General features: G+C 49.3%; 3 protein-coding genes and 1 long non-coding RNA gene across 5 annotated transcripts; 3 read left to right on the forward strand and 1 right to left on the reverse strand.

Annotated features, from left to right (window-relative positions):
- The first annotated feature begins 8,387 nt into the window (after positions 1-8,387).
- Positions 8,388-10,803, forward strand: LOC148118288 (olfactory receptor 2Z1-like). Its single transcript, XM_087900965.1, has one exon. The coding sequence runs from the start codon at positions 8,388-8,390 to the stop codon at positions 9,345-9,347; it is 960 nt and encodes a 319-aa protein (XP_087757091.1). The 3' UTR covers positions 9,348-10,803.
- Positions 10,804-19,513: 8,710 nt separating this feature from the next.
- On the forward strand, positions 19,514-21,346 carry LOC125405949 (olfactory receptor 1f45-like). The gene has a single exon (XM_048442735.3). The coding sequence runs from the start codon at positions 19,514-19,516 to the stop codon at positions 20,453-20,455; it is 942 nt and encodes a 313-aa protein (XP_048298692.1). The 3' UTR covers positions 20,456-21,346.
- A 13,688-nt stretch (positions 21,347-35,034) lies between these two features.
- Positions 35,035-60,696, forward strand: Tpm4 (tropomyosin 4). 2 transcript variants are annotated; one of them, XM_085680384.2, is made up of 9 exons: positions 35,035-35,190; positions 41,528-41,653; positions 46,114-46,247; positions 50,966-51,083; positions 52,027-52,097; positions 53,666-53,741; positions 54,261-54,323; positions 54,404-54,473; positions 59,188-60,696. In XM_085680384.2, the coding sequence occupies exons 1-9, from the start codon at positions 35,077-35,079 to the stop codon at positions 59,268-59,270; spliced, it is 855 nt and encodes a 284-aa protein (XP_085536510.1). In that variant the 5' UTR covers positions 35,035-35,076; the 3' UTR covers positions 59,271-60,696. The 2 variants fall into 2 exon arrangements, with proteins under 2 accessions (XP_085536510.1, XP_085536511.1); XM_085680385.2 differs by lacking the exons at positions 35,035-35,190; positions 41,528-41,653 and adding an exon at positions 41,879-42,059.
- Positions 36,223-42,889, reverse strand: LOC146890664 (uncharacterized). The gene is made up of 2 exons (XR_014998569.2): positions 42,523-42,889; positions 36,223-38,067 (listed from the first exon to the last, which is right to left on the reverse strand). It is a non-coding gene; the product is annotated as an uncharacterized LOC146890664 (long non-coding RNA).
- Positions 60,697-60,948: the final 252 nt, after the last annotated feature.

The following is a 60,948-nucleotide window of genomic DNA, read 5'->3' on the forward strand; positions in this document are numbered from 1 at the left end:
ATCAGATTTGGATTACAGATATAATATTTTTGTAAGAGACTTAAAAGTACATACCAATTTAAAACATGAGACTTATTGCTTTGTAGTCTAAATGAGATACAATGAACAGACAATTATAACATTTAACAGAAAACATAGATGCATTTAAGTAACATGTGTGCAAACTCACAGAGTGAACAGGAATTGGATGAAGTGGATACTCTTTGTGGGCCCTACCAAAAACATGCCACTGCACAAAACACACAGGTAACAGAGTCAACACTGGGAACCAGGCATGGAATACCTCAGTAAAGTTGGCGGAACTTGGTCACCTGACCTGGCTCTCAGTTAAGACGGTGGTGAAGTCACCTGACCTCAGATAAGATGGTGATAAGGTCACCTGACTTCAGTCAAAATGGCAGCGGTCACATGTTGTATGGAAGAGTGACCTAGAGGTGTGATCTGCCCTGTTGCTGAGTCGCCATGCCACAAGCTACAGTAGGGAGCAAAGGCTGGAACTGAAAAAAGCTGCCTCGTAAATCTAGCCGATCTTGTCAGTAGTGGTGTCAGGGACAATTTGAGGAAAAGAGGAGCTGGTGGGATACTGGTGGAGCATAGCTTGAGTGTTTTACCATAGCTGTGAAAAACACCAGAGAAGAGCATCATCTCTCTACAGACAGGGTGTTAAAGCCTGACTGGCTCCGGTCTGGGCAACTTGGAAGCCAGAGAGGCTAGAGGCTACTCCAAGTGCTCTGTCATGGTGGGGACCACTTACGAGTGGTCAAAAAGATAAGAACAGAAAAGAAAGGAGAAAGAAAAATCCGAGGGACCCTGCTCCCACCCCCCCAAATCAAATGCACCACACAGTGTGTACAGTGCTAGTGCAGGAAGGCCAGGCCTGGGTTGTCTGGTCACGTTTTTAGCTGTGAAAGCAACCAGAGGTGAATGTGAGCAAAGGGCTCAACCACAGCTGTGAAGGCTGTAGCTGGGGGCTGGAAGGGGAAAACTCACCACTGAAGCTGCTGGTGTGCTTAGAGGTGGCATCTCAGGCAGAGAGAAAGCAAAGCTGTTGTAAAGAAACCCAGTTCCGGAGCCCAGGGTTCCATATGTCCTCAACCAGCCCATCTGCAGACAGGAGGGAATAAGGAGAGCCTGACCAAGACACAAGCACCAATGTAATGGTTTACATAAAATGTTGCAGGTGTGTGAGTGGCCTGCAGGCCACGAGGGGCAGCGAATCCCAGGCAGGGATTCACGTGGCAGGTGAGAGACTGAGATGGATAGGCATGCCATACTGAGTGAGGTTGGATATTTATTTAGTGTGTTATTGAAAGGAAAGGGGAGAAGAGGAGAGAGGGGAAGAGCAGAGACTGGTAGAGACAGACAGACAGACAGACAGAGAATCAGAGTGGGAGGGAGAGGAGCCACGGCAGCAGCTACCTCTTTGGGAGAGAGATGGAAAGGAAGGGCTCAAACAGGAAGCAGAAGGAAGATCCATGTGCCTCGGTGGTGGCCGGGGGAGGGAGTGGACAGGGCTTGCCTCTTAAAGGGACAGGACAGATCTTTACAGTGGCATTAATTGACTTCCTGTGTCTATGTGATATCACTCAACATCACGTTCTCAAGGTCCATCCACACCGCTCCAAATGGCAGGGTATCCTTTCTGTGGCTGAGTAATATTTCATTATAAATGTACATCCCATGCACCCAATTTCCTTTTCTTCCTCATGTGTGTGTGGACACTTAGTTCTTTCCCTCCTTAATTCCTTTGCTTGGTGGCACAGTGATCTTGGGAGTTCAGATATGTCTTCCGCACACTGATTTTTTTCCTTTGGATATTCCACCACTACCAGAGCTCCTAGATTCTAAGGTGACTCTTCTTATTGTTATGTGATAACAATAAGAGATAGCTGCACATATGGCAGACAAGCCATGCTACCCTCATGCAACACTCATTTATTCCATTGGATAAATCCTGAGGGGCACAGCTGGCTCACACAGGAGTTCTAGCTCTAGTTCGAGACCCCCAGACTGGCTGCTGTGGTGGCTGGGCCGGTTTGGACTCCATAGTGTGTAAGGGTCTTCTCCTTGTTACCAGCATCTGTTGTTTCCTTGGTTAGAGGCACTCTCTCTAGGGTGAGTCTCCATGTTACTTTTTCAATTTCAGTTTGGAGTCAAGGTCTCACATGGCTGAGACTGGTTTTGAACTCCTGATCCTCCTGCCTCCATCTCCTGAGTGCTGAGATGACAAGCACTCTGTGACATTATTACTGGAGACATGAACAAATAGTTTCCTGTCTCTCCAGATAGGAAACTGACAACAGGACAATTGCAGATACCACCAAAGTCCAACTTGTTGGACCATGAATTTTATTGAGGTTCCTACAGGAGCAGAAATGACTCACAGACAGCTGCATCACCAAAGCCCACCCCAGCATGCGTGACAGCTCACAAAGCCAGGAGTCTGGAGTGCACTGCACAACTGCAGGCAGCCGGACGGGTTGGAGAGAGTCCTTCCAGGTGCCTCAGATGGGCTGAACCTCTTCCACGAGCTCGGCTGGTCTCTGTCTCTCAGCAGGTCTAATACCTTATGCCCATTTGAGGAAGGAGGGGCCTAGTCAGCCTTGTCGCTCTGGAGGACTTCCTGAAGTCTTTGAGTTGTTTACTTCCTGTCATGACTGAGGGTTTCCCCCTGGAGGCCAGGAAGTTCTCATCTCAGAGGAGCCTTCCACAGGGCGCCCATCTTGCTGTGCCTCCGTGCCCACTTCTCAATGGACTTTTCAATATGCACTTTCCAAGAGGCTGAATACCATTCTCCCGAATGTACTGACCTCCTGTCTTCTTCTGAGAACTAACCATTCAACCCTCACCCCTGTGTGCACTGGCTGCTTTGTTTCCTTGTTTGATGGTTTGGAGTTCCTCATATATGTCAGACAAATGCTGGCAAAGACTTCCCTTGTCGTAGGCCACTCATTCCCACTGACGATCTGTTTCATTTTCTCTGCTGCATGAGTACTTTCCAAACTGATGAATCTCCTTTGTTGTATTTATGGAAGAAGACAGTGGGTTTTGTTTATTTGTTTGTTTGTTTGTTTGTTTGTTTGTTTGTTGCTTTCTTGTTCTTATATCCCCAAAGGGGCTCAGGGCCTTCTGGAATCATCTCTGTCTTTTTCACCCCCAGGTTTCCTTCATGTTTTAGATTTATTTTTTATGTGTATGTGGGTGTATCTGTATGTGGATATGTGCACATGTGTGCAGTGCACAAAGAGGCCAGAAGAAGGCATTGAGTCCGCTGTAGCTGGAGTTGCAGGCAGTTTGAAGCCACCATGTGGGTGCTGGAAACCTAACTTCAGTCTCTGACAAGAACAGCAAGCATCTTGACCAGAGAATCATCTCTCCTTCCCTGACCCCCAGGTTTCCAGGCCTCCTTCAGTGGCTAAGACATTGTAAGAGTAATAACTATTACCAGGAGAGTGAGTGATTTGAAGTCTTCGTATAACATAAGCATGCAGAGCGGGAGAAGTCTGAAACATTTCTAATATTTTTCTTTTTTTAATTGGTATTTTTTGAGCTCTACATTTTTCTCTGCTCCCCTCTCTGCTTCTCCCTTCCCCCCTTCAACCTTCCCTCAAGGTCCCCATGCTCTCAATTTACTCAGGGAATCTTGTCTTTTTCTACTTCCCATGTAGATTATATCTATGTAAGTCTCTCTTAAGGTCCTAATTTTTGTCTAGGTTCTCTGGGATTGTGGTTTGTAGGCTGGTTTTCTTTGCTGTTTGTTTTTTAAAGATTTATTTGTTTATTATGTATATAGTATTCTCAGTATTCTGTCTGCATGTATGTCTGCAGGCCAGAAGAGGACACCAGGTCTCATTACAGATGGTTGTGAGCCACCATGTCGTTGCTGGGAATTGAAATCAGGACCTCTGAAAGAGCAGGCAATGCTCTTAACCACTGAGCCATCTCTCCAGCCCTCTTTGCTTTATGTTTAAAAGCCACCTATGAGTGAGTATATGTGATTGTTGTCTTTCTGTGTCTGGTTTACCTCACTCAAAATAATGTTTTCTAGCTCCATCCATTTTCCTGAAAAATTCAAGCTGTCGTTAGTTTTTTCTGCTGTGTAGTATTCCATTGTGTAAATGTACCACATTTTCCTTATCTATTCTTCAGTCGAGGAGCATTAAGGCTGTTTCCAGGTTCTGGCTATGACAAACAAAGCTGCTATGAACAATGTTCAGCATATGTCCTTGTGGTACAATTGAGCATCCTTTGAATATATACCCAAAAGTGGAATTACTGGGTCTTGAGGAAAGTTGTTTCCTAATTTTCTGAGAAATCACCACACTGACATCCAAAGGGGTTTTATCAGCTTGCATTCCCACCAGCAATGCAGAAGTGTTCCCTTTTCCCCACAACCTCTCCAGCATAAGTTTTCATCAGTGGGTTTTTTTATTTATTTATTTTGGCCATTCTTACAGGTGTAAGATGGAATCTCAGAGTTGTTTTGATTTGCATTTCTCTGATTACTAAGGATGTTGAACATTTCCTTAAATGTCTTTCAGCCATTTTAGATACCTCTGTTGAGAGTTCTCTGTTTAGGTCTGTACTTCATTTTTTTATTGGATTATGTGATCTTTTGGTATTCAATTTCTTGAGTTCTTTGTATATTTTGGAGATCAGACCTCTGTCTAATGGGGGGTTAGTGAAGATCTTTCCCAATTTGTATGCTGTTGTTTTGTCTTGTTGACTATGTCCTTTGCTTTACAGAAGTTTTTCAGTTTCAGGAGGTCCCATTTATTAATTTTTTCGCTGAGAGTCTGTGATGCTGAGCTTCTATTTAGGAAGGGGTTCCCTGTGCCAATGCGTTCAATTGTACTTCCCACTTCTGTGAAGTTCAGTGTGGCAGGCTTTATGTTGAGGGCTTTGATCCATTTGGATTTGAGTTTTCTGCATGGTGATAGACATGGGTCTATTTTCATTCTTCTACATGTTGATATCCATATCTGCCAGAACCACTTGTTAAATATGCTTTCTTTTTTCCATTTGATTCTTTTTTGCTTTTTTTATCAAAGATCAGGTGTTTGAAGATGTGTGGATTGATAGCCAAATTTTCTCTTCATTTGCACTGATTCTCCTGTCTGTTCTTATGTCAGTACCAGGCTATTTTCAGTACTGTAAATTACTTTCTTAAACTCTTAGAATTTACATAAATTTCAAACCTTTTCTTTCCATCCAATCATTTACCATGACAGACAAGTGGTAGATGATTGATAGAGGTTTCTGTCCCACCCAGTCCTGCAGCCATTCAGTCCCCCCCAAAAAAAAAAAAATAACACAGAGGCCTACATTAATATAAACTGGTTGGCATATTAGCTCAGGCTTTGTTTTTAACTAACTCTTACATCTTATATTAACCCATAATTCTTGTCTGTGTTAGTCACGTGGCTTGGCACTCTTATCAGTAACACAGTGTCATCTTGCTTCCTCTGCATTTGAGTGACAACTGCAGACTGAGCCTTTCCTCTTCCCAGAATTCTCCTCTTCTGGTCACCCTGAATATACTTCCTGCCTTACTTCTGGCCAATCAGCATTTTAAACCAATACAAGTGACAAATCTTTATAGGGTACAAGACCATTGTCCCACAGCAGTTGATTACTGAGAGTAATCACTGCGAAACAAGTACTTTTAAAAAGGGGGGGGGGAATTAAAAAAAAACCTACATTGAGCCAGGTTATGGTGGCACACACCTTCAATCTCAGCACTCAGGAGGAAGAGGCAGTTGGATCTCTGTGCGTTGAAGGCCAGCCTAGTCTACAGAGTGAGTTTCCATACAGCCAGGGCTACACAGAGAAACCCTGTCTCAAAAAAAGAAAGAAAGTGTAGGGGGGGGGGGAAAGGAGGAGGAAGAAAGAAAAGAAGGAAGGAAGGAAGGAAGGAAAGAAGGAACCAAAACACAGACCTAACATTTCTTGGGGGATCAAACAAAAGTATAGAGGACTCAGGCAGCAGTGTTTCCAGAAGGCCTCACCCACAGTGGGTGGCACCTCGCTGGAGTTGTCATTGTTGTCATGTCCTGCCACTGTCATCGTCTGTCCCGCCCCATCTTGTGTGTCATGCCTCCCCATGCATCACCAGTGTTAACACTTCACTGCTTCTAAAACCTTACGATGGGGCCTTGTCAATCTTGGCTGCACTTCCTGGGCTTGGGAGTTTCCAGAGGGAATGTTTCATTTCGGAAGAACTGAACATGAAGGAACATTTTCATGTTCTGCGTGGCAGAACAGCTTGGGAAAGGGAAATCAAAAGGCTTTGGTAAGAAGCCATTGCCTTCAATGATTTGAGTTGAAAGTTCAAAGGAAACAAGACAAAAGAGACAGAAGGGGAGAGAGAACAGCAGGTAAGCAAAGGAAAATGCTCCCAGAGGCTTTGGTGGAGGATACCCACCTTGACAAGGGTGTGAAGTCCGAAGACAGCTTGCAGGAGCCAGTTCTCTCCCACCACCATGTTGTTTCTCAGGGCTTGAACTCAAACTTGTCATCCAAGCATCTCCACCCTCTGACTCATCTCACTAGGCCTTTGCCAAAAGTTATTATTATTATAGTCAATTTATTCATTTTATATCATGTGCATGTATGTGTGGATGCTCCAGAGGCCAGAGGTGTCTGATCCCGTGGTTCTGGATATACAAGGAATTGTGAGCCCCCAGATGTGGGTTCTAGGAACCAAACTTGGGTCTTCTGGAAGAACAGCACATACCCTTAACTGAGCCATCTCTCCAGCCCTAAGCCAGAGGTTTCTGATGAAGATTAGCAAGGCTGTGTTAGAGGAAAACAAAATAGAGAGGCTTGAGGTATCCAGGGTAATGGCATGGTGACCTGGGTGTCACGTGGTCTGCAGGAAGATCCTTATGTCCAAGGGTCTCACCTCCTGTGGACACATGGCAAAGCAGGTGTCTGTCCTGTGCTCTAGAGGCCAGCATACCTGTGTTTCTGGGTGTGTCCCCACCAACTGTAACAGGTGCATCTATCTTCACCACAGACGTGTTCAGTGCTGGAGGTGAACAGTATCAACACCACTGCCAGATGCTCTGAGATCGAGGGAAAGGAGGATGGTGGATGTGTGGCCACGCATTTATACACACTAAACATAACGCACCTGCCCTGAGCTAACTGTCGACTGGGGAGAGGGCTCTGTTATAAAAATGTTCAATATATAAACATGAGGACTGAATTCAGTCCCTGAGACACGCATCGTAAGAGAGAGAACTGACTCCTCCAAGTTGCTCACTGGCTACCACATGTGCATGTGCAAGTATACATAATCAGGGAGGAGGAGTGGGGAGAAAGTGGAAGTAAAAAATAGACATGGCGGCAGAAGTTTATAATTCCAGCTCTGGGGAGACAAAACCAGGCTCGTTTCCTGACTTGCTGACCATCCAGTCTATTTGGGGAGCTTCAAGCTGGGGAAAGGCCTCATCTCGAAAATCAAGATAGACAATGCAGCCCCTGAGAAACAACACCTAATATTGATATCTAGCCTACACACACACACAATATGCACACATATACATGCACACACACATACTTGCCTACACATACACACAACAGAAACTTAATAAGCAGGCTGATATTGTATCTCCTCTATCACTGGGAACACTTAGTCCAACCTGCTGACTCTCCGTCTCTCTTGAACCATCCCAAATATTCCATTTCTTGCTGTTATTGATTCAGATCTTCTCTCTGCCAACGGTATGGAAATGAGTCTTTCTTCACGGTTCCGGACATTTCTTGATCTACCTACGTCATCTTGAGCAAGGTCTCCCTACTTCAATTTTTGACTACTTCAAAATCCCACACCTGATTCAGCCCCAGGGCATGTGGGGCGCTGTGTCCTCTGATCTCCCACTGGAGCTGTCTTGTGCTCTTTAGCTTAGTGACAGACTTCCGTTGTAAATATTGTTAGATTGTGCTTGCTAGAGAGGTACCATGATGGTATCTCTCAGGTACCAGGGTGGAATTCTCTGTATTCTGATCACAGGTGGCTTCTAGACAGAGGCTCTTCTCCTGAGCCACACTACCAGATCCTCACTGGGGGAGTCTAGGCAGGGCTATACCCCTAAGCCACACCACTAACCCCTCACTGGGGATCCCAGACAAGGACCTCCACCTTCAGTCACAGCCCCAGCCCCTCACTGGGGATTCTAGGCAGGGGCTCCACCCCTGAGCCACGTCCCCAGCCCCTCACTGGAGCTGCACCTGGATTTACTCATAAATTTTAATCCCCCTACTGGTGAGACTCCGAGGGGTGGGAGCGGAGGGGGGAGGATCTCCACCGAACAGTTGAAGTATGATGTAAAATTATCCCACTGGGACCCTTCATCAAATCACCTGTTCTTCCCTAGACAGTGATGCACTCTGGAAGGATGGGGGCATCAAATGTGTCAACAACCTCAGATTTTACCCTCGTGGGGCTCTTCAGCCACACAGGACCTCATCTCATCCTCTTCTTCCTCGTGGCTGCCATGTTCACCGCAGGACTGCTAGGCAACACCATACTGATTTTCCTGATCGCCACAGACTCCAGACTCCACACACCCATGTACTTCCTGCTCAGCCAGCTCTCACTTCTGGATATTGGCTTCCCAATGGTCACCATCCCCAAGATGGTGGCCGACTTCCTGCAGGAAAGAAACGTCATAACCTTCGGGGGATGCGCCACCCAGATGTTCTTTCTCATGTTCATGGGTGTCTCTGAGGGTGTCCTTCTTTTCTTCATGTCTTATGACCGCTACGTGGCTGTGTGCCACCCCCTGCATTACCAGGTGCTCATGAGAGGCCAGGTGTGTCTGGTGATGGTGGGCGCATCCTGGTTCTCAGGTGCACTTGTGGCCTCCATCCTGACCTCCATCACCCTGATGTTCCCCTACTGTGCCTCACACACCGTGGACCACTTCTTCTGTGAGCTGCCAGCTCTCCTCAAACTGTCATGCACGGACACATCCGCCTATGAGTTGGCACTATCCGTCTCCGGGGTGCTGACCTTACTGTTGCCCTTGTCTCTCGTCTTTACCTCCTATGGCTATGTTCTGGGGGCTGTGCTGCGCATGCGCTCAGCCGAAGCTAGGCACAAGGCTTTAACCACGTGCTCGTCACACATGGCTGTAGTGAGTCTCTTTTACGGGGCAGCCCTGTTCATGTACATGGTCCCGGGCAGCTACCACAGCCCACAACAGGACAACATGGTGTCCCTCTTCTACAGCCTGATCACACCCACCCTCAACCCCCTCATCTACAGCCTGAGGAACAGAGAAGTCCGAATGGCCTTCGTCAAGGCCATGGGCAGGGCAGACTTCAGGGTGAAGCAGTGACGTTCTGGGATGCTGGTATTCCCAGGAGTCCTTCTGTAAGCCTGAATACATGCGTGGTTTACTGCAACTGGGCAGCTGCCTCCTCCCGGGTGTACTTCTCACTTCCGTGTGAAAGCTAGAAGTTACACTCCAGCTCGGGGTGCATGCCTGTCATCCCTGCACTCGTACAGGGGCGCCAAGGCAGTTGTACCCCAGCTCGGGGTGCATGCCTGTCAGCCCTGAACCAGTGCAGGGGCGCCAAAGTAGGAAGGGTACCTCAAGTTCCAGCCAGCATGGGACACATAGCAAGAAGCTACCTCAAAAAAAATACATTTAGCCAGTCAGTGGGGGCACATTCCTTTAATCCCAGTACTCCGAAAACAGAGGTAGGTGGACCTCTGTGAGTTCAAGGCCAGCCTGGTCTACAGAGTGAGATTAAGAACACCAGGGCTACACAGAAAAATCCTGTCTCAAAAAAACCAAAATAATAATAATAATAATAATAATATATTAAGGGGAAGAAGGCAGGTGAGTCAGCCGTTTAGAGCTCCTGCTGTTCCCATAGAGTACCTGTGTTGAGTTCCCAGCACCCACGTCACACAGCTCACAACCATCTGGAACCCCGTCTCCAGGAGATCCCATTCTCTCTTCTGGACTCCTTCGACACCCATACACATATGGAACATATACACATAATAAATGTTCTGTAAATTATTTAAATAGGAGGGCAGGTGTTTTAGGCAGTACATGGTGAAACACCTGTCACCCCAGCACTGGAGAGATGGAGGCAGGAGGATTGGGATTTCACAGTCAGGCTGCAGAAATGACTGCAGCCCTGAGGTACTTGCCACACAAGCAGGATGGGGTGAGTTCAGATCCTCAGAGTTCACACAAATGCTGGGTGGTCGTGATAGCCCACCTCTAATCCCAGCCTCTAATCCCAGGCAGAGACAGGATTCCCCAGAGCAAGCTAGCTAGACAGACTAACCAAATCAGTGATCTAGAATAAGGTAGAGGAGTGGAAGAGGAATCCTAACATCAACCCCAGACCTCCACTTGTGCACACACACATACATATATGCAAAAATACATACACACATACATGTCACACATGAAAAATAATGGTAAAAACAAATTAAAAAGCCACCGGGCAGTGGTGGCATATGCCTTTAATCCCAGCACTCAGGAGGCAGAGGCAGGCAGATCTCTGTGAGTTTGAGGCCAGCCTGGTCTACAAGAGCTAGTTCCAGGACAGGCTCCAAAGCTACAGAGAAACCAGGCCTCAAAAACACAAACAAACAAACAAACAAAAGAAAAAATTAAAAAGCCGTCCAAGGTCATGCTCCGGTACATATTGAGTTTGAAGCAAACATGGACTACATGAGACAGTTTTCATAAAAAAGAACCATTAACTGATGTAGCCCTTCAACATTGTATTCACAGAACAACAGAGCAAAATAAACCTCTTTTCCTATAACTTTTCAGTCTACAGCATTGTGTTATAGCAACAGAAAGTGAACAGCGGCAGCTCTAATAGTAAACCTGCCTCACCCATGACTAACATTTCCGCAGTTAGGGAGGAATTGTTGTCTGGTGATTTCCTCCAGACTCCTGGAGGAAGGACGAAGGTTTGAATCATTTATGAAGGAAATGAAAAAAAACTTACAAGACTCAGAAAACCTCTCAAATTTACAGGATTTGCAAGGTCCCTCCTCGGGGTTATAAAGCAGTAAGAACTTCTAGGGTGGGGATTATGAAGGAGCTGTCTGCAGGTGTCACAGCTTTTGTGAGTCAACCATCATCCTGGGGTGAACTTTGGGAGCTGGCTTGAGTCACCCATACTCTCTAGGTGACCCCAATAAATGCATTGGTGCTCTAAACTAGACTGGGTAGAGTAATTTCTGTGGTAGAGTAATTTCTTGGTGATCAGTGTCTACCAAGAGTGAGCAAACCTTTATTCATTTCTCTCTAGGAAATTCACAGGGCATGGTACACATGCCTTTGATCCCAGCAATTTAGAGAGAGAGAAGCAGATGTGTATCTGTGAGTTTGAGGGCAGCGAGGGCTACATAGTGAGATCCTGTCTCAAAGAAGGAGGAATAGAAGGAAGAAAAAAGAGGAGAAGGAATAAGAAGGAGGAGGAGGGCGAGGAGGAAGAGAAGGAGGAGAAGGAGAAGAAGAAGGAACGAAGTCATCACAGGCCAGGACTCCATGATCCAACCTCTAATATCCACAAAGAACAGCCAACCAGACTCTGAAACTTCCAGCCTCTGCTGACCTTGGCAGTAATTTTGCTTAGGTCAGATTTTACCTAAGTAGAAGACAGTCACTCAGGATAACCCTCGTTAGCCAGGCCATATACGAATTACTCTGCTGTTTTGATAGTGATAGAGCTGAGTGGGGAATGAGAACTCATCAAGGGCTACAGCTCTGTCACTAATTGGTGCTGCCATTTGTTTCTTTGTTTGTTTTTCAAGTTGGGGTTTCTGTGTAGTCCTAGGTGTCCTGGAAATCACTCTGTAGACCAGGCTGGCCTCTCCTTCCTGAGTGCTGGAATGAAGACATGCGCCATCACTGCTCAGTGATACTGCCATTTCTAAGCTTCTGTTATCACTGACAGTAGACCCAAGGCTTAAGTAAGATTGCTCAACTCAGGATTTCAAGTGGAAAGTGTCTGTACTGCTATTAGTGGCTTAGACAGGGGCTCGATTTGTGAGCCACGGCCCAGTCACTCACTGGGGGTTCTAGGCAGGGGCTCTACCCCTGAGCTACATCCCCAGTTCACCTTTTCTTTTTATTTTAATTCACTCTGTTTTGTGATTCTTCGACCTCAGCCTCCCAGAAAACTGGAATAACATGTCTGCATCACCACGCCTAGAAAATGCCAAAGTGTCTTGATCTTCAGTGGTGGAGTGTTTGTACACATTAACAAATCTTAACCATCAAACTAAATAGATTTGCTTTTAAATTACTTATTTATTACTAGTAATGTATTTAGCTGGTGTGTGTGTGGTCAGAGAACAACGTTCTGCAGCCAGGTGTTCTGCCATGTTGATCCAGGGATTAAAATCAAGTCAGCCTTGACGGCAAGCCTCTGCCCAGCATGTCCTCTCACCAGCCCTAAATGTGTGCTTATGAACTCAGTGTCATGAAAGATGAGTATCCACAAGACACGCGGTGTCCTGGTCACTTTGCTCAGCTTGACCCTAGCTAGAGTTATCTGAGAAGAGGGAACCACAACTGAGAAAATGCTTCTGGATGATCTTGTGGGCAAATCTGAGGCACATTTTTTGGATTGATGTGGAAAGACAACATCAATCCTGGGCTGGTGGTCCTAAGTTCTATAAGAAAGCAGACTGAGCAAGCCAGGGGGAGCATTCATGGTCTCTGCTTCAGCTCCTGTCTCCAGGTTCCTGCCCTGCTTGAGTGAGTTCCCACCTTGGCTTCCTTCAATTATCTGTGATTCAGGATGTGTTACCAAATAAATCCTTTCCTCCCCAAGTTCCTTTTGGTCATGGTAGTTTTTTCCTTTGGGGAGGGTGTCCAAGGCAGTGTTTCTCTGTGTAACAGCCCTAGCTGTCCTGGAACTAGCTCTGTAGACCAGGCTGGCCTCGAACTCACAGAGATGGACCTGCCTCTGCCTCCCGAGTGCTGGGATTAAAGGTGTGCACCACCACTGCCCAGCCTTGATCATGGTAGAAAGCAAACTAAATTCCAGCACCCTCACAGCCTCCTGTAACTCCACCTCCAGAGGATTCTACAGCCTCACACAGACATACACAGGCAAAACATCAATGCACATAAAAATAAATAAATCATTTTAAATAGGAGGGGGCTAGAGAGATAGTTCAGAGGTTAAGAGTACTGGCTATTCTTCCAGAAATCTTGAGTTCAATATCCAGCAACTACATAGTGGCTCACAATCATCTATAATGGGATCTTGTGCCCTCTTCTGACATGCAGGCAGAACACTATACATACTAAATAAATAAATGAATCTTTTTAAAGAGAGAGCAAACTAAACCACATAGCAACTAGATGGATCCAACCAGACAGAAAAAGAAAACATTAATTCTGGACTTTGAGACTGGAAGCAATGGTCCTCACCGTCTATCCAAGCCCTGAAGAGGCAGGAGGCAGGAGTACGGAGAGTTCTCAGCCATTCCGACCTGCATATCTAGACCCTATCTACAACAGGATAAAACCCAGAAGTATGATCAAGCAACCCTGTCACGGTGGCACAGCTGTCATCCCATGACCAAGGAGGCTAAGGCAGGAGAATAGTCCTGCCAAGCCAGCCAGGGTTACAAAGTGAGATGTACACACTGAACGTCTGCCTTGAGCCACGACTCCGCAAATCTCAACGAATTCGGAAGCAGTTGTAGCTGTGTGTGTGGTTCAGTAGAAAAGAGCTTGCCTGGCTTGTGATGGGTCCTGGGTTCATCCTCTACGCACGAAAAGGGGAGGAGGAGCTGGAGAAGAGAGAAGAGAGAAGATGGAGGAAGGAGAGAGAAGGAAAGAAGAAAAGAAGGAGGGCCACGGAGGAATTGAGGGAGGGAGGGAAGAGAGAAAAAGGAGGGAAGAGGAAGAGGGAGCTGTGGTTGAAGCATCTGTGCTCTGTACCGTGCTTCTCACTGTGGCCGCTAGGGGGCGAGGTGCCTCCTCCAATCTGCACAGCCTCTGTGTTGCTCAGATCCAGAGTTGGGGTGATGCCTGAAGGTCCTGCAGAGTCCCCCAAAACACTGGAGACCCAGGGGTAAAGGTTTAAAGCCACACAATTCAGTGTTTTACAACATCAAAGCTTGCAGCAAATAAAAATTTATGAAGGTACTGGAAAGCCACGTGATTGGGGCAGGCCTCCGGATCCCCGTGCTGGTGGACCAGTGTGCAAAGGCCATGCCTGGCTGCTCAAATCCCTTTCTTTCTTTTTCTTTTAAAAAGAGTTGTTTTGTCAGGCGGTGGCGGCACACGCCTTTAATCTCAGTACTCAGGAGGCAAAGGCAAATGGATCTCTGAGTTCGAGGCCAGCCGGGGCCAGGGCAACACAGAGAAACCCTGCTTCGAGAAAGAAAAAAAAAAAAAAACAAACAGAGATATTTCATTTTTTAATGTATGTGTCTGTGTGTTTGTCTGACAGCAGGATATTGCACATTTGTGTGTAATGTTCTAAGAGCCCAGAGCAGGAGCTAGAAGCTGGAACTGAACTAGGATCCTCTGCAAGAGCAGAAAAATCTCTTACCTACACAACGACTGTATCTCCGATCTCTCAATATTCTCCCTCCCCCCCGCTCCCTTCCGTACCAGGTCTGGAGCCCAGCACCTCACCCACGCTCGGTAGGCACCTATCCTTTCCCATCTTAGACACTCTTGAGGTACCCCTGCCCAAACTCCAACCACTTCATAATTGGGTTAAGTTTCATTGTAATTTTGAGCAGGACACATGATGTTCAAGCCACAGCGCATCCAACCGGAAGCTCCTGTGGTCCACTGGGAACATATAAGTGCAGTTTCCCAGGTCACTCTCCAGAAAGCTAGCTTGTTCCTCACAGCAATGGCCCCTCTCCAGCCTCAACACCCAGTCCCAGCTGAGCAGTGTTTGGACAGCAGAGAAAGCTCAGCCCAAGCCCTGTGCTTGAGAAACTCCAGGCAGTGAGAGCAAGAAGCACAACAAAGGTCCGCAGGCTGTAGGTTTTCGGGGAGCCCAGAACCAGGTCCCCAGAGTGGGAAGCAGCTCAGAGAAACGTGCCCTGCAGAAGGGACTTGGGATAAGACAAGAGAACTCAGCTCCAGTAATAAACATGCAGAAATGTGGAGGAGTCCCAGCTGCAGGACCCAAATACGCAATCTGGGGTCTCAGAAAACCTGGTTTAGAAGAAAATAGGAGACAGGGGGTGGTTATAGTGAAAACTAGCGAGGTCAGTGGGAACAAGACCTCTCATGAGGTTGGGGTACAGAGGCAAGGGAACAGAGACAACTGCTGTCCAAGGAAGGCAGGGAGCCATTCCCAGAAGAACAGGGTCAGACTGAGAGGAATGGAAGGGCATTAATCACAGGAATTCTGCTTGCTACTGACAGTGCATCCCTCACCCCCGAAAAGATAACAAATTTTATCTTCGTTAACAAGGTTTGAATAGGCTATTGGTTCCAGCAGAAGGAAGCCATGAACCTATGCCAGGGTCTGGGCAGGACTAACAGTGTCAAGGGAATCCTACTGAACCATGCTCTTCAGGGAGTCAGCCAAAGAGTCCTAGAGACACTGGCACCACAGGTGTGGAGGGAATACCTGGGAAGGAGCGACAGTGTCCTCGGCCCCTGAGAAGCTGGCCTGATAGGAACAGAACACAGGACAATTAACCAGCGTCCTAACAAGACCATGGGGACCAAGCCCAGGATGTGAAGATAAAGGTTAAATCTTGCTCTGTCAAGGCCTTTCTCACTCCTTTGTGGAGATAAAGAGCTGCATCCACAGGCCATACAGTGTCCAGGACCCTTTCCTAAGAAGCGCTGGCCCAGCTCCCACCAGGAACCCCAAGGCCAGAGGGACACTTCCCATAGGTGAGTGGAGATAGATGTGCTGAGCAGGAGGAGAAAGAGGCCACGCTAGACAGCAGGCTGTGGAGAGTACAGCCAAGCCCACTGTGTGACCCTTTCTAAGGCCTCATTAGGTTGTGGCAATAAAAAAGACGACCAATGGGCAGCTCTGCTCAGTGGACACAGTATGGGCCCCGCATGGCATTGCTGTTCCTTTTCTGCTTGTTTTGAGACAAGCGCTTATGTAGCCCAGGCTAACCTGGAGCTTGTAATCCTCCTGCTTCGGCCTCCTGAGTGCTGGGGTGACAGATGAGCCCACCATGCTCAGGCTGTATAGTGTTGTGTTTATCACGAGCTGAGCCACTGACAGTTTCCCCAAGTCCCCTCAGTGCACGAATTGAGATAAAGAGCCCTCAGCTGGAGTGTTGAGTGTGATGAGGGGCTCCATCCATTCCTCTTCATGACCTTCTGTATCAGCAAACGTCTCATGAATGGTAGCTGCCAGCTATCAGCAGCACATCAACAGGAAGCCAGTGAAAGATTTTACAGAGGAGCGGCAGGTCCCCTCACCCTGATCCGGTATCATTGTAGAGAGTAACCCAGAGTAAGCCTGGTGCCAAAGAAACCAGTGAAGGGGTAAGGTTGCGAGTCAGCAGAGTCAACAGAGACAAGCTGAGAATCAGCACAGGGAGGGAGGCTGGGTGTGGCGATCCACGCCTGACATCCCAGCCGGCTGGAGATGGAGGCAGGGCTGCGCTGAGTTCCCGACCAGATTGGACTAGAATGAGACCCCGTCTCAGCAAACCAAAGGTGGAGGGTATGGCACAATGGAAGAGGGCCAGCCAGCGGAGTATCCACCTCCAGCACTGCAAACAATACTGGTCATCTTATCTAAAAAATGAAAAAGAGGGCAGTAGGGGAGAAAGAGGAGGGGGAGGATGAAGAAAGAATGAGAAGGGAGGGGGGAAGTAGAGGGTAATGAGGAGAAGTGGCAGACAAGATGGTCAGCACCCTTGGGCAGCCAGTGGCCACCACTGTCCACCCGAACCCTGCTGGGCAGCTCTGACTGCAGTGGGGATGAGGCTAAGTCAGGGAGCCCAGAGTCAGGCCAGACAGTGAGATAGGGTTGACATAGCCTCTGGGGATCTCAGCAAGCCCAGCAAAAATCAGGGCACCTGAAGAGTTAAGGGCCCTTGGGTGACAGCTCACAGGAGTTACGACCTTGAACACAGAATGGTACTAGGGTCTGAAATTAACTGACCAATTCAGGCAGGCAGGGCTGGAAAGTGGGCAAAAATTAAAAGTGAGTGAAAAAAGTGTGTGTGGGGGGTGGGTGGGTGGGTGGGTGTGTGTAGGAGAGAAAGAGAGAGGAAGAGGGAGAGGGAGAGAGAGACAGAGAGACTGATTTTCAGGCATCCATAAAACATGGATAATTTCAGACTGTACAGGTTCATCCCAGCACTCTGGAGGCAGAGACAGGCAGATTTCTGTGAGTCTGAGACCTGCCTGGTTATATATCAAGTTCCAGGACAGCAGGACAGCCAGGGCTACACAGAGACCTTGAATTAAAATTTTTAAAAAAGTCAGCTGTATAACAAATTACATTCATTATCCAAACTAAGGAGGAGAAAATAGTCCAGGGAAGGCCGGTGCTCTGTGATGCGGGCCCCACATCCACCTACGAAGAGTTCATTCTCTCTCCATCTACTTATCTATCTACCTATTCATCCATCTATCTATCATGTGTCTCAGTCTCTCTCTCTCTCTCTCTCTCTCTCTCTCTCTCTCTCTCTCTCTCTCTCTCTCTGTGTGTGTGTGTGTGTGTGTGTGTGTATGTGTGTGTGTGTGTGTGTGTGTGTGTGTGTGTGTGTGTGTGTAGATATGGAGATCAGAGGAAAACGTGTAAGATTCTTTTCTCCCTTCACCGTCTGGCACTTGGAGATCAACCTCAGGTTGTCAGACTCAGCAGCAAGCTCCCTTACCCCCTGAGCTATCTTGCTAGCCTGGATTCCCTTTTATTTTAAGCAGGTTTGTTTCTGGTCACACATCCAGGAAATGATCAGCAGGGCTTGGAAACACATGCCTGTCATCCACGCACTGGGAGGTGGAGGCAGGAGAATCAGGTTCCAAAGTCAGTTTGGAACATAGAGAGTTCAAGTCCCACCTGAGCTACAAAAGTCTCAAAAAGACAAAACAACAGCAGCAAAAGAGGAAATGAAATCGTTGTCCATTAAACCTTGGATCTGGAACTCCCTACACAGGCCCATGTGTTGGGGACTGGAGAAGAGGCTCAGTGGAGCTGAGCTGATTTGTGCTGCTCCTACAGAGAGCCCTCAGTTCCCAGTACCCATGTTAGGCAACTCAAAATCCAACTGTAGCTGCAGGGGAACCAATGCCCTCTTCTGGCCTCCTAAGGCTCTGCACACACACACACACACACACACACACAGAGAGAGAGAGAGAGAGAGAGAGAGAGAGAGAGAGAGAGAGAGAGAGAGAAATAAACACTGGAGGGGAGGAGATGGAAAAACAAACACTGGAGCCAGGCATGGTGGTGCATGTCTATAACCCCAGCACCGTGAGGTCAAGGGAAGCCTGAACTACATAGTGATACTGTATCTCAAAAAAATAAAATAAAAACAAGCCAGGCAGGGATAGCACACAACTTTAATCCCAGCACTTGGGAGGCAGAGGTAGATGGGTCTCTGGGTTCAAAGCCAGCCTGGTCTACAGAGCAAGTTCCAGGACAGCTAGGGCTATGTAGAGAACCCCTGTATCGAAAAATCAAAATAAGAGTAATAATAATAGTAAATAATGATGTTAATAAAAAGACTCGGTCATCAGCCTTTGTCAATATTGGGAAACAGTGACACACTTAGGGGGCAGAGCCTAGTGGGAAAGGCACTGGGGGCACTGGCCCCCTCCTTCTCTTTCTTCCTGTGCCACACCCACCACAGCAGACTGTTTCACACTGCCCCAGCCAGGCACAAGGCTGGGACTGAAGCCTCCGGAGCTCTGAGCCTAGATAAGCTGTCCTGCTGTGCATTGGTTGTCTCAAGCTTTTGTGACAGTGTTGGAAATCTGATAAACATGCTATCTCAGACAACATACCCGCTCCTACATAGCATTGCTTTTACCTTTTCCCCCTTCAGGAGCCTTGTGCATGCTAAGAGAGCAGTCTGCCACTGGGTCATTCCACCCTATTACTGTGGGACTCTAGGCAGAGGCTCTACTGCGGAATCTCCCATAGAGGGGCTGGGGGCGTGACTCAGGGTGGAGCCCCTGCCTAGAATCCCCAGTGAGGGGCTGGGGCGTGGCTCAGGGTGGAGCCCCTGCCTAGAAACCCCAGTGAGGGGCTGGGGGCGTGGCTCAGGGTGGAGCCCCTGCCTAGAAACCCCAGTGAGGGGCTGGGGGCGTGGCTCAGGGTGGAGCCCCTGCCTAGAAACCCCAGTGAGGGGCTGGGGGCGTGGCTCAGGGTGGAGCCCCGGCCTAGAATTCCCCCGTGAGGGTCTCATCTGAGCAAAGAAAGGGATATAATCTAGGTATACGTGGGGGGGGGGGGGTGGGAGGGGTGGGAGGGGGGCACGACGGACAGAAGGACGAACCTCGGTCAGCACCGTGCTCAGACCCAGTTTCTTACTTATTCTAGGCCTGCCATGGAAGGTGCCAACCTCAGCGGGGTCTCTGAGTTCCTGCTGCTGGGCCTGTCACAGGATCCCAGGCAGCAGGAGCTGCTCTTTTCCGTCTTCCTGAGCATGTACCTACTCACAGGCCTGGGGAACCTGCTCATCATCCTGGCCATTGCCACTGACCCCAGGCTCCACACCCCCATGTACTTCTTCCTGGCCAACCTGGCCTTTGTAGACATCTGTTTCACCTCAACCACCATCCCCAAGATGCTGGCCAACCACGTGTCGGGACACAAAAGCATCTCCTACTCTGGTTGTCTCACACAGATGTTTTTCTTCATCTGGTTTGCCGGCATCGACAGCTTCCTGCTGACTGCCATGGCCTACGACCGCTACGTGGCCATCTGTCACCCTCTACACTATACTACGTCCATCACACCCCGCCTCTGTGGCCTTCTGGTTATTGCCTCCTGGACCTCAGCCTTTGCAAATGCCCTGACCCACACAGTCCTGCTGACTCGCCTCTCATTCTGTACCCACAACCAGATCCCCCACTTCTTCTGTGACCTCAGCCCACTGCTGAAGCTGGCCTGTTCAAATACGTCTCTCAACCACATCATGGTGTACACCGTGGGCGCACTGCCCATCATCACCCCCTTCGTGGGCATCTTGATCTCCTACACACGCATCTTCGCAACAGTGCTGAAGATCCCATCTGCGGGAGGGAAGCGGAAGGCGTTCTCCACCTGCGGCTCCCATCTCTCTGTGGTATCCCTGTTCTACGGGACACTTATTGGGGTGTACTTCAGCCCCACATCCTCCCACACAGCCCAGAAGGACACAGCAGCTGCAGTGATGTACACTGTGGTCACCCCCATGCTGAACCCCTTCATCTATACCCTGAGAAACAGGGACATGAAAGGCGCCCTGGGAACCCTTTTCCGAAGGAAGACAGTCTTTGTTGGGTAGCCCCAGGGCTGGGAGCTGTTCAGAAGGGCAGAAGTTAAGCCCCTCTGTCCTGAACTGCCCAGACATTCATCACGTGGCTTTAGTTCACCAATTTTATTCTCCCGAAGTTGTCTACAAAACAGTTATTTGCGTTAGACTGTATGTGTGTGTATGTGAGTGTGTGTGAGTGTGTGTGTGTGTGTGTGTGTGTCCGCGCGCACATGTGTGTGTGTCTGTCTGTCTGTCTGTCTGTGTGTGTGTCTGTCTGTCTGTGTGTCTGTCTGTGTCTGTGTGTCAGTGTGAGTGTTGGGCCAGGAGAGGGCAGAGTCAGAGAACCAAACTCAGATCCTCTGCAAGGGCAGCAAATGTTCTTAACCACTGAGCCATCTCTGCGGCCTCCAAGGTGGAATCAATTATCCATTCCAGTGTTGTGACCTGATTTCCTCTCATTGGCCACAACTCCCGTGGTAGTCCACTGGGGGTTCCAAGTTCCTTCCTTCTTGCTCCTCCACCAATCCTAAGTCCTGCATATCTGTGCCCTTGGCCCTGGCTCTGTCTACCCTGCACACTGCACAGGTGTCAACCTCTGGTCTTCCCATCACAATCCTGCATCCTGCAACTTCAGTCAGTCATAAGCAACCATGGCCTAAAACAATGTCAAGTAGAAAATTCCAGACTCTAGGCTGTTCACCAAGCTTGACCACCTATCTTTGATCCCTGGGACTTGCATGGTTGAAACAGCAAATGGACTCTTGCATACCCTACTCTGAGTCCACATGCCTGCCACAGCAACCACACCCACATATACACACAAAATAAATTCATTAAAATGTAAAAGAAAAAAAAGAAAGTTAAAAAAAGGAATCCTAAGATTTAAATTTTTATTTTATTTTATTTGTACTCGTATGAATGCTTGCCTACATGTGTGCATGAGCACTATGTGCGTATGGTGCCGTGGAAGCCAGAAGTTGTTGGATCCCCTAGAGCTGGAATTACAGATGGTTGTGAACCTCCATGTAGATGCTGAGAACTGAACCTGGGTCTTCTGCAAGATCAACCAGTCAGTGCCCTTAACCATGGAGCCATATCTCTAACACCCAAATTCCCAATCATTTGGCATTCTTCCCACATGATTATATTTTATGCTGTTCCACTCCATCCCAGGTTGGGAGTACCCCTCTCTTTAGCGTGCCCATGCTGTACCTACCCGGCCATGACTTAACTATCTCAGTTTCAGGCTAAGCATCTAGGCACTGGGTGCTTATTTTCAAATAGCATCCCCATGCTCTGTCTCGGCTCCTGTGCCAAGAGATCCTGTGACCTCATATGCATCCTGTCATCTCTTGATATCCCAAATAGACAAGAACAATGTGATGACATAGTTGAAAGCTAAGCATGGTGGTGCACACCTGGGGGAGTGTACACCTGGGGGTGCACACCTGGAGAGTGGACACCTGGGGGTTCATACATGGGATGCACACCTGGGGGGTTCACACCTGGGGGAGTGCACATCTGGGGATGCACACCTGGAGGAGTGCACACCTGGGGGTTCACACCTGGAGGAGTGCACACCTGGGGATGCACACCTGGAGGAGTGCACACCTGGGGGTTCACACCTGGAGGAGTGCACACCTGGGGGTGCACACCTGGAGGGTTCACACATGGGGTGCACACCTAGGGGAGTACACACCTGGGGGCGCACCCATGGGGATGCACACCTGGACATCTGGGGGTGCACACCAGAAGGAGTGTATGCCTGGGGGTGCACACCTGGGGGTGCACACCTGGACATCTGGGGGTGTACACCAGGAGGAGTGTATACCTGGGGGTGCACACCTGGGGGAGTGCACACCTAGGAGTCTGGGGAGGGAGAGTGTGGAGTTTAAGGCCAGCCTGGGATACAGAGTGAGGTCTTAGAGAGAGTGGAGAGTGGAAGAGAGGTAGGGAGAGAGGGGGACAGGAAGGGAAAAGGAGAGGGGAGAAAAAAGTCAAAAAATGGTAAGGGGGAAAGAAAGAGATGATGGTGTGGGAGAATTGCCTGTGTTCTGTCAATCATGTTTTAAATAAACACTGATTGGTCAGCCAGGAAGTATAGGCGGGAAAACCAGACAGGAAGTAGAGGTGGGGTAAAGAGAACAGGAGTATTCTGGGAAGCAGGAAGTCCATTCTTCCTGCATTCCTGCCCAGGAGAAACAAGATTTAACATGCCCAGCTGTGAAAGGTGTGGCTAACATAGCTAAAAATAATGGGCTAACATACGTTATAAGAGCTAATAAGTAGCCTGAACTAATGGACCAATCAGTTTTATAATTTATGGAGACCTCTGTGTAATTTTCTTTGGAGCTGGCTGGCTGTGGGGAACTGGGTGGGACAGAAACCCCAACAAGCAGGCCCTTCATGTTACAGAATGATGCTCATGTGGATAACTGCATCCACAGAAAGCCTGAGAAAGCTTGGGAAAGAATAGAGTAAAACATGTTTTCTTGGTAGCAGCAATTTCTCAGGTCTGCTCTGCATGCTAGAGGCAAGCGAGTGCTCTCATCTAAGAGAGGCTTCCTGACTTTTAGCTGCAAAACCCTGCAGCTCTTTTAAGGGGTCCTGCCACAAAACACTTAAATGGTGTTAATGAAAAGCTGAACACATGCTTTTTGGTTTTCAGCTGCAGCAGGAAAAAGCTGCGCCATTTTAAAATGCCGGCTTTCTGGGTCGACCTGCCAGGGCAAACTCTGACTCTTTTAAGCAGACGGTCCTGACTACAGAGCTTTTGAGTGTGGTTTCTGAGTGCACTGCTGCAGCTTGCTTGCTGGCAAGTACCTTAAAACGCCATAGAGTTGTGGCAATAAACAGGCTACAGCCAGTATCTCTGCCATAAGGGTGGAAAGCTAAGGAATGGACTGGATCCAGCCATCAAAGCCATGGCTTTAATCCTCTCCATAAAGACTCATGTGGTCAGAAAAAAAGAGATATACAGTAACGAGAGATTCAAAGATGAAGAAAACCTCTAAATGGTTTACAGTGTGTTAAAAATATATGCAGGCTAAAGATTAAAGTTCTTAAAATGAAAAAGAAAAAAGAAAGAGAGTAGTTGGGTGTGGTAGTACACACCTTTAATCTCAATGCCTGGGAGGCGGAGGCAAACAGATCTCTGTGAGTTCAAGGTGTGGTCGTGCACACCTTTAATCCCAGCACTTGGGAGGCAGAGGCAAGTGGATCTCTGTGAGTTCAAGGACAGCCTGGTCTATAGAGTTATTCCAGGACAAAGATATACAGAGAACCTGTCTTAAAAAGTAAAAGTAAAAATAAAAGAAATAGAGATTAAAGTAAATTCATGTAAAGACGAAAAATACACAGAGAATCTTGATACTGTATGCTATTATGCTCTATTTGAATTGTTTGAATGCTGAGGAAGGAGCAACAACTGCTAAAGGATATTTGCTTATAAATGCTGTTGAACTAACCCAAGATAGGTATTATGAAAATACCTTGACTTCAAAATTGAAGTCAAAAGATATGTTACTTTGGAGAAGAGATTTTGCTTTTGTTAGAGGCTGTGGATTCATTTTGAGTTAAGAAAAGCCAAGTTTGATCAAGGAAGACCACCTGAGAAATCTCAGGTAGGAACAGATGGCCCGGATGTCTGAATTCTACATCCAGAACAGATTCAAGATGCTGCCTGAGATGATCAAGACTCACAGGATACTCCAGTCAGGACTTGATTATAACTCTAAATTTTCTTTAGGTCCCCATAAGATTATCAACACCCTCAACCAGCAGGAAGTAGCCTGAAAAACTATGCCCATATTGCCAAAAAATGGACTATGGATAGTTTCCTTTGTTTAAAAAAAAAGAGGGGGAAGTGGTGCAGGAGAATTGTCTGTATCCTCTCAATCATGTTTTAAATAAACTCTGATTGCCAGGCAGGAAGTAGAGGTGGAGTAAAGAGAACAGGAGTATTCTGGGAAGCAGGAAGTTCATTTCTCCCACTCCTGCCCAGACTCCGAAGAGGCAAGATGTGACCTGCCCTGCTGAGAAAGGTACCAAGCCATGTGGCTAGCATAGATAAGAATAATGTGGTAATATAAGCTACAAGAGCTAATAAGAAGTCTAAGCTAATGGGCCAATCAGTTTTATAACTTATGGAGATCTGTGTGTGATTTTCTTTGGGGCTTGCCAGCTGTGGGGTACTGAGAGGGATAGAAACCCCAACAAGCAGGCCCCTTCATGTTACAAGAGGAGATCATGTTTGTATAACTTTATCACTGTTTATTCTGTCACTAGCTATTTATTGTTAGGGCACTGTTGTGCCTCACTTATAAATTCATCTTTAACATTTTTACATGTGTGTACGTATGGAAGTATACCTGTCATGACACCTGTGGAGATCAGAGGACAACTTGTGGATGTTGATTCTTTCCTTCGAAGTCAGGAAGTCAGGTCATCAGGCTTGGCCACAAGCACCTCTACCGGCTGAGCCATCTCAATTGTAGTCCCTGGCTGCCTTGGAACTCACTCTGTAGACCAGGCTGGCCTTGAACTCACAGAAATCCTCCTCCTGCCTCTGACTCCTGAGTGCTGGATTAAAGATGTGCACCACCACCACCCATCTTAGATTAATCCTTTTATTAAAAAAAATGTTTATTCTGTGTGTGTGTGTGTGTGTGTGTGTGTGTGTGTGTGTGTGTCCACAGAGGCCACAGGAGAGCATCAGGTCCTTTGCAGCTGGAGTTACAGGTGATTGTGAGCAGCCAAATGTGAGTGCTGGGATCTGAACTCTGGTCTGTGCTACAACAGCAATCGCTCCTAGTCACTGATCCATTTCTCTAGACCACTGTTATATTTTGTTCTTGAGGAAAATAAAAGCCTAATTAATGAGTCTTGGCTAGTCTGGAACTCTCCATCTAAGTCCAGCTAGACAGACTGCAGCTGCCAGATCCCAAAGACACCTGAGACAAGTCTTGCACAGTCCCTGTGACTCCCTCCCCCCCGCCCCCGCATTCTCACCAGCCCCTACCCTAAACCTCTCCAGTTCCCCCAGCTTCCCTTCCCATATCACTCAGCCACTTTGGTTCTCTCTAACTTTCTTTGTGTCCCTCTGTCTTCTCTTCCTCTCTCACTCTCCCCGTCCCCCCCATGGCCCAGTTCAGTCTGGGCCCATCCCGATGCCTCCGGCCATATTCTCCCACCTGTCTGAAAGAAACCTCTCCCCAAGCATAGCCGTCATACCCTCACTACACGGAGCAGTAAATCCCTCTATGCTCCCGAGAGCTGAGATTACAAGTGTGTGCCACCATACCTGGTGACATTGTTGGGAAGGGGGCTGGTGGCATAGACTTTGTTGTGATTCGAATGTAAGATACTCACCACAGGTTTGTGTGTCTGAATTCTTGGTACCCAGCAGGTGGCACTATCTGGATAGCTTATGCATCTTTAGGATATGGGGCCTAGCTGGGAGAAGTGGCCACAGGCGAGGCCTTGATAATAACACCCACTTCCTACTTCTCTGCTTCCTTATCTGCTTATATTAATAAGTAACAGCCGCAAGATCACACCTCCCAGACGGAGATACTCCTCCATGCCTCCCCTGATCACACCTCCCAGACTGAGACATGCCTCCATGCCTCCCCTGATCACACCTCCCAGACTGAGAGATACTCCTCCATGCCTCCCCTGATCACACCTCCCAGACTGAGAGATACTCCTCCATGCCTCCCCTGATCACACCTCCCAGACAGAGACACACCTCCATGCCTCCCCTGATCACACCTCCCAGACAGAGACACACCTCCATGCCTCCCCTGATCACACCTCCCAGACAGAGATACGCCTCCATGCCTCCCTGTTAGGTAGACTGTATCCTGCAAACTGTGAGCTGAAATAAATGCTTCCTCCTCTCCCAAGTCAGTAACTAGAACAGCCACTACACATGTTGAATCAAAACAAATATATTTATTTATAAAGTCATTCCTGAGATGTTTTGTTGTGAAGAACTGATTAGCATAATCTTGGACTTTCGGTTGAAGGAAACCTCCTTACTTTAGTAATTGCCCAGTCTCAGGTATTTTGTTATGGTAACAAACAACAGATGAAGGTACTGAAGGTCGAAAATGGGATGAGCGCACGGAGCAGCGGTTCAGTGGGTGAGAGCACAGGATACTCTTGCAGAGCACCTGGATTCCATTCCCAGCACCCACTTGGGTGGCTCACAAGCGCCTGTAACTCCAGCTCCAGGGAATCCAACCCCCTCTCCTGGCCTCCTCGAATACCTACACCTGCACATACTTCTCTCCAGACATATGTAGCAGGGCCCAGGACCTTAGGAGGCCTCCGACCTTAGCACAACTGGCTCAATGCTAGAAGTGCCACTCAGGCTAGAGAACTTAGCAAGAAGCCAGCACCACCTGCTAAAAATGAAAACAAAGACCTAATTCATCAAAGTTCTGGGAAAGTCTGAATGACTAACCTTCTTTTTGGCTTCTGGATAACTGTTCATGCTAACTGAAGTGTATCAATCCAGAACATGGTTTTTGTTCTTAAAAGTTCACCCTGAAAAAGGTTTAGGGCTGCACTGGGATCCTGACCACCCAAAGTAGTTGTCACCTGGCTAATAAAGAACTCTATTGGTTTAAACTGCTGTCTGAGTGGTCTTCTCTGGTGGATACCCCACAAAACATAGATGTAATTTTATCCATAGAAACTATTTTATGTGCATTGCTGTTTTGCTTGAATGTATGTCTGTATGACAGTGTCAAGTCCCCAGGAGGTAGAGTTACAGACAACTGTGAGCTACCATGTGGGTGCTGGGAACTGAACCCAGGCCCTCTGGAAAAGCAGCCAGTGAGTGTTCTCAAACGATGAGCCATCTGCTCTATCAGAGACCTGCTTCACACCCCGTAACACACATCAGAAGGGTCACAAATCTGTAACTCCAGATCTGAGGGATTCGACACACACTTCAGCGTTCCTAGAGACACACACGTACATGCACAGAAAGACACACAGATACATTAAGTAAAATAATTACTGGGTGACTTTCGGGCTCCTAACCTGGAGTGTCTGTTTTTGCTTAGGAAAAGTCAAAGAGAAGCTGCATCCCAGTGGCTTCCCCCAAGCACGCCTTTCGGGATCCCTTCAAGCACAGCGTGGATTTGGGGTCAACACACATACATAGATATATGTAACAGTAAAATAAATCCTGAGAGAGCGAGAGAAGAAAAAGAAGGCAAAGACAAGTTGTAGCAACAGGGACAGCCGCCTGGACACAGCTGCCAGGAGAGAGCCCAATGCTACAAAGCAAGGACTGCTCCACACAGCTGCAGGACCACGGAGTCTAGGGTCCGAGGAAGTCACCAGGAAACTCCAGCCCCCTCCCACGAATTGCAGGGCCCCGGAAGCCCTGAGGCTGCAGAAGCCAGCAGCCCTTGCTCGTTCTTCCTCCACACAGCACAGAACCAGCTGGAGCCGGAGGGATTGGAGGACTTCACCTTTAACTCGAGCAGCTGTGCCAGTAATTACCCCTGTAAATGAGCAAGGCTCTCAGCCTTGAGCAGGGGAACCTCTTTCCACAGTGGGCAGCAGTTCATACTCAGACTCACAGTTGACCTGGCCAAGGGTCTGAGATTAAAGTGACCTTAAGTACTCAGCCAGAAATGGGCTCTCTCCATTGCCACCTCTCTCCTGGAGTTCAAAGAACCCCTCAGAGGAGGGAAACAGAAAGAATGTAAGAGCTGGAGGATGGGGAGGACAGGGAGGACGGGGAGGACAGTGGGGACAGAGAGGATGGGGAGGACGGGGAGGGCGGAGAGGATGGGGAGGACGGGGAGGATGGAGAGGATGGGGAGGACAGTGGAGACAGAGAGGATGGGGAGGACGGGGAGGACGGGGAGAACGGGGAGGACGGGGAGGATGGAGAGGATGGGGAGGACGGGGAGGATGGGGAGGACAGGGAGGATGGGGAGGACGGTGGGGACGGGGAGGATGGGGAGGACAGAGGGTATGGGGAGGATGGGGAGGACAGGGAGGATGGGGAGGACAAAGAGGATGGGGAGGATGGGAAGGAGTGCTGGGAAGTGCTGTATTTTGGACACAACAGGGCCATTGCACTCATGAACTGACTGCAGCTGTGGGAATTATGCAGGATCAAGCCAAGAAGATGGGTCAGCATTTCAATAGGCAGTGTTAATTGCACTACAGGTTATAGACATACATACATACACACATGTATACATACATACATACCTACATACATATAGAAAGAGAGAATGCAGGGAGTAGGTGGGAGACATGTTGAAAAGGTGGCAAGGAAGTAGTAGAAGGGGATTCATGGGATCAAGCTATATTGTATACACATACGAAGTTGTCAGAAAGGGCCACCGAGATGGTTCAGCAGGTAAAGGCATTTGTTTGCCATGCCTGATGACCTGAGTTTGATCCCTAGGAGCCACATAATAGAGAGAACTGTCTCCTCCAAATTGCCTTCCTACACACACAAACAAATGTAAAACAATTCTCTTAAAGGAGGGGAGAGGGGAAGAGAGAAGGGAGAAGGAGAGGACTGGGGAGAGCTTGGGGGAGTAAGATGGTTGAGATGGAGGAAGGGTGGATATGGGAGCAGGGAAGTATATATCTTAATTAAGGGAGCCGTTTTAGAGTTGGCAAGAGACTTGGCTCTAGAGGGGTTCCCAGGTGTCCAAGGAGATGTCTCCTGCTAGGTCCTTGGGCAGCAGAGGAAATGGTGCCTGAACTGGCCTTGTCCCACAGTCACACTGATGAATATCTTGAATATCACCATAGAACTTTCATCTGGCAATGGATGGAGATAGAGACAGAGACCCACATTGGAGCACTGGACTTAGCTCCCAAGGTCCAGATGAAGAGTAGAAGGAGGGAGAAGATGAGCAAGAAAGTCAGGACCGTGAGGGGTGTGTTCACCCACTGAGATGGTGTGACTGATCCAATGGGAGCTCACCAAGGCCAACTGGACTGGGATTGAACGAGCATGTGATCAAACCGGACCCTCTGAATGTGGCTGACAATGGGGGCTGACTGAGAAGCCAATGATAATGGCACTGGAATTTGATTCTGCTGCATGTACTGGCTTTTTGGGAGCCTAGTCTGTTTGGATGCATACCTTCCTAGACCTGGATGGAGGGGGGAGGGCCTTGGACTTCCCACAGGGCAGCATACCCTGACTTCTCTTAGGACTGGAGAGGAAGGGGGATGGGGAGTGGAGGGAGGGGGAGGGAAATGGGAGGAAGGAAGGAGTTGAAAATTTTTAATAAATAAATAACTAAATTAATTAATTAATTTAATTAAATTAAATTTAAAAAAAAGAAATTGGAGAAAGCTACAAAACCCAGCTACAAAACCTCAGATCTACTATGATGACCTGCCCGCATGAAATGCCTGGGCAATAGTGGCACAAAAGTTGTGGAAGTAACCAAGCACTCCCTGATGGATTTAAGGTCCATCACATGAGATGGAATCCGTTCCTGTTATTGCTCCTATGGCCAAACACCTGAGACTAGATAGATCATGAGGCTAGAGTAAAACCAAATGTTGTTGGTTTGCTAAAGAAACAGCAATAAAATGTCTTTTAATGACATTCTACTATAGCTATAGATCAGTGTCTTGCTTAGCCATCATCAGGAAACCTTCTCTTGAGTGGGTGGGAACTAACACAGAGACCCATAACTATACAATGTGTGGAGAGTGAGAGACCTTGGGGCAACTCAGCCCTAAATGCAAAGTCTTCATCAAACCTCTCTCCTCAGGCTTCAGAGAGCTCTGCAGAAGAGGAGGCTGAAAGGATGGAGGACACCAAGGAAATTAAACCAAAGGCCTTTCAGACACAGCAGGACAGATGCAGATAAGAACTCACAGAGACTGTGCCACCCTGCACAGGGTCTGGATATGTCTAAGTCAGATAGAGTTCCAGTGCTGAAGGGGGAGTGAACATGAACCCCATTTCTAGCCCAGAAACTACCTCCAGTTGACAAGGGAACACTTAGTTTTTCCCAGGGGGGTTTCGCTGGGTACACAAACCGCACTTAAGGGAGGCCCTGTGCCCAGCAGTAGATAGCCAACAGGAAAACAGCTCAATGATATTTTTTCAGAATTTTTACTCATGCTGCTTTGTTTGATTATTTTTGTTTTGTTTTACTAGTCTTTTGTTTGTAAATTATGGTTTCCAATTTTGTGTTTTCATGGGACTGTATATGAGTGTTTCTTGTGCTTTTTCTTCATTTTGTTTTTTATTCTGGTTTGCTTGCTTTTTTGTTTGCCTATTTGTTTTTGTTGTTGTTTTCTAAAGAAAGAGAGAAAGAAGGAATGGAGTTGGGTGGGTGGAGAGGCTCTGGGAGGAATTGAGAGGGAGAAACAAAGATCAGAAAGAAAAAAATAAAAACTATTCTTTAAAAGAGTAAATTCCAACTTTTATGTTGGAAGCAGACATTCCTGCCCCACCCTCAGGTCCAAGAAGAATATTATTATCTCTACAGCAACCAAACAAACCTGCCTTCTGCTTCACAAGGGGAGGCTATGCCCCACAGGCAAACACACTGCTCCACAGGGGAAGCTATACTCCATAGGCAAACAACCTTGGAGGTAGCTGGAACCCAGGCTGCCACACCCCTGGGGCCAGATATTAGAGTCATGAATGGAACTGTCCCCTGATAGCAGCAATGACATCCCTTGACTGTCCACTGTGAATAATCTTAGCTGGCCCTGAACCAGAAGAGGCTATCTGTGGCATTGGCTAGTGGTTCTGTGTGTGGACTCTGGAGTCAAGACCCCATGTTCAAATCCCAGCTCTGACACTTGAGTAGGCTACTAGCTGTGAAAAGCATGGCTACTCCTACAGAAACCTGGGTTCAGTGCCAGCACCTACACTGAGTGGCTCAGAGACACCTGTAACTCTGGTTCTAGGAGATCTGATGCCCTCTTCTGGCCTCCAAGGGCACTGCATGCATGTGATGCACAAACTACACATAGATACACATACATATACACATAAAATACTAGTACATACATATTTTTATATTTTTAAAAGTAAAACACAGTATCTGTCTCTTGGGAGAATTGTAAAACTGCATGCAATTCAATTGAAGGCGCTTGGCAGAGAGCCGTAGGCACAATGGGGCCAATCAATGTTAACTGTAATTATTATTAATTACCCCACTTTGCTGCCAAGCCTGTGGCCCTGCCTGTTTCGTAGCTCTCGAAACCACACAGTGCTGCTCAGCATTGCAAGGACATCAGACCACACCCACACAACCTATGTTGGTCCTCTCAGCAGTGCTGGAAATGAAATCCCAGGGCTGACACCAGGGACAGAACCTGGAGTTCACATGCTAGTCCTGTGCTCTACCACAGATCCAGTATGCCACTCCCTTGGGTCCTTCTTAATAAATGGGAGCATCACAGTTTCTAAATCAGACACTCCTGTTCAAATCCCGACTTGCTACAAGCCTGATGACTGGCCCTGGGTGAGCAATTTTCAGATGTGGAAGTTAGGTAGAGCCCATGAGATGATAGCCCTAGGTACAGAGCAAAGCCAGAGGCCAGGGAAGATGAAGAGGGTGGCCAGCAGCGTTAGGTTAGCTCCAAAGTACAGTGCTGGGCCCGTTTCACCATGGCGGTAGCAAAGGAGGTGGGGCAGTAGGTTTTGATGACACCAGGAGAAGGCTGATACAGTTAGCTTCTGCCTTTCATGAATATGTAGTGGGTGGAACAAGGTGGATGACTATGGGGTCAAACGACGTAAGAGAGTCTTTTCCCTATCTCAAAAGTGGCATGTAGAGACCCAGGGGACCAACTGACTTGATAGCTCATACCTGTGTTATCATCCCAACAGTCAGGAGTGAGGAGAATGCATGGGGGCTAGCCTGAGCTGCATAGCAATACCATGTCCCATGAAAACTAAAACATGGGCCACACATGATGGCACAAGCCTTTAATCTCAGCATTTAAGGTAGAGGCAGGTGAATTTCTGTGAGTTCAGGCCAGTCTGGCCTACATAGAGAGTTCCAGGTTCACTTGGGCTGCGTAGTGAGATGGGGGTCTCAAAAACAAAAAGCAAAACGAAACAAAAACCATTGGTCACAGAAACACTGGCCAATCAGCACCCTCCAGACCCAGATCACAAGGAACAGGCATTGGTGGAAAAGACATGCTCTCTGCCGCCCCAACAGGCTGGCTGTAATACTGCAACCCCAATTGAACTTGGTAGTAACTGGTTTAATTGAAGGTTGAGGTCTCCTGGCCTCACTATTCCTATGTCTTTGGATCACGTACCATATAAACTATTCACCCCTGATATCTTGTGTCAAGATTGCTTCTGCAACACCCAAACTGAGACAGTTGTTTGCACTGTTGAAATGGTCAGCCTTGCCCCACAAGACTGAATCACTGTGTCTACCATGTCACCCAAACCTCATACTGAGCTGGAGAGATGGCTCAGTGGGTAAAGGAGCAGAGAGAGAGAGAGAGAGAGAGAGAGAGAGAGAGACAGAGACAGAGAGACAGAGAGACAGAGAGACAGACAGAGAGAGAGAGACAGAGAGAGAGAGACAGAGAGACAGAGAGACAGACAGAGAGAGAGAGAGAAGGCTGACCCAGCCTGGATCATAATTCTGTTCCACGAATGACTTCGAGTCTCATGTCCTAAGTCTATCCTCAAGTGAAGTAAAGGGGACTACACTCTTTCTGAGCTATAAATGAAATCTTCCAACTGGCCCTTCCTTGGGTGCACACAGACTGGACAGTCATCCCAGACCTCCCCTCGGGGACCAGGAACTCCAAATGTTGCTCCACCCTTAGCCAGGACTTCCCAAATGTCCCTGGGGCAGAGACACAGAAAGGCTACATGTTTATCCCTAAGGCTACAGGGCAGAGGACAAAGAGGATACAGCTGGGGACAGGGGCTCAATCCCCCTAGCCCACTTCTGGCATCAGGTTCCACCCTGGAGCTCCCTAAGCAAGGGACAGGTCCAGACACCAGGGCCTGCTCTGTGAGGCCATACCCAGGAAAACGGGTTCTGCGGAATGAATCCTCTTTCTGAGCCGCTGCTGTCAGACCTGGAATTAGCCACAGCACCTGCGGTGGGCAGGCACCAGGGGCAGTAGGGACCGAGCCAGGTGACCTTCGATGACTCAGTTTTAGGTGGTTGATTCAGCCAAAAGGGGTGGGCGGGGGCTAAAGACCTCATGTCAGCCCAGCACCAGTCAGCTGAGTCACTGAGAAGCTGGGTGGCCAGGAGGGATCTAGGACCTCAGGTCCCTGTCTGTGCACTGGGGAGGGGAGGCTGCCATGTGGCCCATAAATAGAACTCCTGACTAGAATCCCCCGTGAAGTCATGAATGGGCAAAGAAACATTTGCTGAGTTTCACACACAGCACTGCAAAAACTCTGGTGAAGTGTATGTAGTGTGTTGTAGTGTGTAGCCAGGGCTGTGGAAAGGCCTGCGTCCCCAATGCTCCGCCAGACTCTGGTGAAGTGTATGCAGTATGTAGTGTGTAGCAAGGGCTATGGGAAGGCCTGCGACCCCAGTACTCCGCTAGACCGAGAGGAGAGACTCATGAGTTCCAAGCTAGCCTGGGCTACACTGGAAGATCCTGTCTCGAAGTGAAAGTGTCTCCCTGTTAGGCCTGTGGCAGGTATGATGTGCCGGCTGTATCCTTGGGAGCCTAGGTGGCCTGCCCCTGAAGTTTTTTCCTTGACACTCTGAAGAGATATTTAACCCAGTCTGCTTTTGTCACAAAAGGAAACTGAGTCTGTGTGGCAAGAACACAGATCAAATTAGGGAAGGGGTAGAGAATGAGAGGTCTGGGCTAGGCCTAGGTCTGGACCAAGAAGATTTTGTTGCTAGGCCGGGAGTCCAGGGTCTTGCTTTTTAGGGTCACTGGCAGGGGTGAGAAATGTGGGGGTCTAAGGCCATTTGCTGTTTTGGAGGTACTCAGGAGCCACCGCAGATTCTGAACAAGGAAGACAGAGTTTGTAGGAGATAACCCATGGCAGCTGATGGGTTCTCACTCATCAGCCTTCTCACTTTGGTGAGCTACATGTGAGGAAAACCACTGTGACAGGAGAGGCAAATGTAAGAGAGACAGAAAGGAAAATGGAAAAGAATCAGAGAAGGAGAGACGGTGTGGGGAGATGAGAGTAGATACGGTGCCAGGTGAAGGCTGGGGACCTAATAGAGACAACTGGCCCAAAGATCCATAGGCAGCATTCCCAAGTCAGGGATGCGGAGAGGCATCCCTCCACAGCTGAGGCAAAGGCTGAGCCTACTCACAAGCTTTGATTCTTCCCTGGAGCCAGGGAAACTGAGGCTGCCAGGTGCAACCCTGCGCCAGGTCTACCCACAAGAATGTCCAGAGACCTGCCTGTTGCCCGCCGTCTCAGTGGGCCCCATACCTGCGTCACCACGTTATAAGTAAAGCCTAGATCCAAATAAGGTGAGTTCTTTGGGCAGGTAAGCTGGCCAAGTCCTTGAGAGTGAGCGAGTGGCGGCTGGCCCGGCAGTAGACTTGGGCCTCTTCCAAGGCTCGCCCGCAGGAGGGCGGGCACGCACGCAAAGGCTAGAAGGCCTGGTCCTCCACCCTCGGCGGCTCACTCAGCCCTGTGCCCATACCACGTAGAAACCATGGAAGCCATCAAGAAGAAAATGCAGATGCTAAAGCTGGACAAGGAGAATGCCATTGACCGGGCTGAACAGGCCGAGGCAGACAGGAAGATAGCTGAGGACAAGTGCAAGCAAGTAAGAGCCCTGTGCCGCGCTGGGCTGCTTCCGGGCTTCCCAGTAACTTCTCTGTGCTGATTCCTTCCTGTCTCAGGCTGGGCCTGAGAGTGAGCATCCCAAGAACTCGGGGATCTGGGCACTGCCGGGAGGGTGGGGGTTGATACTGGGGAGGGAAAGGCAAGGTGCCAGTTGGGGAGATGGCTCAGGGGTAAAGGGATCTGCCTCAAGACGATGACCCGCGTTCAGTCCCTGGGATCCACAGAGTGGGAGGAGAGAAGTGCCTGCAGTCAGCTGCCCTCTGACCTCCACACTTGCACCATGACTCTAGGAGGTTTAGTTTTCTAGCAAAGAAAAGCTGAGGGGAGCCCCGTTCTTCTTAGGAGGCTGAGGGCAGCGGCCCAGGGCACTCATACAGCACAGAAGCCGGGCTTAGGCTGGGTCTCCAGAGCCCTGGGTATGAAGTCTGAAAAAGCGAGAAAGGAGCTGGCCTGGCGGTCAGGGTGTGAGTCAGGGTGGCTGTGTGGAGGCTCCTCTCCCTGTGCGTCACCTCCAGTATGTGTGTGCACTTTGGTGTGGTGTGCAAATGCCGTGTTTCCTCTCTACAGGGTCGAGGGGTGAGGAAGATAAGACGGTCTGTCAGTCTGTCTGTCTGTCTGTGTGCCTCTGTCACAGTCACAGGATGATCATATCTTGCTGGGTCTGTAGTGTCTGGACTTGCGTCCATGAGGTCTTATCAGCATGGCCATTGCCCAGTTGTGACAGCATCCTGGAGAGTGGCTGTGTGTGGAGAGAGGTGACCTGTGACCCGCCACAGTGTGGCCACAAGTCTGAGTTCCAGGGAGAGGAGCATTGAGTACCCTGTATTCTGGGTCCCTGTGACAAGGCCAGAGATCACTTCCACCCAGACAGCTCTGGAGCCGCCAGGAAGTTGGGGGCACAAATGCCCAGGAGGCCTTGGGGGATTCCCTGCTGGGGGAGGGGGACAGCAAACACTGTCGAAGCTCAGCATTCACAGGGGGGTTAACAGCAAACACCAGCCAGGCTCAACACTCACAGGCAGCCACTGCAAATTCATTTGTTCCAATGTTGTGTCCAGAGCCACAGTGGGAGGAAGGAAGGCAACTCTGCCCCCCACTCTGGCAGTGCCCCATTCTGTCCTCAGGGCGTACCCACCACAGGGTCACCTGAGAGCCCACAGAAGCATCTGCAGCCTCAGATAAACCCAGGGATCCCCCAGGATAGTAGCACCAAACTCGAAGCCCTTCCCAGACCAGGGGTTAGTTCAGACAGAAGCCTTCATCATTGTGTGCCCAGGGACAAGCACAGTTCTCTGTGCCTTCGTGGCTTCCCTGTAAGGTGGGGAAATCACAGAGTCACCTCCCCAGCTCACATGGAGGCTCATGGGTGACGGTGCAGGTGAAACTCTTGGCCCAGTGCCAAGCTCGGAGTAAGCACTCAATAAATGTTGGGTTATATCCTGCCCCGCCTGACTTCCCCTGTAGGCCTCCCCATCCCCCACTGTCCCAGAATTGCCTGGAAGCCTGTGTGTGTGACACATATGTGTAGGCCGGCTCCACCCCTCCTCCTTCCCTGGAGCCCTCCCTGACAATCATAGTGGCCCTGTCCTAGACCGCCTGCCCGTATCTGTGTGGTGTGTGAACATTATGTTTCACCCAACCCTCAAGTCCTTGCCATGAAGGGTTTGGCTTGGGAAATAGAAAAGTAAGTCTGCAGCTCTTCTTCATTAAATTGTGACGGGTTGATCTAGCGAATCTCCCAAGGGAACCTAGTGCTCGAAAGAGAAGATTCTCACAGTCCCCAGCCAGCTCTGTGACCAAAATAGTGGCTGTTTGTCCTGCTTCTCACTGGATTTTTCTGTGTGTGTGTGTGTGTGTGTGTGTGTGTGTGTGTGTGTGTGTGTGTGTGTGTTGGGGGGGGCACACGTCTATATCCCAGGTGGCAGAGGAAGACGCCTGGTGTCCCGCTCTAGCACCCCTGAGGCGGGGTCTCTCACTGGCCCTGGGACTAGCTTGGTGGTCAGTGAAAGTGGATGATCCTCCTGTTACCCCACATGGTACTGGGGTCACAATACGTGTGCAGCCATATTTGGGTTTTTATATGGGTGCTGGGAATTTGAACTCAGATTGTCATGTCTGTGTTGCAAGTGGTCTTGCCCACTGAGCCATCTCCCAGACTTCTCTTCTTCTTCTTCTTCTTCTTCTTCTTCTTCTTCTTCTTCTTCTTCTTCTTCTTCTTCTTCTTCTTCTTCTTCCTCTTCCTCTTCTTCCTCCTCCTCCTCCTCATTTTCCAAGTCTTTTTCTCAAGCAAACTGCTAGGGGTGATCTGGGTTCAAACCTAGGTCTCTCTCATTTTATATTTGTTTTGTGTTGGGAAAGGGCACATGTGAAGATCTGAGGACAGTTTTTTGTTTGTTTGTTTGTTTGTTTGTTTGTTTGTTGTTTTTCAAGACAGGGTTTCACTGTAGCTATCAAGCCTGTCCTGGAACTAGCTCTTGTAGACCAGGCTGGCCTCGAACTCACAAGGATCCGCCTGCCTCTGCCTCCCAAGTGCTAGGATTAAAGGCGTGCGCCACCACTGCCCGGCAAGATCTGAGTACAGTTTTATGGGTTGGCCCAGGCCTGAACTCAGGTCTCCCAGTGCCTGAGCCCCTTTAGTCACTGTGTTGTCTGGTTTTCTGACACATGATCCAACCATGTAGCACAGGCTGGCCTGCAACAGCGGTCCTCCCATCTGAACCCCCCAAGTGCTGGGATGACGGGTGTCCACCACTGTACTTGGCTGTAGGCCACCATCTCTGAGCCCTTAGTGAAATCTTGGGATGCTGAGGAAAAGGCTGAATCACTCCTTCCTGGTGATGGAGGCTGCAGGGTAACACTGTGTGAGGAAAGAGAGAGCCAATCAGGATCCATCGGAACCAACCCCTGCCCCTGTGCCCACCGGGGGCCTACAGTCAGATCCGGTTCCTGGCTGTGCCTGTCCAGGGTGGAAGTAGAATGGAAAACTGGCCTGGCTGTTTCCTGCCCACTCCCAACTTAGGGCAGCAACATCCGTGGGACTGCTGTCCTTTGACCCCGCATCCTGCCTCTACCTCACTAAACTTTGTATCCTATGACCACTTTACTGGGAGGGAAACTGAGGCCCGAAGCACAGTAGTTGGCCAGGGAAGGCTGCACACCCACACACTTTGTGCATGAAATTTAGACAGAAGTAAAACAACCCAGTTCCTGTTGGAGTTGTTCATTCTTCAGACCACCACCTCCCACTGGAGGCTTTGGGGTGTGTCACCAATCCAGTTAACACACTCCTGAGGGGCTGCGGAAGGCAGGGAGGGGAAAGTGCCCGCCACACAAGCATGAGGACCTGAGCCGAGCACAGCAGAGCAAGACTGTAACTCCAGCACTGGGGATCGGCAGCTCCCTGCCCTGCCAGGCTAACCACATTAGTGGACTCTAGTTCCTGTGAGCAACAGAAGTAGATGCCTGATGTTAACCTCTGTCTTCCACCTCCGCACGTGAACCATACACACGCCCTGCTGTGTTCTGATACTGGGGCCCATGGTGACTTCAGCTGCAAACCCCAGGGTGGCAGACTCGGGATGCCAGAGGGAGGAGGCTGGGGACACTAGGGATAAGTGGGCTGACAGCAAAAGGTGTGGCCAGCAGAGCCTCACATTCAAACCAGAGCTGACATCCAAGTTCTACCCATGTGACCCTGGAGTCCAGTCCCCTTTCAGGGACTCAGTTTGCCACTCTGTAACATGGGGCTTCAGTGAGCCTGTATGTCTGTCTAAGTTCTTGTTCAAATGCTGTCTCCCAAAACATCAGGAACTCGGTAAGGGCCCAGGCAGGTGAGGGGACGCATGCCTGTCACCTCAGCACTCTGGAGGTGGAGGCAGAAGGGTCATGAACTCAACCTCATCCCCGGCTGCATAGAGAACTGGAGGGTGTCCTGCCTCAAAAAACAAACGGGTTCTGGAGCAACGGGACTGTGGCTAACAGCACTGACTGCTCTCGGAGGGCCTGAATTCAGCTGCCAGCACCTGGGCCAAACAACTCCCAACTGCCTGTAACTCCAGCTCCGGAGGATGCAATGCCTCTGCAGGCACTTGCACTCAGATGTTCACATAGACACACACACACACACACACACACCTCTCCTTTAAAAGCATACAAAAACCCCTCAAACTCTCTTTACAGTCTCTGAGTCCAGTGGGGTCCTATCTGTTTCACACTGAGAGAATACCGTATACAGTATACAGTAGATGCTCAATAAATACTCCACAGGTCCAGAAGGAAGATGGGGGTGGGTGAGGGCTGGCCCTGCTCTGGGAGTTATCGTTAAGGAAAATGACTCACTCTTAGTCAGTCAGCTTCCTGCCCCAGAGTGTTCAGAGTTCACCAGACCAAGGTTTCCATTCTGCAGATAGGGAAACCAAGGCCAGAAAAGGGGCCAGGAGTCACATATCTAGGTTTGGGAGCCAGACTCCAGGCTCTCTGCCTGGGGGTCAGGGCCCTGGCTCTAGACTCAAGTGCTATGGAAGATGGAGTGGCCCAGACACATCCATCATAGGGGCAGATGTCAGAGAGCTGAGCCTGCTCTCTGCTGTGTCATCTGTGACTCCAGGGTGACTTCAGCTGAGCCCCTGTGTCAGGCCTGGCTCTTCCCCCCTGGAGGGTGGGCTTTAATTCCTACCCACTGAGGAGTGCCTCCCAGGTGGCCCCCCTTACAGTGCACTCCCAGGAAGGAGAGAAGAGAACAAAGTCTTAACCCCACTGGAGGGAGGCAGAGAGGCAACAGATCTCTGAGAGGTCAGGGCCAGCCTGACCCACACACTGAGACCCTGTCTCAAAAAGAATAGAAAAAAAAAAAGTGGACAGCAGCCAGCCTTTAATGCCAGTTCTTGGGGGGCAGAGGCAGGTGAATTCTTCTGAGTTCAAGGCCAGCCTGGTCTGCAGAGTGAGTCCCAGTACAACCAGGGTTACACAGTGAGATCCTGTCTTGAAAAACAAAGAAAAGGGAAAAAAAAGTGTGCGGCATTTAATGGCCTCTTGCCTGCTTTGTGCACGCGCGTGTGCAGCGTGCACACACTTGCACAACGCATGTTCAGCTGGTTATCATTTTAGTTAACACTTACTGTCCTCAGCGATCAGTCTTGCTGGGCGCATTCAGAACCCAACAAGTCATCTTGAGAACTGGGTTCCAGTCCTGCGCTGGGTAACCTAGGGGAGATAGCCACTCTCTGTGCTTCCCTTGAGGGAGTCAGAACAGGGTGTCCCGGTTAAGGCTGCCTGCTGGCAGCCACCACGTACAGCATTAGGGGTGCAGCAGTAGGCTGCACCAGGAGATCCACTAGAGTAGACACAGGAGTGGCCCTGGCAGCTAGGAGGTGAAAGGGAGGCTGGGTGGCTTCCTGAGCCGTCTGTGAGAGAGATGGATGGAACGCCTCAAACGGGAAGTGAGGGACAGATCCTCAGGACAAACAAGACTAGAGTCTGGAGAAGGTTAAGGGACATGTTAATTAAAGCAGATTCACAATGTGCAAAAATTGGAGGAGAGTGAACCTGAGTTTGTAAGGGAATTGGTCTCTGAAAGGCGAGTCTCCTCCAGCAGTGCCCAGTTAGGCACAGAAACAGGTTCAGGGCTCTCCAGGGCAATGGGGAAACAGAAGGTTCTCGGCAGGGAGACCGAGCTGCACAGCAAACTCGGCAAGAGCCCCAGAGGCTCCACTTTGCTTAAACAGCGATCACCTGGAAGCTGTAGTCCGAAAACGGAAATGCAGGATGGAATTTGTAGTGTTTACAAGCAAAGGGAGGCTCTGACTTCCTCAAGAGTTGGGATGCTGTGAGTCCAAGAAGTCAGTAGTGCACAATTACTGAAATGTGTGTATGATTTATTTTTATTTTATGTGTGCAAGTGTTTTATCTGCATGCATGCCTGTGCGGTGGTGTCATGGAGGCTAGATGAGGGTGTTGGATCCCCTGGAACAGTAGCTGGGAATAAAACCTGTGTTGTTCTCTGTAAGAGATCTATCCACATATATTTTTTACTTTCTACATTAATGTGGGGGGCGCGTGTGTGAGGTCAGAGGGCAGCCTGTGGGAGTGGGTTCTGTGGATGGCCTCTGGGTGGTGGCAAGCGCCTTTACCTGCTGAGCCATCTCACCAGCTCATAAAGGCTTTATGTTTCTTGGCAAGGCCTCAAACTCCCGATCCCTCTGCCTCAGTCTCCCAAACACTTTCTGGGCGACAAGCGTGCACAACTACGTCCATACTTTAAGGATAAGGAAACTGAGGCCCAATTCCTTAAGCTGACTTGTCCTCCTCTGTGTCCCCAGGTGGAAGAGGAGCTGACACACCTCCAGAGGAAACTGAAGGGCACGGAGGACGAGCTGGACAAGCACTCGGAGGACCTGAAGGATGCACAGGAGAAGCTAGAGCTAGCGGAGAAGAAAGCCTCCGATGTAAGTGCGGCTGCGGGCGCCCGTTCGGGCAAGGCGGGGCGGGCCGCGCGGGAAGACCAAGAGCCCTCAGGGCAGCGGTGGCCAGCGGTGCCGACGTCAGTCCCCCCCCCCCCCACTCAGTGCTGACGTCGCGGGCCGGCCGGGGTGACCTCATCGGCCCGACGGCAGCGGCCGGGGGGCGGGGAGAGGCGGGGGCGGCCCCGGCGTGGCCAAGGCTCACGGGCCCGGGCGCGGCCGCCCAGCTGTCGCCGGAGCCCAGCGGAGCGAGCGCGCCATGGCCGGCCTCAACTCGCTGGAGGCGGTGAAGCGCAAGATCCAGGCCCTGCAGCAGCAGGCGGACGACGCGGAGGACCGCGCGCAGGGCCTGCAGCGCGAGCTGGACGGCGAGCGCGAGCGGCGCGAGAAAGTGAGCGACCCTGGCCGCGCCGTCCCCGACCCCCGCGCGACCCCAGCCTTCGTCCCGAGCTGCAGCCCCGCTCACTCCCGGGCCGCACAGCGTTTCTGCGCGCCCTCCTTTCTTCCCGGCTCCGCGCACTTCCAACTCTCCCTCCCTCCATCCCTCCGTCCTCCGCCTGGGTCATCCTCACCCAGGGACCCAGAGCGGGCGCTGTACGCTGACCGGGCGGGGAACGGGGAGGATGGAACGCGGAGCAGTTCCGCGTGGGGCTCTGCGGGGCGGCCGTGAGGGCGCCGCGCTCCCATTGTCTGCGGCCGGACCGCGGTGGGGGCGGGGGCGGCGCGCGCTCTCGCGCCTTCGCGCCCGAACTTTTCCCGGCGCGTCCCTGGGGTGCGGCGGCGACGTGTCAGCCGAGGGTGGGGTGGGGTGGGGTGCAGGAGTATCTGGACGCAGGCCTGCAGCACCCTCTCACCTTGTGTCCCCAAGCCCCTGGGAATATCCACTAGGGGCCCTCTGGGGTCGGAGCGCCCACTGTGTGCGCCTTCGCGGGAGTCCGGAGACCCGGGTGCATGAATACCTCCGAAAGAGGAAGCAGCCGCCTCTTCATTCCTGGGTCAAGCCCGGGGCCGGAGGCGGATCTGGGTTCTAACCGAGCTCTGGCACCCACAATTCGATTCGCGTTACTCTCCCAAAAGTCCGGTGGAGATGGGTGGCCAGACAAAACCAGGGAGGTGAATTCAGGACAGTTCCGGGACTCCGAGAGTCCCCAACCTGGGTACTAGAGCCACTTTTGCTGGCTAAGGAGCCCCCTCAGACAAGGGAGGAATGTTGAGGGAACGTCTAGGGAACCTGAAAGTGTAGGGACTCAGGGCTGGGACCCTAGAAACTGCCCGGCCGGGTGGAATTGGAAGCGCAGGCACCGCCTGGACTCCTCCCAAGGCAGTCTGAGCGACAGCCTGGCCTGAGTAGCCACCTTGAATCCCTCAAGGGCCGCTTTGGCTGGAGGAAGCCTCAGAACCGGGTGAAAGCTCCTCACAGTAGCTGTTCTGGCCTTTCACACTTCAGTCCCACTCTAGACAGCTCCAAAATGGCCCCGAGCCTCCAGCCAACCAGGAATTTGGCGGCTCGGGGGTAGGGTGCGGGGTGGAGTGCGGGGGATGCTTTTTGGAAAACTTGGGGTTTCTTTAAAAGTTTGTGTGACAAAATGTGCTTCTCTTCCTTGTGGGGAGACGTCTCAAGTTGATTACAGGCCAGAAGCACCCAGACCAGAAATGGGGTGGGGGGAGCATGTGGTAGACTTCTGGGCCTGTCTCCCAACAGCTGGTTTCATTTAGATTTTTGTGTGATTAACCGACGTCTTCCTGTTCTTGGGCCACAAGTATCTAGCGAGCCTCTTTTACCTTATAAGGGAAACCCTTTGTAGCCCGTGGAAAGCTTTGATTGCAGGAAGGGGCGGAACTCAGGATGACTAGCCTGGAAGGGGGGGGGGTGAGTGAGTGAGTGAGTGTGTGTGTGTGTCTGTGTGTCTCGCGTACCCGCATGCGCTGCTGTTAATGGATGTTTATGAACGAAAGCTCTTTCGATTTTTAAGCAGTTGAAAATGTGCCAAGATTCAGAGAATGTGCCTCATCAATCTAAATTCTTTCTGTTTTCTTTGAAACAACTCCTGACTCAAGAAACTCAGTATGGCTGTGAAAGTTGATTTCACCGGGTGTGGCCTTGCACCTCTGCAGGCTCTGCTAGAGGCTGGGGCTGTCCCTGAGTGCTACAGTGCTTGCTTAACCTGCACAAAGCCCGGGTCCCATCTCCAGAACAGGGTGAACTGGATGAGGTGCCCCCAGCACTTGAGGTTGAGGCAAGGAAATCAGAAGTTCAAGGCCAGCCTGGACTACAAGAGACCAGTACTTAGAAAACGCTAGTGACTGCAGACTGCAGATGGGTACGAGGTTCTTTGGGAAATAACAGAAATTAACAAATCAGCTAGTAGTCCTAGCTGCATACTTTTGCTAAGTATACTAGAAACTCAAGTGAGCAGGAACCAATCATGCCCTAGTTGTTGGAATCTAATAAGCATTGAGATGGTTCAGCTGGGTACAGGTACTTGCCACCAAGGGTGACCCACATGGTAGGAGAGACCTGAGACACACAGACTCACATGTTGGGAGGTGCAGTCGCAAACTTGTGTCTATGTCTATGTGTTGACAGGCAGCCTAGCCCATTCTGTGAACAGGGGCAGGGAGGACCCAGACTCCCACTTGGTTTTATAGCTGTCCCCATGTAGTAGTTACTCCTGACAGGGAGCTGATAGCCTAACTTCTTCTGTGTCTTCTTCAGCTGAGCCCGATGCATCTGGACATACATTGTATGTGATGGAATTCAAGTCAGGTCTTTACGCTGTGCAACAAGAACTTCCACCCACTGTGCTAGCTCCCCAGCTCCCCATCTCTCTCTCTTTCTGATATTTTGGTAGAGGAACTTGCTATATAATAAGTAGTCCAGGTTAGCCCGTAGTGATTTATCCTTTGGCTTCATTCCCCTGGAGCTGGAATCACAGGCATGTGTCACCATGCTCTGCTAATTGACTCTCATGTGACCAACTTTTTATGCTCCTTCTTGAGGGTGGCCGCCCCTAGGTAACTGGCCTGGCCTCCAAGCCTCTGAGGGATAAAGAAGGGACTTACCAGCCCCGAGTCACTGAACAAAGCCACTGCACTGATGGGGCCTTGTGTCCCCGCCCGTAAGATGGGTGAGACTTGAAGATGAAACAGTAGCAGGGCCAGGAAAATGGCGCAGTTATTGAAGGTGATGGCCAACAGCTAGGCTGCCTTGAGTTTGAATCCCAGGACACAGTGGAAGGGGAGAACTAACTCCCAAAGTTGTCGTCTTGACTGTTACGCAGGTCCCTGCTTCTACACACACACAATGAATGTAATTCAGGAAAATAATGACAAAGCAGAGCAGTCAGAGCCCCCGCCCTCCGCCCCCACAGCCTTTCCCTGTGTTAGGGATGAGCCATGCCATCGCCTTTGGTCATAGCCCTTAGTCCTGAGAAGTTCAGTCTTTGACAGAGACGTAGAGAGTGACACACACAACCTGCCACTTGACCCCAGAGCTCCTGCTTTTCTGCATGCTGTGAAAGGGCCCCCAGAAAGCCTGCTGACAGGGCAGCTCCAGGGCAGCCTACTTCCTGAGTGTTCACGAGGCCCCAGGTCCCTCTCCCACTAGGAAAAGAGCAACCACAAACAACAGAAAACACCAAAAAGCCAGTAGTACTGCTTGGTCTGCCCCATGCCCTTAGCACAGCATTACTTCCGTTCTCGTCCTATCCAGCTCCATGGCCTCTTAGTGGAACTGGACTGAGCCTGTATGGGAGCCAACTCGGAACATGCTTAGCCGGGTCCCTGTGAACCCGGTGACTGGCAGCCTTTTTGAGATTTCTACCTTGAGCCTGAGAACCTTCTAGAACTTATGCTTATACTAAGTCTGTTGTAGGTTGTGGGTAGGCCAGATGAACCTAGATTGCACAGTGGGTTCTGTAGCTGAAACTGGCCTCCATCTAGCTATCCTTCTGCCTCAGCCTTCAGAGTGCTGAGATGTTGGGCTGGCCTGAAGCTCACAGAGATCCGCCTGCCTCTGCATTCCAAGTGGGCCACCAAGGCTTGGGTTTCTTTCCTGTTGCAAGTAGATTCTTAGTCAGCACGTGATAGCTGCACAGGTGGTCTCTCCTGTGTTGACTTGCTTGGCCATCAGTCACAGAGAGAATCCCCCGAAGTTCTCAGGGAGACTGGGTGCTTAGACTTGCCTATAGTGTCACAGCAGCACCTGAGAGACTGAAGCAGGAGGATCCCTGAGTTGGAGACGAGCCTGGCCAATTCGTGAGGCCCTGTCTCACAGATAATCATTTTTAAAAATCAAATTTAAATTCAGATGAGAGTGAATTCTCTTGAGCCTGAACCCCTGGGGTGGGCTGTGGCTGGGTGTCGGGGTCACGGAGGGAAGGTGGTGGGGGCTGCTGCTCGCCGGCTTGCCATTTCTTAACCCGGCTGTGCCTCTGACTTCTCAGGCTGAAGGAGATGTGGCTGCTCTCAACCGCCGCATCCAGCTGGTGGAGGAGGAGCTGGACCGGGCTCAGGAGCGACTGGCCACAGCCCTGCAGAAGCTGGAGGAGGCCGAGAAGGCTGCGGATGAGAGCGAGAGGTAGGCTAATGCATCTGGCTTGGCTCAGTGTGTAAGGGCTAAAATCAGCAGCGCCCATGTGAAAACCCAACTGTGTTTGCACAGGACACTGGGGCTCGCTGGCTGCCAGCTGACCTCCAGGTTCAGGGAAGGACCCTGTCTCAAGGGGATAAGACAGTCATAGAGCAGGACACCGGATGTCCTCCTCTGGCCTCTATATGCACAAACAAATTTTAGACGGAAAAAAATGTCGAGATGGTACTGGTGACCTCAAAGCTAAAGGGAAAGACAATGGGATTTTACAGATGTGTGACAACCCTATAAACACCACATTTGTGTGGTGACTTTTGGGATTTGTTTTGTTTTGTTTGTTTGCTTGTTTACTTTTAATTCCCTTTTCTGTTTTATTCTGTTCGAAGCAGGGTCTACCTACATAGCCTAGGTTGACCTCAACTTTTAGCAAGAACCTTCCTGCCTCAGTTACCTGAGTCTTGGGATGACAGACGTTCTCCCATGTGCCCATCTTGGGTTTTTTGTTGTTGTTTTGTTTTGATGATGGCCTAGGAGAACACATTCCAACAGGCAGAGAAAAGCAAAAATGAGCAGGTGGGGGCTGGGGCCTCAGTGGTCTGCTGCTTCCTGGGGAAGCCACAGTGCCTCATCCCCCTTCTAGAGAAAAGTTCCAAGAGGATGATGAGAAAGAGGAAGTAAAGACAGAAGGGGCAGGTGCAGCAGTGCACGTGTTTTGTTTGTTGTTTAGTTTGGGTTTTTTTGTTTGTTTGTTTGTTTTTGTTTTTAAGACACAGTTTCTCTGTGTAGCCCTGACTGTCCTGGAACTCACTTTGTAGACCAGACTGACTTCGAACTCAGAGATCCACCTGCCTCTGCCTCCTGAATGCTGGTATTAAAGGCATGTGCACCACCACCGCCCAGTTAGCAGTGCACAGTTTTATTCCAGAACCAGGGAGGTAGAAGCAGGGTGATCTCTGTCATTTGCATAAATGGTGGTCCCCATGACTGGCAAGCTTCAGGCTTCCAGATGATGACAGCTGTATTGGGGACGGTATATATATAACCAGCCATCGCTGTGTACAGCTGATTATGCGGCTCTAGTGGCTTCTGTGCTTCCCGGAGTGAGTGACTCTGGTGTCGCTGTTCGGAGGGATGAGGGCAGACGGCATGGCTACAGAAGCCATGGACAGTGTGACCAGCTGGCCCAGCACTGAAGGTTTACCAGTGCAGGCTCCTGCCAAAGAACTGAGTTTGGACTGCACTGCTGTGAACACAAACCAGACACTAGACACCAACCAGGAGCTGGGGTGCTCCTGCCTAGCATGAGAGAAGACCGGGCTCTGTACGCAACACTGGGAAAAGTCCACTTTGGGCTGACGGGGTGGTCCGGTGGGTACAGGCACTTGCTGACAGATCTCATGACCCGAGTTCAGTTCCTGGGTCTCACATGGTGGAAGGAGAGAAGCAGCTCCTGCAAGCTGTCCTCTGCCCTCCACATCTGTGCCATGGCTCTGCCCTCCACATCTGTGCCATGGCTCTGCCCTCCACATCTGTGCCATGCTCTGCCCTCCACATCTGTGCCATGGCTCTGCCCTCCACATCTGTGCCATGGCTCTGCCCTCCACATCTGTGCCATGCTCTGCCCTCCACATCTGTGCCATGCCATGTGCACACCCTTGAACACACACAGCGCCCATCTGGGCAGCTCACAAGTCTATGACTTCAACTCCAGCAAACACAGTACCTCCGACCTCTGTGGGCACCTGCACTCATACACACACATAATTAAAAATAATAAAATAAAGCTGGGCAGTGGTAGCTCACACCTTTAATCCCAGCACACGGGAGGCAGAGGCAGGCGGATCTCTGAGTTTGAGAACAGCCTGGTCTACAGAGTGAGTTCCAGGACAGACTCCATAGCTACACAGAGAAACCCTGCTTCGAAAAAAATGATAATAATAAATACCAAAATAATAAATAAAATAATAATAAAACCCAAAAACAATAGGCCAGTGAGATTGCCCAGTGGGTAAAGGCACTTGCTGCCAAGTGTGACATCCTGAGTTCATTTAGTGCTTGGGATCCACAATGTGGAGGAGAACCAACCCCTGCAGGTATTTTCCAACTTTCACACTTATGCTGGGGCACATGCACTCACACACAAATAAATGTAAAATTATAATAAAAAATAAATCCAGTGTTTTATCATATTCCAGATTTTAATAATGTGTATCACCAAGCCTTGTGCCCGGCTTCCATCTGGTTGTTTGGTGTGTGTGGCGGTGGGGAGTCCAGCCTGTCCTGGGACTCACTATGTAGACCAGGCTGGTCTAGAACTCACAGAGATCCATGTTCCTCGGCCTCCTCGGTGCTGGGATCAAAAGGCATGCTCCATGCCCCACCACACCTGGCCTTTTTTTCCCAGTTGATTATATTTCGCTTGTGTGTGCCACAGAAGATATGTGGAGGTTGGAACGTCTTGCAGTACTGGTGGTGACAAGTGCTACCTCCCTGAGCTATCTCTCTGGCTGGCTCTCCTCGTTTTTTGAGGCAGGATCTCCCAATGAGCCGTACATCTGGTCAGTAAGCTCCAGGGATACTGTCCCCATCTTCTTGGCAGTGGTTTTCATGTGGGGAGCAGGACAAGGTCTCATGCTTGTGTGGAGGCTTTGACCCACCGGCGATCTCTCTCTCTGTTCCACCCCAGCTGAGTTCTGACTGCCCTAGGACATCCTCCTTTCTGACCTGGGTGTACAGAAGTGTCCTTTATCTGAAATGCTTGGGGCAGGAAGTACTTAGGAATTTGGTTGTTTCTAGATTTGGGGATATTTGCATATGCATAATGAGATATTTTAAGTGGTGGGGATCCAAGTCCAAACAGGAAGTCCATGAGCACCCTAAGTCCCTTCTACCCAGGGACCAGGGTCATTTCATGCATTTCTACTGCTCACCCCTCCTAACAGCAGCCTGGTGCGTGAGGAGTTTTCCATCTGTGCTATAACTGCACTCAAAGGTTCAGGTTGTGGGTGGGCCTTAGTGGAGAACTCTTGCTTTGGATTCACATAGCACTGAGTTCTATTACCGTTCCCCCCGCAAAAAAAGTTTATTTTGAAATCCAGGCATGGACGTACATGGTTTATTTTTGAGCACTTTGGGCTGTGCAGGTTGTGCTTGCCTTCCCCGTACTCTTTGTAGTGCAGCTTGTCCATTTTGTTTCCATTCAGCCCTGGCTCTGGAAGCTTCCGGTAATTCCCTTCCATCCCAGCATAAACATTCCGCCCATCCCAGGCACGGACACGTTCTTTCAGTTCTGTGCCTCTGTGTGCTTTTGGTTTTTGTTTTGTTTTTCTGGTTGGTTATTTAGTTGGTTTGGAAGTTGTCTCTTTTTGTTCTACACAAAGTCTCACTGTCTAACCCTAGATGACCTGGAGCTCACAGGCCCCTTGCCTCTGCCTCAAGGGCTGGAACTAACAGTGCTGCTCTGGCTTTACTGTCTGCTTTTTGTTTTGTTTTGGTTTTGGTTTTTGTTTTTAGCTTTTGTTTTATTGGAACAAGATCATGCTATAGAGCCAGGTTTGCCCAGAACTCAAAGGCCTGTCTCAGTCTCCCAAGTGATGAGACAACAGACATGGGCCACTCACCTGCCAGGCTCCTCCAGTTCTCTCCTTACCCTTAGCTAAGTCTCGTGCAGATAAGGGCTCTAGAAAGCCATCGGTGGCTCTCAGTTCCGACTACACCTGCTCCTCAACATTCCCGCAGGTGTCATTCCATAGTGACTGCTGATGCTCAAACTTGTCTTCAGTGAGAGGAAGAAGAAATAGGGGTGCACCCTGAGGAGCCGGACCAGCTCTGCTGCTTAGCAGCTTCATAAACCTTTCTTTGCCTCAGTTTCTTTAAACTGCAAAGTGGGGATAGTATACCCACCACATGGTGTGATTGTGAAAGATAGGGTATTTATTTACTAGTGTCTAGAAGTCCACCAGACATGGTGATGATGTATGCCTGTCATTCTAGTGTTTCCCAAAGCTGAGGCAGGTGTAGCCCAGGCTAAGTAGCAAACCCTGTCTTCTAAGAGCTATAAAAGGAGTGTTGGGGGGTAGGATTGGAGCTCAGTTGATAAGAATGCTTGCACAAAGCTGGTTCAATCCTCAGTACCACATAAGCCAGGTGTAATGATGCAAGTCCATTACCCTAGCACTGAGGAGGTCGAGGCAGGGGGATCAGGAATTGAAAGCCATCCTTGACTGCACAGTGACTTTGAAGTCAGTCTGGGCTATGTGAGACCCTGGCTCAAAAAATGAATGAATGAATGAATGTGAGTCTGGGGAGGTTGTTCTGGGTTAAGTGCTTGCTGCCCAAACCTGAGACCCCGAGTTAGTGTCCCCATCCTCACACAAAAGCTGCACATGGGTGTGTGTGTGCCTGTAATCCTGACACTGGGGAGGAAAAGCCTGAAGGATCCTGGGGTTCCATGGCCACCCAGTCTACAGAGAGCAGCAGACTCTAGGTTCAGTGAGAGACCTGGCTCAAAAAGATACCATGAGCTGGAGAGATGACTCTGCAGTTACGAACACCGGCTGCTCTTGTAGAGGATCTGGGTTCAGTCCCAGCACTAGGTGGCTTCTCAATGGAATGAATATGGAAGTTGATAGTAGGTCTTCATCCTTGTCTGGGTGTCGGGTGGAGGCATTTGAGGACCTGGCTCTGACACCCCACCCCATTTGCAGAGGCATGAAGGTAATAGAGAACCGAGCCATGAAAGACGAGGAGAAGATGGAGATCCAGGAGATGCAGCTCAAAGAGGCCAAACACATTGCCGAGGAGGCTGACCGCAAGTATGAGGAGGTGAGTGAGGCCAGTGAGGGCGGCCACAGGAAGTGGGAGGAAATGGTGCTGCCGATAGGAACCCAGTGGAAGTCCACACTCAGGACGATTCCCTCTGTGGGAACATCTGTGTCTCTAGACACAGCCACTTGGCTGGGAAACTAGACGGGTGCCAAAAAAAGTCCTGTGACCACTTGTCTGAGTTATTGGAGACCAACTTGTCTGCTCACTCCTCTTGTTCCTCAAGCTAGATGTGAAACCAGTTGGCAAATGCTGGGGTCATGGCTGCCAGTCAGGCTCTGCTGTCCCTTTTTTATCTTCTTGGACGTGGGATCTCACACTAGCTCGTGCTGGCCTGGAATTCCCAATGCCTGGGCTAGCAATGAACTCTTGACTCCATGTCCACTGCCTCAGCTTCCCAAGTGCTAGGATTATAGGATGAATCACTATGCCTGGCTCTCTTGTTTTTGGTTTTTCTTTTTTTTTTTTTCCCTGAGAACGGTACTTCTGTAGTCTAGGCTGTTCTCCCTATGTAGAAGAGAATACAAGGATGGCCTCTGTAGTCCTGATCCTCCTGCCTCCATCTCCAAAGTTAGAGAAAGGGTCTAAGGTATCTCAGGCTTGCCTCTAACTACCTTTTATATAGCCAGGGGTAACCTTTAATTCTTGATTTTTTTATTTCTTGCCTCTACATCCCAAATGCTGGGATTACAGGCTATCATGCTTGGTTTTGTTTTGGGGAGCCTCCCAAACAGGGATGACCGTGTCCACCACACTGGGCTCTAGTCCTCCTCCTCCCTCCATGTTCAGTGACTCAGCTCTGTCTTCTTGCCTGCCTCACTTTGGGGGACCTGACATTTTCCATTCCTTGCAGGCTCCAGAGCTCTTAGATCTGGAGGGAGCGGCATCTGAAAGGAATGACCCATAGTGGGGTGGATCTCAGCTGGCCTTTCTGTCTCTGTAGGTAGCGCGGAAGTTGGTCATCCTGGAGGGCGAGCTGGAGAGAGCAGAGGAACGTGCGGAGGTGTCCGAATTGTAAGTGGCAGAACGGGGCTGAGCTGCTCATCCGGCTCCAGGTGGAGGAGGGAGAGTGGGCTGTGCTAGTAATTGCCTGCAGCTGGGGCCTCTGCTCAAGGGTTTGGGCATCCAGGGTTCAGGGCTCATCCCTTCAAAACATGTTTGATGCTTCTTACTACCAAGGGAAGCTTTATAGGTCCTTTGCCCACCAAGATACTGGGAAGTTGAGTTGAGACACCAGGACAGCATAGAGGCCCCAAAATTTCCTTCTCCCAGCCAAAACTACTGTGTTTTGCTTTGCTTTCTGTTTCTGTTTTTGATTTTTTGATACAGGGTCTCTTGTAGCCTGGAACGCCTGATCTCCCTGCCTCTGACTCCTGGCTACTGGGATGACAGGCACACACTACCACACTGAGCTTGTAAATATTTTGTTTTTTGAGACAGGCTTTCTCTGTAGTTTTCGAGCTTTTAAATTTTTGTTCCTCACAGTTTATACATGTATATATATACAACACACACACACACACACATTTTACTTTGATTACATCATACCTCCTACACCTTTTATCCCTCTCCCACTGACTGCCCCTTCCTAACTTTCTTCTTGTGTGAGACCTGCTACAGTTATTAGATATATATATTAGTATGAGCATGGGTGGGGGTTATTTACCTGAGCAAGGCAACTTGCTGAAGAGCTAACCCACTAAAGAATGTGTCTCCTCCGCCCCCAGAGACCATTAACTACTGATAGCTGCTTGGGCAGGGTGGGCCTCATGAGCCCATGCCTCCTTCATGATGGAATGTTGACAGCCCCATCCTGTTCAGGTCTTGTGCAGAAGACAGCATTTCACAGCTCTCTTCCCCATCCTCTGGCTCTTACACCCTCCTCTCACTTCACCTCCTCAGTGTTCCTTGTTGGCTGGTTTTGTTTTGTTTTGTTTTGTTTTTGTTTGGTTTGTTTTATTTTTGAGACAAAGTTTATTATATAGAAAGCTGGCTTGGAACATGGACTTTCCTGCCTTAACTTCACTTACCCAGCTAAGCCATGTGATCTTCACAGAATGCTGTCTGTAGATGGCAGGTGCCCCACAAACGGTTCAGGGCTTTGCTTCTGATATTGGTATTGGTGCTTGACACATTCCCGTTAGGGTAGCTCAGCCAGAATCCCACAGGTTCCAACAAACAAAACACCTCTCCCCTTGGCCTTGGAACAGGGATCCAGCTCCTCAGAGAGCCCCGCAGGGCTGGGAGCACCCTGGTTTCACAGATGCATTCTAGACTTGCTTCCTGGAGTGTCCGGTATGAACTCCAAATGCCATCTCCCACCTCCTGGCTTCATCTCATTTGCACACCTTCCTGGGAAAGCCTGGCCAGTCACAGATTTCACAAGTCCCTATTTCCTCATCCCTGGCAGGTGCCCAGTTTGCTTTACAAACCCTCCAAGTGCCCTCCTGCCCTGCCTCTGCCTGTACCTGGCCGGAGAGGGTTTGATAAGCTTCCAGCATTCCTTGGGGAGTGGGGGTTTCTTGGAAAAGAATTGCCTGCTGTAATGTGAGAAGAAACACAGATCTTTTGTCTTGGTGCAGAAAGTGTGGTGACCTGGAAGAGGAGCTCAAGAACGTCACTAACAACCTCAAGTCACTGGAGGCCGCTTCCGAAAAGGTCAGATGGAGGGGAGCTTGCTGTGCTTTGTTCTGTTCTTCAGTCCAGGCGACCTGGCATGTGCCGGGGTGTCTGCATGCAGACCTTTGTTAATGGAAGCCTTGCTGAGGCAGGTTCTCTCACTGAAGCTCATCTATTTGGCTAGTCTGGGTAGCCAGCTTGCTCCAGGAATCCCATCTCCACCGATGGGCTGCCACAACCATCCAGCTTTTATGTGGACGCTGGAGTCTTCACTGTTCACCGCCAGGCCACGCTTCACTCACTGAGTCATCGCCCCAGCTCCTCCCGTTTTGAAAGTCTTTATTTAGTGTGCATGAGTGTTTTGCCCGCATGTATGTTTGCACTGCGGGGTGTCAGGTCTCCAGGCACTGACGTTACAAATGGCTGTGAGTGTCCGTGTTGGTGTTCGGAATTGAACACTGCCCCTCTGTAAAAGCATCAGGCGCTCTTGACCTCTGAGCCGTCACTCCAGTCTCCTTCCCCCTCTTTTTAAGACCTGCCTTTTGGTTTCTCCCACAGTATTCTGAAAAGGAGGATAAATATGAAGAAGAAATTAAGCTTCTGTCTGACAAGCTGAAGGAGGTGAGTGTGACTACGCCCAGCCATGTCCTACATTTTGAGGGGCTGATCTGAAGCAAGGTAGTGACTCTCTTCTTCCCTAGGCTGAGACCCGGGCTGAGTTTGCAGAGAGAACAGTTTCCAAACTGGAGAAGACAATCGATGACCTGGAAGGTAGGAATCCCCACTTCCCTAAGCGACACATGAAAAGCTGGGTGAAGGAGTCTGTGAAGGGACAGAGCTGGCCTTTGTTTCCAGAGAGGTCTTCAGAATTCTCAGAGATGCCTTGCATTTTTTAAATGCCTCCAGTTCTTGCTGGCCTGTCTCCCAGAGGCAACGCTTATCTTAGTGTGAAGAAAAGGAAAAAAGGGGGCCTACAGGGCCTCTACAGGGCCTCGGTTCCCTGGGGCAGCACACAACTCAGCATTTATTATTTTTTTTCTTCAAGATAGAGCACGGAAATTCCAGACACTTGGGGTTGGGATCCTCCAGGCTGTCTCATCCAGGAAGGGAGGGAAACTCACTCTTCATTCTTCATATCCCTTATCCATATAAGGGAAAACGCTCCCTTCCAAAGGGTGACCTATGGCAGGGTGACATCATTAAATCGGCAGAAGTCATCTTGGGCCCAGTGGTGATGGTAGTGGGGATTATTTATCTTGAAACAAGGTCTTATAGTGTAGACCAGGCTGGCCTTGCCTCTGCCTCCCAAGTGCTGGGATTAGTCGTGTGCTACCAGGCCCAGCTCACCATTATTTTAAGAGCTCATCTAGGCTATTCCAGTTCAGAGACCTCTTAGTAGTCACTTCATAGATCTGTTTGTTTGACACGGGCTCAACTCTGGCTTGGTCGCACTGTTTTCTCACTTTCTCCTCCTGTTTGTTGCATCTCAACCCTCCATCACCCTGTAGACAGAGTGCCCAAAAGCTCAAGTAAATAGTTATCATGAAGGATCTGAACCAGCCCTCAATGACAAGCCTCTCTGAGCGCACACTGTGTGCCACCCTGGGTCCTAGGCCTCTCCAGGGACCCACCTCCTGGTACGAACATTAGCCTTTTCCCATGTGTCAGACTCTGACCGGAATGACAACAGGCATCTTCATCTTCTATCCCTGCCACCTCACTTTTGAGCTGGAGCCATGTACCTTTGACCATGGCTGGGATGAGAGGTAGAGGCTTTCTTTACTCAAAGAAAAATGAGGCCCACGTGGTTCTTTTCTGAAAAGAATTTCAAACCTGTCCTGGAACTCGTTCTGTAGACCAGGTTGGCCTCGAACTCACAGAGATCCGCCTGCCTCTGCCTCCTGAGTGCTGGATTAAAGGCGTGCACTATCACTGCTTAGCAAGTCATTGTTTCTTTATGGAGAGTGTCTGATGTCAGCAAGTGAAAGGAGGCTGCCCTTGATTGGGGTTAAGACTGTGAATGCAATAGTGGTTGCAATAGTGCTGTGGTCTCTGGATTTAACTCATGTTCTCTCTGTTAAACTCTGAGGATGATGACCAGGGTCCCCATGTCCCCATGTCTCCACTGTCCAGGGAACAGTCAGTCAATGCCCTGTCCTAGGGAGAAGATCACCTCCACACCCTGCCATTAGAAAGCCACACAAGGGATATAACACCCATTAGCAGTCCAAGGAAGTTGAACCAAGGTGCTGGGCATTTGGAGGCTGAGGCAAGAGGATTTTGAATTTGAAGTCTGGCAGCACAACCGGATGCTACCTATCTCACACATACCTCCCAAGGAGAGGCTGGGGAGGGAGATGACTCAGTGAGTAAGAGTGCTTGCTGAGCAAGTAGGAAGATCTAAGTTCAAATCCCCAACTCCACATGAAAAACTGGACATAGTCCCACAATCCTGTAACTCCAGCAGTCAAGGATGTATAATGGTGAAGTCAGGGTCACTGGGGCTCCCTGGCGGCCTACCTAACTCCAAGTTTGATATGAAACCCTGTCTCAGGTAGAAGATTGATACAGCCTCTGTTCTCTATACATGTACAAGGGGGAGAGAGAGGAAAAAAAAACCAATAAAGTGGGGTTTTCCTCTGAGTTCCAAAAGTATTTTCTCCTAATCTTATCACCACCAATACCTCATAGTACCTCTGAAACATGGGCTTTTGTTTGTTTGGTCAGTAAAGTGCTGGCTTTTCAAACATAAGGATTTACATTCAGTTCCCATAACCAAAGTAAACAGACTAGGGTGTGACTGGGCTTGTAGTGCTGGTACTAGTCTCCCGAGTGAGTTTCTAACCAGTGACAGATCATGTCTCAAAAAACAAGGTAAGGAGGCTAGAGACATGGTTAAGGCCACTTGCTGTTTCAAAGGACTCGAGTACATTTCCCAGCATGCAAATGAAGTAGTTCACAGCTACATGTAACCCCAGCTTTAGGGGATCTGACACCCTCCCCTGGCCTCTGCAGGCACCGACACACACACACACACACACACACACACACACACACACCAATTTTTAAAAAAAGGTGATGACATCTGAGGAAGAGCAGCCAAGGTTGACCTCATTTCTCCTACACTGCCCTCTCCACCATCAGCCTTCCCATTCTTATGTGCCATTTACCCCAACCCAATTTGTAAGCAGGATGGTGCTGGCGCACGCCTTTAATCCTAACACCCAAGAGACAGAGACAGGTGGACCCTGGTTCCAGGACAGCTAGGGCTACACAGAAACCGTTTTGGGGGTGGGGTGAACATTTTGTAAACCCTGCCCTATATACCTTGTCTTGCATACGCCCTAGGATAGTTTATAGAGACCTTGCGAGTGGGTGGGGTGCTTTTGTTGTTTGCTCTGTATTTCCCCAAGATTTTTCCAGACATGAATAGCCTCCACCCTTTGAAATAACCATCCCTTCCTGTCTGTCTAATCATTCTACTAGAGCTCTGCAAGCGCTTCTACAGACCTGCGCCTTAGAGCTCAGCTCCTCCTGTCATCTGAGCAGTGTTGAGGGTCTCAAGGATAGGGGAGCACTTTGGGACTGGAGTGTGGGGGCCTCTTTCATCTCAGACCTAACAATATGCTAGAGGAAGGGTAGGATTGACGGTAGAAGACCTGAATTGTATCCCACCTTCATTACTGGAGCTGTGCCACCTTTGAACAAGCCACTGAGCTTTTCCATTAAACAAACCTGCAGTCTGGATTACCAGGAGAGCTGTCTTAAGAACACGGGGCAGCTAGCTCTGAAGAGCACCCAGTTAACAAGTCTTCACCCGGCCTGGGTGGCCAGTCACAGCTGTTTGTCACAAAAGCTCCAGAGGCTCTAGAGAGGCTGCTATCTTCTGCAGTCTGAGGTGTTTTTCTTTCTGAGAATTTCCAGGTTGATCCTATCTCAGTTTAGGAGAGGCCTTTCACTTTCTCCCCGTATTTTAATGACTCCTGGCTAGGTCCTTTATCTGCCATTGCTCACATGAAGCAGTTTTCTCTCATGCTTGTCATATAGAGTTCTCAATTGTATTTATTTATTTGGGGGGTGAAGGGAGCACACAGAAGGATCAGGTTTATCTTATTATGTGGGTCCTGGGGATGGAGCACAGGTCTTCAGGCTTAGCAGCAAGGAATCTTGGCCATCTTTTTGTTTTCTCTTTTAAAATTTATTTAACCGGCTCAGTTATTGAATAGTTTGCCTGCAGTCTGACTTAGGCTTCAGTCTTATGTCATTTACCTGGGATTTGACTCCATTGCCAGAGGCATACAGACAATGAACACTATGCCTGGGATTAAAACAGTAATCCTCAGACACTCCAAAGAAAAAATAGGTTACAGGATTTTACATTTTCTTAACAAATGTACTAAGTCACCTGCACCTAGGACCAGAATCTTATGTATACAGCACCTCCTGAGGTCTGAAGCATGTCCCAGTTAGTTCTCCTAAAGCCTGGATCACACACACTAGCTATTCTCTCTATTTCACAGATGCACAGACTGAGACCCAGAAAAGTTAAATGGCTCACTCTAATGGTACAACTTAGGGCTTCAGTCCAAGTGCTCTGGCTCAAGAACTGCTGGGTTTAGCAAAGGAAAATACAGGGCAGTAGGTCAAATTTGAGTTTCATCAAGGCAAAGAATTTCTTTTTTCTTTTTTCTTTTTTTTTTTTTGGTTCATCTTGTGAAATATTTGAAATGTTGAAATTTTATTTGTAGTTTATGTTTATGGGGGAGGGACTCATGTAACACAGTATGAGTCACTTCTATATATGAATCCCAGGGATAAAACTAATCATGGAAGCGGGGACCCACACCTTTAATCCCAGCACTCGGGAGGCAGAGGCAGGCGGATCTCTGAGTTTGATATTAACTTGGTCTACAGAGCGAGTTCCAGGACAGCCAGGGCTATATGGAGAAACCCTGTCTCAAAACAACAACAAAACCCTGATTATCAGGTCTGGCAGCAAGTGCCTTTTCTTGATGAAAAATCCAACCAACCCAGGACTTTGCTTTGGGTTGTGGTGGTGGTGAGACAAGGTCACATGTAGCCTAGGTTGGCCTTAGCCCAGGATAACCTTGGACTCCTTAGCCTTCTAGGTGCTGGAGTGTACCACAAATCCAGGCATTTTTGTTGTTTGTTTTCGAGGCAGGATCTAACTACACAGCTCTGACTAGCTTGGTATTTGTTATGTAGCTCAGGTTGATCTCAAACTAAGAGATCTACCTGCCTCCAGAGTGCTGGGATTCAAATAATGCACTACCATGCCTAGCTATATTTTATCTTGTTTGGTCCTTGATCTCTATTACTCCATGGTATTCTGTGTGATTAGAACATAAAGTACTTTCTTAGCCGTGACTTCCACTGACAATTTGAGGTGCCCCCCCTTCCCTTCCTTTAACAAAAATACTTAATTAATTAATTCATTTTTCCTTTCTGTCTTAATCTTTACCAGAAAAACTTGCCCAGGCCAAAGAAGAGAATGTGGGCTTACATCAGACACTGGACCAGACACTAAACGAACTAAACTGTATATAACCCAGAAGAGTCCTGTTCTGAGACCAGCTCGGCTCCAGACAGTGTGCCGTGTCTTCCTTTCCTCTCTTGTCAGAAGTTCCTCTTGTTACTGTGTCTCCACCTTGCTGGAAATGCCAAGCAGATAATGAATTCATGACCAAATATTTTGTATCAGACAAGCTTTGAGCACCAGTTAAGTTTCTTTCTTTTCCTTTCAAATGGCACCAGCTTCTTCAGCTACTCTTATTCTTAAATTGCATTTATTCTTAAAATAGGCAGGGAATTTCACACCGAGTGTAGTTGCTTACGGCTGAGAGCATTTGGTTCCTGGGAATTAGTCAACCCCACACTTTGAAGCACAGGCTCATGTATCTGATAGGACCTGGTCGCTGTTGGGGAAGTTATGGGAGGCTGGGGGTTGTCACAAGAAAAAGTGTGAATATTTTCCACCCAGAGCAAAAATTAAAAACGGGCTACTGTGGGAAGTAAAGCCATAGACAGGTTAGCCCAATCATGCTCCACATTCCACTGTGCAGGACAAACTTCCTTTAAGCATTCCAAGTGAGGATGCTGGAGTGATTGCCCATGTGTTTTCTGATAGATCCTTGATGCTGTCCCATGCACATTTTCCTTTCTCTCCAAAATTGCCCTCTGAGGAGCAAGTGTCCTATTCCAGGGTTTGTCTGCTGTGGTCTAATGACATGCTCGCAAGAGAACAGAGCAGAGTCCAGTCCTTTCCAGATCAGTCATGTCAAAGACTGCTAGCAAAGTCAGGCACAGTGATGTTCACCCTTAATCCCAGCACTCAGGAGACAGAGATGGTGCGTCTCTGTAAGTTTAAGGCCAGCCCAGTCTACAGAGTGAGTTCCTGGGCTACACAGTGAGATTCTGTCTCAAAATAAACAAAAAGATTGCTAGCCACCAATACATTTAGCAGACATTTTAACAAATGTTGGGCAACAAAAAGTGTCTCCAGCAAAATGATAGAAAAAGAAATTGGTTTAACTTCATCTCCATTGTTCAGGGAACAACAAATAGAAGCTTGACTTTGCCAAGACTTGAATTCCTTCGGGAATGACACTATTAAAGGACCAAGAAACTCCTGATTGAACTGGATGTGGAGTATTCTGTAGGCTGCACATTTTTTGGCTTTGTTGTAGTTTTGCTTTCTCAGTTAACATCTCAGACTGAAACATTCCACATTCCCTAGCAGTGTGGGGACAACTCAAGTTTACAATTTCAACTGAAAAACCACCCTGCTTCTAGCTTAGCTGAACCCGTGCCCCTCACTCCTATTTATTAAGCATCACACTACCAGGGAGATGAACTTTTAGCAAACTGTGCAATTGAATAAAACCTACTCTGTTCTTTAGATTCTTGCAGTTGTATCATATGTGGTAATATCACTTTTTCTACATTTTGGTCAAATAAATTTTTACATAAATAATGTATATGGGTTTATTCTTTTTTAGTTCTTTGGCAATTTTGTAGTTATATGTAATATATTCTTGTTATTACACACACAGACACACACAATCTCCTTCCCACATCTTTACCTCCTACTTCCATCCCTACTAGTCTCACGCATTTAGTTAAACCAAGGCTGTCTGTGATTGTAGGTCTGGAACTTTCCACTGGAGCCTGGTGGGATCATCAGTCGGTCCACAACTATTTCCCCTTTTCCTGAATCTATCATCAA

The sequence above is a fragment of the Myodes glareolus genome, chromosome 23 (genome assembly GCF_982192425.1).
Source record: "Myodes glareolus chromosome 23, mMyoGla1.1, whole genome shotgun sequence".
Taxonomy (NCBI): Eukaryota; Metazoa; Chordata; class Mammalia; order Rodentia; family Cricetidae; genus Myodes; species Myodes glareolus.

Coding starts and splice junctions, on each gene's coding strand:
- LOC148118288 (XM_087900965.1), top strand. CDS start 8,388: ATGCACTCTGGAAGGATGGGGGCATCAAATGTGTCAACAACCTCAGAT.
- LOC125405949 (XM_048442735.3), top strand. CDS start 19,514: ATGGAAGGTGCCAACCTCAGCGGGGTCTCTGAGTTCCTGCTGCTGGGC.
- Tpm4 (XM_085680384.2), top strand. CDS start 35,077: ATGGAAGCCATCAAGAAGAAAATGCAGATGCTAAAGCTGGACAAGGAG. Junction 35,191..41,527: donor CTGAGGACAAGTGCAAGCAA/GTAAGAGCCCTG, acceptor CTGTGTCCCCAG/GTGGAAGAGGAGCTGACACA. Junction 54,324..54,403: donor TGTCTGACAAGCTGAAGGAG/GTGAGTGTGACT, acceptor CTTCTTCCCTAG/GCTGAGACCCGGGCTGAGTT.